This window comes from Lottia gigantea, assembly GCF_000327385.1.
Source record: "Lottia gigantea unplaced genomic scaffold LOTGIsca_18, whole genome shotgun sequence".
Lineage (NCBI taxonomy): Eukaryota > Metazoa > Mollusca > Gastropoda > Lottiidae > Lottia > Lottia gigantea.
Genome location: NW_008708301.1, coordinates 2,974,561 through 3,046,649, shown reverse-complemented (window position 1 = coordinate 3,046,649; position 72,089 = coordinate 2,974,561). Strand labels below are relative to the sequence as shown.

The window sequence follows — 72,089 nt, the reverse complement described above, 5'->3', positions numbered from 1 at the left end:
TATAAATACTTTATAAAGTATTTGATACAGGTATGTGGTCTAGCCATGTGATTATGAAGCTGAACAAGTTAGACACGGAAATAGTTTCAATTTATACCAGAAACAAATAAGGTGCGCCGCTTATGCATCATCCAACCTCTAGCAAGCCGATAATTCAACCTTCTAGAGCGTCTACGAGCTAAAAATTGAACGCAAACCTTCTACCGAATCTCTTAAGAAACTGGCTTGTTTAGAAATTGCATAAGAAAACGAACAAAAGTCCGGTTGAATAAACTTAATAATACAAAATACCAAGATAATAATAAACTTCAATAGATTGAGTCGTTGCACACTCTAAAAAGATATTTCGCACACTACCTATATTAAATGTGTGAACAATTATTTTCTCCTCATATATTGTAAAGCCCATTTTTAAACATTTTTTTGGAGAACTTAATACTTTTTCCTGACATTAAAATCGTTAAAAAAGCATATTAAATTATATAAACATATTCTATTATTAATACCTTGTCAAGCACACTGTTATCTTGGTGTACTGTTTGAAATGTTTTTGAGGAAAGGACTTTTGTTAACTATTAAAACATGTACTTTATGAGCAGCTATTGGCCAGAGGACTGAACATCATATAGTATAGCAACTCGCAACTCATATTTGTTTATGCAATTTAAGCCTTAACTTTTGAAAACATCGGTATATATTTCCTTTTGAATAGTTACTACACTAACGATAGCTTACCAGGCAGGGTAATATAGGTCCACTGGAAGCTTTGATTTTGAATAAAAATTTTGGCAGTAGGCCTACTGTAAAAATTACCAGTAGGCTATGAAATATTTAACCTTCAGTCATACACTTCTTTTGAATTTTTTGGGGTGATACTGAATGATATTACCAATCAGTTTTGTCGAAATCCGGCAAGAATTGGGTCTTTTAGAGTGTTTACAGACTAAAACTTGAACACGTTTTCAAGAACAAGGATAATAACGCATATTAATTATTTCTGATTTTCAACAGGGTTCATGCTCGGGTGATAACAAACACTCACAACTAGTTTCATCAAAATCCTTCTAGAGTGGACGGACGGACAGACGGAAATGGGTGCCTGCAATATACGCCATTTCATGTGGGCGTACAAAAATTAATTTAATTTTTCTCAAATTGTAAAAGAACTGAATGTCATATTCTCACTCTGAAAAGTTTCAGGGTTTGCTGAGATTAAGTTCATTCAAGTGAAAACAATGTCCCTTCGATTTGTAGTCTATCTAATGATTTACTCCTTTAGTTTCACTTTATGTCGAGGGAATTATTCACCACTTCAATGACATGACAAGCAAGGGTCGTTCAATTTATCATTAATGTTTTTAGTATCAAATTGCGAAATAAAACAATATTTCATAACAATCACGCTCTGATTCGTCATTGTCACTGTTTGTTACTTTCAATTACTCATCATAGTTTACAGATAACAGCTTTTCTCTGTTTATCAGCGAGTTTCACAATCGAGATTTTATATTGCCAGGCAACATTATAAGCTACGTCCACACCATATCTTTTCAACTCATATTATAAAAAAAAAATATTGCATGAATCGTGTTCGATAAATCCAGTAGATTGTAATCTCTCAAAAATTGTCAGATTCGAACAAGCCCCAGATTTCATCAAGTTCAATGATCATATTGATTTGTCAAAATCAGTTGAAAACTCTATCTTCTAGTTTATTGACGCTTCGAACTTGTCTAAGATCTTAACAATTCCATATGAAACACCACCTAAAACTCTACCTTCCAAAACCATTCATCAAAATAATCATCAGAGCCTATAATACTTCCAATATATTATCACTTCCGTTGATCACACCAAGTTAAATCAAAATCGATTAATAACTGTAACTTCTATTGAATTTAGATCGAATTTTGACTCGTTTAAACTAAGTTAAGGGCAATAACTCAAAAATAGTTCATCGATATATCGTCAGATTCGAACTTGACCGAGCCAATTTTCACCAAAATCTAGCTAGCTATTAAGATGCCTTTATGAAGATTTGTTTTACGATTTTATAGGGAAATGAAAGTAACTGGCTCAAACTTAACCCACTCCTCTCGAAAATTCGGATGTCTGTGCCACTGCTTCCGATGGGATTTCACCCCTAATACCCACTATAAGCTTAAGTTTCTGGAATACAGGAGAATAAAAAAACTCCAATCATATGCAGTCGTTGCAAACCTTGAAAGGTGTTTTGCATTCTATTTATAATTATGTGAGAAAGTAATTTTCTCATACAATATTTGAGAACTATGTTACAGAAAAGCTTATTATAGTGAAAAACGTACATAAATATCATGAAACACGACACGCTCACAGGTGGATAATGTAACAGTTGCTTTTAAGTATGACTTAGTAGGCAACTTTTCGAACAAGATCGAACAATGACGAACATTTTATTCGAACATCATGTAATTTTAATATTAGAAACCTTAGATCAAGTCATATTATGTTTTAATGTAGAGCCTGTTTTATTGCTTCCTTAACCAGAAAATATTTGCCAGAGCAACGTTACAAGTTTTTTCTTTTTCAAACTGCCGAGCTAAATTTAAGGTGCACAGCCTGGGTTCGGACAACCACTCCACCAGACACTGTCCGAGGGCCCTGCCAATGAATTGAAAATACCTGTATAAAAGTCTAAATCTGATAACAAACTAAGTATAAGTAGTGCGGGGGACCGAGGAAACCCATTGGTTCCTGCTTGATCCGACCCTATACGTATATAGTGCTAATTTTCGAGAGTTTTTCATTCATAAAAATAACTACATATTATAATAAGGCTGATACAGGAAGGAATCAGATAAGTTTTTATACTAGACAAAGTTGAAATAACCCACATTTAGCTATTAATATGTTAATTACCCATTACCTGTACTTTTACAGATACACCTTTCATAATTTATCTTTTTTTGTCATCTCACGTAAACATTTTTAAGTCATCATACTAAAACACATTGACTTGGCACATGACCTTTAACCTAACTGTACTGGACGCACCAGGTCATTGTGTGACCTAAATACTGTTATTTTCTCTCTTACGTTAGTCGATGTTGTACGCTCAAGTATAGATTATTTTGTTCTCGACATTTTATGCATCAACTGTTCAGAGTTGCACCTTACACGTGACTCATCATAGTGAATTTGTATTGGATGTGTGTTAATTGAATTGTGGTTTAAATATATAAGTGTCTGTAGTTAAATATTTGTTGTGTTTTAATCGAGTTAGTGAATTTGTGTAATATATATATTAAGGATGCCAGATACAGTTATTGTACAACAACCACCAACACATACTACCACAATTATAAAAGAACGGTAAGTAACTTTATCGCAAATTAGAAAAGAAAAACCTTCTTCGCCTTCCGGAAACTTATACATTCGGAAAATTATTCGCTCAAGGACCAAGACGATGGAAAACTAAATGATTTTTGTTATTATTATTTTGCACAACATATCAGTATTATGCGCAACATTGCACCATTTAAAACAGTAATTATGATGGTATTTTATTGTAGGCTCCGACATAATATTATGATCATCTCGTGATTTTAATAACATATGTTGCGATGTGCATTCAAATATTACGATTAGAAGCCATGGTCTTGCATGACATGTTTGAATTACAATTGTTTCAAAGGTCATTAATTATCTGACGAGGTTGAAAAATTATATTTGCTTTATCTGTAATTTATGACTGCTAATTTATTAAGATTTTATATTTATGACAAGATTAAAAACCTAAAAGGTTCGATGCCGTATAGCCCACCAGCCAATCTAAACTTGACATGATCAATGTATAGGGGACTAGATAGAAAAGACTGAGTAATACGTTTTAAAATACAAGAAACGAAATAAACTGCGTATCACAAGTTTGTGTTCATAAAATTAAGTCGGATCACTCCACTTACTCGTGTGAGAATGTTTAATAACAGTAATGAAACAACGTTATCATGACATAAAGCGTTTAGTGGCAGTAATGGAACAACGGACACATGACTTAAAGGGTTAAGCGCCAGTAATGAAACAACGAACGCAGAGCATAAAGGGTTTAGCGCCAGGAATGAAACAACGAACACATGACATAAAGCGTTTAGTGGCAGTAATGGAACAACGTACACACTACACACCAAGCACATGGCATAAATGGTTGAGCGCCAGTAATTAAACAACGGACACATGACATAAAGGGTTTAGTGCCAGTAATGAAACAATACACATGACATAAAGTTTTAGCGGCTGTATGGAACAACGTACACATTACACAACAAGCACATGGTATAAATGGTTTAGCGGCAGTAATGAAACAACGAACACATGACATAAAGGGTTTAGTGCCAGTAATGAAACAATACACATGACTTAAAGTTTTAGCGGTTGTATGGAACAACGTACACATTACACAACAAGCACATGGCATAAAGTTTTAGTGGCAGTAATGGAACAACTAACACTTGATATAAAGGGTTTAGCGGCATTAACGAAACAATGTTCACATGACATATAGGGTTGGTGGTAGTAATGAAACATTGTTCACATGTATACAGTTCTATATTCAAATGCAGTAATGAAACATATGACAGTTGACAGTTTTTCAACATAGGCCCAAATGTTCCTTTGAATCGCCATTCCGCCTGTGGTCATCAGTTATATACAGCATGTATGAAGTAACCCATACAAATAATACGAAATACCCCGTGTTGTATTGTGATAATGTTTGTACTGACCTCCCCAATATTGTCTTATTCAATAATAAGAATGCCATTTCTTGTGTTTCAGGCGAGGTGTCAATCATTGTTTACATTGTATTATAAGCATTTTCTTCTTTCCATGGTTGTTTGTTTGGCTCATATTGGTAAGTCAATTCAATGTTCTAGTCAAAATTTTATTAATTTTGTAAATGGCCTCGAGAAATAAAGTGCACTGCAATGTCATTTGAAGTCTTTTTTAATTATTTCGGTTAATTGAATCGTGGTCTTTAATCTACTAATAGAAATAATCAATTAATAATTTTTGCTGTTATTCACGTATTGGTGTCTGGTCTAATGTCGACAATATAAAGTAAGTGGTGATACGAGTTCTCAACATCTACTAAACTAGCTATTTATAGAGATTGTAGAGAGAGGTTAATTACTATTTTATGTGGCTTAAGGAAACTTAATTGGCTATGTACATGATCATTTAGACGTCATTTCCGGTAATAAATTTAGGTTTCCTCATAATCTCAAACTCTCTTTCAGTGGCGGCGCCAGTGGGGGTATAGGGCGTGAGGTATTTACCTCTTTTCGATATGTACCTCCATTGTATTAAAAAAAATGTGATATTTACGGGTTTTTGCCATAAAATACATGTCACACCAAATCAATTCAGTTTTCGGACATTTTCTTGGGAGACGTTCGTGAAAGGCTTGCGACTATGACGTGTTCTCATAGACTTGTCGCATCTTTAATATTCAGTCTCGACAGTTGCAAATCCCCCCCCCCCCTCCCCATTGAGTCAGTCTGTCCCCTATTTGTAGGCTACACACGAACGCGGGAGGAGACAATGTAATCATTAACGAGAATCCAGGTCAAAGATGAGAGGTAAAATAATCAAAGGTTAGACAGAGAACAGTGTAGCTTACTTACCATGAGTAATTGGTATGGAGCAGATTGCTGTCATAATTATCAACAATTTCTATGATAATAAAGGTCAAAATTGTCAAATAGTATATACTTATATTGATAAACAATAAATTATGTATTTAATTATTTATTTCAGTGCTGTTGTTACGGATGTTAGAAAACATGCTGCTAATAGTTGGTAACTCTGAAGTTGGTGATGACAGGAGGTTGCTTCATATTATAGTTTGCTCATTTTATATACATAGATCCGTCTCTTCAAGGAATATCAGAAAACTAATCAGATGATGTTCACTTCTGATGACTGTGCGGGCCAATTTAGTGCCTTTATTTGGAAAGATTTTTGTAATAGCCTTAAACAAGAGTTCAAATGAAATTACTGATTTTGATATCGTGACTTTATAAAGTTATCAGCAATTTTTTTATGAAAAAAACCTAAATTTATTGATCTGTATACCCAGCGCCCACAGAAACCTGTAAATTCGTAATCAATCAAAGAAAGGATTATCTCTTGTTATTTTGAAAGAGGCTCACACAGTCAGCCTTTTTAACATAGTACTAGTGGCGTTTAGGGGAGGGGGTCGAGTACGGAAGTCTTTTTTTACAATTAAAAATTAAAGATTGGACTGAACGTGATATAAAAGACGATTGTGAAATCATGGATGGCGTGGCATCAAGAACATTAAATAAAACTCCGAAAACTCCAAATTAACCTATTTGGTTTTCAAAGATCAAGGTTTTGTGTATTCTATATATATATATTTTATACGTTTATCACCGAGAACATAATTTCAGTGATATGTTATGTCATTGTTGGTTATTCATATGTATGTCAAATACTCAATTATTGTAAGGTAACACCCGTTTCATCCATACAATTTAGAATGTAGTCTAGGATTATAATGATTTAACGATTTTGATAGGTTGGGAAACGTTCATTACAACTAGCTGAAATCTATATGCCTGCTTTGATTTTGTGTCATAAGCATTTGCAAAATTTATAAACAGTGTAATTGTTATAATCATTTTTTTTTTACAAAATTCAAGAATACTTGCCAATATATAATCATTTTATTAATTATTGTATTTATTGGTATTTATTTTGTGGAACTGGGGAGCGAACAGATAGATTCCAGTGGAGGCTGTCAAGAGGTTTATCCCCACAAAATGAAATGCCGGGTTGGGGGTGGTCATTTTGGCCCCGGCAACAAAAGGCTACAGCGAGAACTATCACTGGACGAATTGGCCTCGGCATTAGCCAATACAAGAATTTGTCGCCCTGAAAATGGTTCTACAGATAAATGACGCGGTGGTTAAATTGATCGCCGCTACATGTACTTCCTAAATGCGATATGTTAAAAAGCTTAGAGATATTGCAAAGAAGTCTAGCTATATTGTGACCCGATATTATAAGAAAGTAGAACAGGAACAAGTGTTGATTTTACACGTTTTATCACTAGATCCTTAACAGTTTACATAAACTAATTGGGCAGTCTTATGAAAAATCAACGCCAACAGAACACACAACACAGTAAAAATAATCTACAACTACAGTCTTTATCGCTTTCAAAGCCTTTTACTAACAGACGGACAGAGATGACAACGATATACCTTCACAGACCCTCTGGGTGTTTATGGAATGAAAAATAAAATCCAATGAAAAAGAGAATATATGAAAAGCATAATTCTGTGCACATTTTTTTAGGATTATGTTGCCAAAAAGCAACATTTGTTTCTCTCTGGATACATACGCTGTTTTCAATGTTAAATGGTAATGCCGCTATTATACATAGATCTCTTATAATAAATAATGTATAATAATATAATGTTATAAAAGATATCTATGCAGCTTTAGCGCTATAAGGGAAATTACTATGTTTTTCAGAACACAAATGAACATCGCATCCAAATCCCAAACGACAACGTACATAAAAGTAAGAAATAAAGACAAAAATATAACAATTTATTAGACTATCTCGGTACATAAATCAATCCGTTTCGCTTATGAAAAAATCTGAATTTTTCTGTCTAAATTCACAAGATAGTAAATCAACAATTTTAACCACACTGTAGTAAAAATACAAGTTCTAGATAGTTTTAATAATACTATAAGCAACAAAACAATAACAGTGAGTTGTGAAAAATTAACGCATCGATTTACATTGATATATTATACAACGAGTTCAATTCTTTTATTCATCAAGCTTCTATGAAAAGGACAATTGACCATTATATTGATAAAGACTATCTTTATCCCATGCCAATGATCTAGTAAAAAATGTCTCTTCAGGTGTACAATAAATAATCAGGAAACATAATTAACCCATGTCTGTTAGAGAGATACACTCTAAGAATCATATTCTTTATCAGTTGATTCATTTCATTTACTCTTCAAAATTAAAATCTGACTTTATCTGACACCACAATTCAATATCGTGAATATTCGTGAATATCGACTTCAAAATGGCGATATCCACAAGGAAGAAACGTTGTAGGGGCATGGATTTGCACGAAGACAGCATTAACGTCCTTCTTATTGAATTAAACAGGTACCGAGGTCAGATTTTAATTTTGAAAAGTACTACGTATAGCTAGAATAGGATGCTATCAGGAGGGAAAATATATATTTTGATAGTAACCATTATCACAACTTAGTGTGACTCATCTGTGATACACTGTAAATAGAAATAATATATAATCTTTATCATGGTCTTGGAGATTCCTCTCATACATATCCATAAAATCATTGGTTGGAATATTCAGCCAGCTTATTACCCTTTTGCTGCAGCAGGTGAATATTCTATGTTATTTTAGCTCAGTCCTTTTGTTCTGGGAGAGTCGTGAGTGGGTTACCTTCGAGCACTTCAAACGGGTACCAGAGAAACTTCAAAGGAAATTTTATTTGCTGTTATAACGTAAATTATAACGTCTTCACCCATGTGCCAAATCGCCAAGTGGAAAAATGGGTTTCAAGCGAACGTAATTCAAAATGTTAAGAGACGAACTTACCAATATAATCCAAACAATAACCCAAGGCCAGAAAAATAAACTGATACAGAAATGAAGTACATGATTAACACCTTGTCTGAAAAGGGATGAAGAATAATTGAAAATGAAAATGGATGGACATTTGTGGAAATAAATTAAACATATCGACAGTGGACTCTTGCCAGAGCTGTTACCGGGAACAAGGTGAATTGTATCCTTCAGATGTATCTGGTTTTAAAGACATATTTTGGTGTCCATCTTGCAATTTGCATGGAAATAAACTCAGAAATGGCGACAATATTAGTGACGTCCCGATTTCAAGTCAGTAATTTAAATCAATTATCTTTGGTAGTCTTAAGTTGTGTGATGACGTATGATCCATAATATGCGCAAGTTTTTGCTTCAGGTCGGCCTGTTTAGTGGATTGTATTATTACCAACCCAATATCAAAAGATGAATTCGATAACTATAGTCTTACCTTTCTACAACGATAGTTTGGTGGTGATGATGGCCGTCACCTACAACTACAACATTTGGTGTTTGGCTAACCTGAAATATAACAAAAAATACATTCAATTCACAAAACAAAGCTCTCAGGGCTGGTCTACTCTCCCTGAAGAGATCCTATAAATCGTTTACCCGTATAGCATGATTTCGAATTCTCGAAACATTTTTGCAAGGCCTAAAATTCCAAATAAACAGAAACGGAAATTATACCTTGAATTTAGGCAATATATACAGTGGTGTAACCTATTTTCGTGGACATAAGGTTTCAACACCGAATTTCGTCAAAGTTAAAAAAACAAAAAAAAAAATTTTATGTCTTAGATGTTTCCTGAGATATTCTACAAAATAATTAAAATTGGTTCATCTCGATTTTTTATATGAATCCTTCCCTTTGACCCATATTTCATGAGCAACCAACTCGGCAACGGCGGCAGAATGCGTCACCTATTTTCCTGTACAATGTTTGATCTATAAATTAGTCTAGAAAAACACGTTGTATGGATACTGGGTGGTATAATTAACTTCTCTTAGTATTTATCTTTAATATCAATTCATTATAACTAGTGACAATTCGTTCAAAGAACCACGATTTAAAAAAATAGTGACTGACAAAATAAGATACGTAGCGTGATTTATTGCTAAAAGTCACTGAAACAACATAAGAATATGGTCCACTTTGTGTTCCATAGATTTTTTCTGCGGACACGGAATCCGCTTGTTGATCACGTGACTTCATTCGTTGGTTACATTCTAGCAGACGACACTTGAAAGTCCGATTACCGCTTGGGATTATAAGGAAATTCGGCCGATAAAAAATGGTGACGTTTGGTAATAACTGAAATCCGCCATTTTGTATTTGTCAAAGTATACATTAATACATTTTACCTTGCTTGAAACTACTGGATTCATTCTACTAGCTGATATTGTACAGAAAACCCATGTTTATTAAAACAAACTAATGCGGAGGTCGCGCAAGATCGCTCATGTAAATTATTAATCATTTCCGGAAATCCACGAATAATAGGTTTCCACGAAATTAGGTTACTTGACTGTATATGGAAGTTGAATATATAATGGTTATTATTCAGATATTACTAATACAATATAGGCAATTTTTTCTGGGAAATGAAACATTTGCCCAGTAAAACACGGAAAATTTAAAATATATCACCATCATTAGTATACACTACTCTCATGGTACCCATATTGTTTATTTGGCATTGAAGGCCTAACAGGTGCGATATGGAAAATTGGAATGAACCAAAAATATCGGTTTAATGGTGCTCGCCATCCATATAAAAACTCGAGTGGGTCGTCTCCTTGCGACTTTTTTTACACTTGACAACCATCGACAAATATAACAAACTCCATTTGAATACACAATAATCCTTTAGAATTGCACGTGTATTCAGATTCATCAACAACCCCTCATAACGAGGCAGTTTTCTAGTCTATCCTGGGATCATTCGGCAATCCTCGTAAGTTTCCGTAAGAAAGGTAGACCGTAACACAATATTAATTGTCTTCATTCGGAATATGTTTTACATTGAGGCAAGAGAAGACATAAATCCAATCTGTCACGTGATAACTATATTCCGTTTGATTATAGATTGAAATGCACGTGCAAACTGGTATTAAAAGGGTGACACGGTCTCTGAGGTCGTATTTGCAACGACATTGGAGCCGGATGGCGTTTCGGACAATTATTTTAGTTAGTTATGGTCGCAGAGACATGAGAGCTATTTAAAGGTGTAAGGCTTTCATTATATACTGGCACGTTAAACAGACAATTAAAGCATGTTACATTAAGGTGACGATATCCATTTATCACTATACTATGAAGACTGCATATTATTTAAATAATGTTGCTCGACTGAATTTTAACTCTCATCACTTATCTTTTCTGGTTTTCATATATATATATCAGATTTCAGTCTAATAAAAATTAGATCAAACTCTTTCTCTGTTTTTTTATTAGCTTTTATTTTCAATATAGCCACTTCAGTTAGGGTCTTACGACAGCCTTCTTAGTCAAGGAGCATTAGAACAAATGACAGCCAAAAAGGGGAAAAAAAGCGGAATTTTTCAAAATAGTTGATTAGGATAGTCATCACAAACAGCATATTTAAAGCCCACCTTGAGGTAAAGGAGAAAATCAGCTTTATTAAAACAACCAATGAGAACATATTTGTTGTTTAAAGATGGTTTTACTTAGTTTTTAGTGTCAAATTAAGCAAACTATTTGGTTAATTGGTGTTTCTAATGAATTACCATGTATACTTAATCATATCATTATGTTCTTATTTCATATGGTTAAGATGATCATAAATGTCCATGTATGTACAGTCTGGATAAACAAAACAAAAAAACTTTTTGATCTTTCTTGATCGGTCACTGGAATTGGAATTCTGCTGATAATTCTCTTCTAATTTAGCTAATTATGAAATAATTATGGACATGTGAGACAAACTGGTATATTTCCAAGTCAGTAGAACACCTCTACTTTCTATTCATACAAGTATTAGTATTTTCATTTTAATAAATGAAAGTAAGGGAACCAATCATTAAATGCAGTTACTCAAAACATAGACATGTAACATATCTAATTAAAGCTAGTGATTAGACAAATATATTTGAGTCATATTAAAGAATCTCCAACAACTCAAATTTGTTGTTTGTGATGACAATCCTAAAATATATTGAAAAAATCAGCTTTAAAACATTATATCCCTGTTTTTTTTCGAATGCTCCTGGCCTATTTAGACTACATGATAATTCGTGTGATTCTATGAACCGCATTTCTTTATGATTGCTGAACTTACTGACTTAACAAGTCTATCTCTGTCATTATTCCATTTTATATACTTTTAAAGTGTGGGTTATAAAAAGGACACAAAAAACCTACTCCATAAGGTTGTTGATTATAACCAGCATTGGTTGGAGAGTACGGTGGTGGATAGGGTCCTTGCTGAGGATATCCACCTTGCTGTGGGGGGTATCCGCCTGGCTGTGGGTAGCCTCCCTGAAATCAGAAATGCCTTTTTGTTAAAGAAATTTTATAGAATCGTTTGATATACAGCGAAATTGATGTTTGTCTTTTGAGTGTCTATCTTTTTAACAATAGCTTCATTGTAAAATAAAATTTAATTTTGAATCGCATAGATTTTTAATAAATTATATTAAATATCAATAATAAAGAACAGATATTTGGAGTAAAACGATTTTTAAGTTTCAAAATGGACCATTAGACATTGTCTTACCTTATTGTGATCCATTATACTGTGTATACGTTGATTTGTCTACAAAGAATCGTATCTAAAAAGGGGTGGATTTTCTTTTAAATTGATATTGTTGTGTATTGCCCAATAGATTTGACCTTTGGCCCCAGAATAGAATTAGAAACCTCATCACTAATGTGAAGGTTTTATCTCGTGACTGTGTTGAAATCATAATCTCATGAAACTGATAACAAATTGATAACAAACTCATAACAATTATCCAGACAAAATGGCGCATATCAATTATTACACAAGCTTTTTTTTCTGTGGCAGGAGGGGAGGGGGCGGCAGGCTGTAAGTTTTATTTAAGGGAGCAGAACCACCTATTTTCCTTCTCCAGTCTGGGCAAGTGAAGACTGGCTTAGCTATTCAAGGTGCAATAAGGTTAAGTGGTTACAGCCTCCTCTTTTTAAATTTCAAACTTCACGGGATCGGTAAATTACAGCCTATCGGAACACACAGAGAACGGATTTATTGTCACATTAATTACATGTCCCTTTACCATCGTACGAAGAGAATGAGCAAGGTTGGATGTGAATAATCATCGTACCGTTACTAAAGGAACATGCAGTAATTGATGAAATAGATTCCTTGTCAGCCCACTAAACCTAGATAGCACTGACAGGAAGAGACTGTGTTACCAAGTTCAATGGCTATAGTGGTCGTGACATCTCTGACTTCTGATCCGCATTTTCATTGACCTGTGGCCAATATAAAAATTCCTTAACATAAGTTTGAAATAATAATGATTTGCAAAAAAGTGTTCACAAATGGATGTGATAATATTCGAAATAAATTATGAGCCATACCTCGGTTTTAAGCTCCACGAACGGAGAAAGACCCGAGTGTCGCGAATCGAACGTTGTGTTCTGTTCTTGGTGACAAATATTAGTTGTCTCAATCTTAAAGACTAAGGGAATTTCCCTTTAGAGATTATTTATTCGATATTAACTAGTCTCAAACTGAATTGGTTACTTGTATATCTTGACAATCACGACTATCTTTCTCATTTGGTCATTGGTTAATATTTAATGACGTCACGAATCTAATTATAGAATCCTAAATAATATCCGGATTTCATATAATCAGAATTCTAAGAATTGACAATATCAATGAATTGATCTATTTTCATCGCTGATAAACTTCTTTGAAATGCTTTGTCGTTAACTTATTCACAGGTGAGTAGAAATGCAGTTGAATAAATCCCTAAGACAGTTCTCTTGAAGTGAATGCCTTAAATCGAACTTGATTTTTTGATGTTTCCATCCAATCCGTGGCTTGGCATAATATGTTTTTCCTTTTAATAATTTTTGAAACTGTGCTACCCTGATCTCATACACCCACACAAACCAGATTATGTCCCTTGTGCTTTGGTCTATATGGACACACTCCACTAATTCAGGATTCAAACCAAAACCTGTAAGGAAATATTTGTGTCTTTCCTCTTTTCTGACTTTACTGTTAAACCTACTGACTACCAAACCAACAGCTCAGAATCTTCCAATTCAACCAATCCAACTTCTAACTACTACAGCTACTAACAACTACCTAGTTTGATATATAATAACATTTACCTGTCATCTACCAATCAACCAACCAACCAGTTGTTAAACCTGTTCCATTAACCGGATCAAAATATTTTTATCTTCTAGAGTTCCATTAATAACTTGTCGTTTTGAAGAACTTTTTAACATGAATTTTACCAACAGTTTTAAATACCGCTTTGAAAGTGATAGAAATATAAGAGATTTACCTGGAAAGGTGATAATAGATATTAGAAAGAGACTTGATACTGGTCCACATGATGCTAATTGGAGGGCATTCATTGCCTCACTGTCAAAACAGTATATGTTCAAGTGAGTTCAACTATGCAATCTTGTCATAGCTTCATTTTATTTGACTCTGAATTTTTCTCAAGATTTAACAGAATTTGTAATGATTGTATGGGCATTGAAGATATTAAGTCTTAGTTTTTGTAATCCCAGAAAAAAATGAATGTTGAAGCCACCGCTGCAATAGTACAACTAGTAGGCTACAAGTGTTAATTGCAATAGTGATATTATAGCCTTCTATGTATAAGTCCTACTTTCCTCTATAGGAAAATCTATAGGTTAAAACTTAACATGCCAACATTTATTTGGTTACAAATGATGGTTGTGGGTTCTAGGCGCCTGAAAGTCCGATGACATTGAATAAGTCTTCTTTCCTCATTATTCCAGTCGTCCCAGCTGTAAATTAGTTCAGATAATCCAGGATGGGAAAGATCAATGCCAAGAAGTTTTGCTAAAGAGAAGCCGGTAGATACTTGAATATTCACCCTTATGAAAAACTGGTTGATGTCCCGTTTTCTAACTATATTCATTGTATTTGTAGACAACATGAAGTAGAGATGATAGGAATGGAAGTATATAGTGGTAAAAGTCCAACAGATCAAATGGTATTAGAACTAGGGGGTAAAGGTTTTAATATTAAAGATTTAGCTCTTGTCTTACATCAATTACACCTAGAAAAACCTCTGTTGGATCTAGTTGAGTACAGTAAGTAGATTATAATATTTATATAAGTTATATTCTGGAAGATGAAGTGTTGTAGTGATATATTAAGATGTATATTCCTGTTTATCAACTGTGATCTGGATCATTGTTTTAGATTTGTGAGAAATGCAATTAACACACCATGATTCAGACCACAGTAAATATATGCTCTTTTCTCTGTTCGATATCAGTCTAGTCTGTGTTCAGAGATCAACTAGAATGTTCATTTGTTGCAAGTGGCTTTAACATTTGTCAAAAATATTATAAATTATATAAATATTATTTATGAATAAGACATGCTCATTGTATTGTTTTGCTCTTTTCCATTATTTTAATTAGGAGCAGAAAAGTAGAGTGCAAAATTCATTTGACGTCAGTTTAGATCCCCAGTCAAGCAAAACCTGGTAGAGATATAAATAAAGAGGATATGATATATGGTATATAACAAATCACAAGACAATATTATGGAATATAACACACTTCTTTAATAAGGTTGGACACATAACATTTCAACACAATATACACGTGTCGTCATCAGATGTAATGGTGACGACACGTGTATATTGTGTTGAAAGAGTGTTACATTCTATGATATTGTCTTGTGTTTTGTTATATGTGCTCCCCGCTTCTATATGTCGTTCAAAACTTGATACTGGTATATCACACGGCCCAAACTGATGTTTATTTTGTTTTCAGTTCCTATCAAGATTCACAGTCAACCTAAACGTAGTCTAGAGATAACTGAGGGAGAAATGATAGTATTACATGTTAAAGCTACTGGTTTACCTTACCCTAGATATCAATGGTTCAATGGGGATTCAGAAGTTATGGGAGCTGTGGACCCTACTTTAAAAATAACTTGTGCAAGGTATGGATATATGGTTAGGCTACGGATATTTGAAATTTACAGTATGTAATTATGATATAATGTAATTATGATATGTATGTTGTGTCAGTCTGAAACTAACTTGAGTCATCATAATATCACATTTTCCTCATGTCACTCTACAAGCAACAATATTTTTACCAGTTCTTTTCATTGTTGGTTTGCATGCATAGATGATGCCTATTGATTTTCTACCTATTTTCAGTATGGTGTTCCCTGTCAAAATGTAGCAAGTGTTGTATAGTTTCCTGTGCTGACACCCTAGGCCTTGTCGCAGTTAGCATTTGTTTCAATTTTTCTTGAGAGTTGACAATGAATACTATGTTCCTTCAAATATTGATGTTATCTTAGTTTAGTTTAGGGGAAACTGGTCTGTGATTTGTAACATTGAATTTGTTTTGCAATATTGTTGTTATGTATTCTAGAGTACCAGATGAAGGCAGTTACTGTTGTAGACTACACAATTCTAAGGATGCTAGAAATGTAGTATTTACTGAGGACTGTGTAGTTAAAGTTATACCATTACCTGTTACAGGTGGGTTTAATTTATTATTTACATTATCAAGTGTTGAATATGGCATATCAGTCAGTTATTGTTTCAAACACTAATATTATCCATTAAATATCAAGCAGTGAAGCATTTACATCACAATTTTCAACTGTCACATTATCCCTGTGTGCTCCTAACTATGAAATGCCAAAATAGTGACACCTATAATGCAGATATAGAGAGTTGAACACTAATAAAAAGAATGTAGTTCTATTAAAGATATCTATGATTCAGCATTCATCATTTTTTATCTTATACCTTAACATTGTGAAGATGGGTATCAAAAACAAAACAACATGCTGAGTGATTGAGTTTAAAATACTTGGAAATATTAAATGGAAGATATCTTTCTGTTTCAGATTTTAAATCTGTTCCGTCACATTTCCCTGTCATCAACAGACATCCATTGAGTAAAAGTGTGTATCTGGGAGATACGTTTTTATTAGAGTGTGAGGCTAGTGGTGATCATCCATTACTTTATCAATGGTTTCATAATGATGAGTTTTATACTGAGACACCCAATACTTCTATACAGGTATCTATCTTATCAATCATCTGTTAAGATCTATATATTTAGCAACCCTTGATATTTTGTGATAATATATAGTTTCTTTCTTGGTTAGGGCTGGGTGATATGCCAATATCATGATAAATACCAGTCAACCTATTCTCAAAACCATCTTAGTAATAGAATGTCCTAGGATCTTAACTTCTAACACTATTTCTAGTATATCCTAGGATCTTAACTTCTAACACTGTATTTAGTATATCCTAGGATCTTTACTTCTAACACTCTTTCTAGGATGTCCTAGCGCTAAGATCGTTTCGAGAATACTTGGCCTATACAGGAATTTATAATTTATTTCCAATAAGTGTCATGGCAGCACTACATTCTATCAGAATTTCTAGGGAAATAAAGTTCTAGAAGAGTGGAAAAAGAGAAGGATTATCTTTGTATGTTGTAGGTAGACAATACAACAGATTATCTGAGTGGACTGTATCACTGTGTTGTTCAAAACAGTTATGGTACATCAAAAAGTAACATAGCCAGAATTGTTGTTGAAAGTGGTAAGGACCTAATACCATAGTTTAGAGAAAGTTAAATGAATTATAAGGAATTTACAGTATATTCTTTTGTTATATTTGAATTAAGATAAATAGAAACTACCAGTAAGCTTTTTTTTGAAGAGCAGTGTGGGATATCCATATTTTTAATGATTTATATGAGCAATAAAATCTTGGAAGATTAAATAAAACACTTACTGTTATTGTAATATTATTAACGCTTGTCATATTATCTATTTTAGGTGGAAATTATCCAAGTATAGCTCGTAAGTATTTTTTATTTTTGCGTTTGATTATGTAATATCAAAACATAGAAAAATGGTTCATATATTTTTATTACCACCAAAGTTAAATCATTTTAGATAAATCAGGCATGACTGGCAAATTCAGCTGTATCAACTGCCCTGAATTGCTGGATTAATTAAGTTATATATATGCATTTAGACATTGACATGAACATATACATAACATAACAGCCAGAATATTTTGTCAGGGTCATTTTGGACATCATGTTGTCGAGAACTGAATATTATATGTTGAATTTTTCAGGACGTCCAGAGATTGTGAAACATCCCACATCATTATGTGTGGAAATTGGAGGAGTAGCTATATTTTGTTGTGAAGCCACTGGGTCACAACCATTATGTTATAAATGGACTAAAAATGGAGAGCCATTACAAGGTATGTTATACAATTTTCTGTTCAATATGGAATGGTTTGAAGATGCAAAATTGAATGACATACCCTCACAAGTTTCCATAATAAAAAAAAAGAATCCTTTCGAACATCAAGAACATCTACGGAAAATACATTGTTAAGTTGAATTAAGAAAAAAAACACTGTTTTTCTCTCTAAAATATCTACCATTTTGCAAGGGTTGAATATAATCCTTTTCTGGCTACGCTAGTAAGAATGATGAAATGTTGATTATGCATTTATAAAGCTAGTAAACTTCTTTAAATCTTTCTGTTATATGTTTACATGGTAAATTGAATACTTGTTAATATTGGTGGAAAAATATTATTTTAAATATCAATATTTATGTATTGTAGATAGTAATAAAAGTGAATTTAAACTAAGAGATATTAACCAAGATAATCTAGGTGTATATCAGTGTTTGGTATCCAATTCTATTGGTTTTAAACTATCACAGGGAGCTGTCTTACAAGTCACTGATAGAATTCAAGCACCACTTCAGGTTTACACAGGTGAGAACAATATTAAAAGAGAATTTTCTGCAATCATATGCACCAAAAATAAACTTAAACGATCAATGAATTAATAAATAATAAATTTATTGATCATAGTAGAGGTGAAAAAACATTAACATCTGTTAGAAAAAACATTAGTTAGAATCTTACTTTAAAGGAATTGTAAAGATAGTCCAGTAGTGGTAGTATTACACTGGACTTACTTGATTTACCAAATGCTAACCTGTCTTCCTGGAACTCTTATGTATCATGATTCCAATAAACTGCTGTTGATAATATATTGTTGGTGGTATGTGATGCAACTCCATCTTCAAGATAATTGGATAGGAATTTGAGGTTTATTTTTCTAATAGTTAGACTTTCAAGTTTAGAGCATACTGATTAATCATAAGCAGCATTGATTCTGTTAATGAGTTGGATTATGATTAACAATGAGATTTTTCCCTTTTTACCTTGAGAGTAAGAAAGGGTGCACATTATTTTCACAATTATATAGTTAACACTGTGATGTATCTGTTTTAGCTGTTGATAAAGTAGCCCTGTTAATTGGTAACTATGACTACAGATGTGAAGATGCTTTGAAGGCACCAATGCCTGATATTCAAAATCTCTCAGAAATATTTACTTCTTTAAACTTTAAAGTGGTGCCACTTTTAAATTTAACTTTAACGGAAATGAAGAATGCAGTGGAACACTTTTGTGCATTATTGGGTGTTGGAGTTTATGGCGTGTTTTATTTTTGTGGCCATGGATTTGAAGAAAAAAAGGAAATTTATCTTGTACCCCAGGATGCTCCGACTGGTTATTTAACAAAAGATTGTCTACCCTCGGAATATGTGTTGAGTCGAATGCAAAGACAACAGCCACAAGTATCTTGTCTAATTTTAGACGTCTGTCGAACACCGTAAGTTCCTAAGCTTTCCGATAGTGATAAAAATTTAAAATTATTTATCGATTACTACCATCAAAACATGATGATCTAATAAATCATTTCTTAACAATTAAAGACAAAAGCCTCAACACATTATGCAGTGAGGGTGAATTATTTTTCATTCATAGTAGCCCACACATGAGTAAACACTGATTTTACAGTGTGCCAGTGCCTTAATTTGGGTGTTAACTTGCTACCTTTCAATTTCTCTTATTTCTAATACTCCCTGATTTGATATATTTAGTAATAAAGTAACCAGTCCAGATGTGGCCAATGATTTAGAAGAAAAAGAGGTTGTTACAGCAGCTAATACAATATTTCTTTATGCTACGTAAGTATAATAACATTGTCCTATAACATTCAAGTTTAGTTAATAATTTACAGAGTCTTTGCCTAAACTGGCCATAACATTACTGTACTTTCTGATATTACTCTGCCATATAAAAGGAAAATAGATATTCACTAATATTCCAGGCTGGCAGGTAGAAAACAAGGACGGCTAAAAAGTTTTGATAATTTCAGTTATGTCTGTTTGAAACTGCAAAGTCGATGAAAAGAAGCAAGCCAAATTTCCTTGACATTTAACCTGAAGTGGTAATAGCTCACAGGTTACATTTCATAAATGATTTAGTATACCAGTAGATTGATGGTAGTATATTTGAAATATTATAGGAGTGAAGGTAACCAAGCGTATGAGAATAGTAACCATGGTTTATTGGTGAAATCATTACAGCTTTATCTACCAACTAGATTGAGTATAGAAGGTGTTATAGCTAAAGTTAGAGAAGGTATAGCATAGATTACATTTGATAATAGTATATAACATAATAATTATCTATATAACCTAATAATTATCTATATAACCTAATAATTATCTATATAACATAATAATTAACTATTGTAGAATTTGATAAGAATATATAACATAATAATTATCTATTGCAGAATTTGATAAGAATATATAACATAATAATTAACTATTGTAGAATTTGATAAAAATATATAACCTAATAATTATCTATTGTAGAATTTGATAAGAATATATAACATAATAATTATCTATATAACCTAATAATTATCTATATAACATAATAATTATCTATTGTAGAATTTGATAAGAATATATAACCTAATAATTATCTATGGTAGAATTTGATAAGAATATATAACCTAATAATTATCTATTGTAGAATTTGATAAGAATATATAACCTAATAATTATCTATTGTAGAATTTGATAAGAATATATAACCTAATAATTAACTATTGTAGAATTTGATAAGAATATATAACCTAATAATTATCTATTGTAGAATTTGATAAGAATATATTACCTAATAATTATCTATTGTAGAATTTGATAAGAATATATAACCTAATAATTATCTATTGTAGAATTTGATAAGAATATATAACCTAATAATTATCTATTGTAGAATTTGATAAGAATATATAACCTAATAATTATCTATGGTAGAATTTGATAAGAATATATAACCTAATAATTATCTATTGTAGAATTTGGTAAGAATATATAACCTAATAATTATCTATTGTAGAATTTGATAAGAATATATAACCTAATAATTATCTATTGTAGAATTTGGTAAGAATATATAACCTAATAATTATCTATTGTAGAATTTGGTAAGAATATATAACCTAATAATTATCTATTGTAGAATTTGGTAAGAATATATAACCTAATAATTATCTATTGTAGAATTTGGTAAGAATATATAACCTAATAATTAACTATTGTAGAATTTGATAAGAATATATAACCTAATAATTATCTATGGTAGAATTTGATAAGAATATATAACCTAATAATTATCTATTGTAGAATTTGGTAAGAATATATTGCCTTCTAATAAAATCCAGAATCCAGAGATGAAGAGTAATTTAAATCAACCAGGACGCTCATTTTCTGATAAAATAGAATATACAGGACATACACAGTCATATACATCTAGACAACTAGCTTGGGAGAAATGTCTAGGTATGTTTCAATATTAACCATATTTTAACTGAGTTAGACAAATATAGTATAGTTCAGCAAAAAATATTTTCAAATAGTAATTATTTCAAGTCGAATATGACTGCTTTGAAGTACCTCTCACAAAATATTAACAGCAGTATTTCTTTTTTTTTTTTTAAAACCTCTACCCATATGCCCAATTACTTATGCACTGAAACCTTTCTTTATGCATATCTTTCTATATTTCCAGAAACCGGCCAAGATATTATGTTAAATGCTTTACCTAAAGAATTAGGAATAGTCTTGGAGTTGACCTTCCAAAGAGACTTTGCCAATGTTTTAACAATATTTGTTAAAGTTGCTAATCCAGGTAAAACAAAAAAATGTTTAGCTTGGATTGGAAGACATCCTAATGTAAGTATACCATAAAAATGTTTTGATTTACAAACTTCATTTAGCAAATAGACCAAATGTCTTGAGTGTGACCTTGTTATTGACTGGCTTATTCAAGTTTTATAACTCATTTTTTCTGGCATTGGTAGATTTCTCAACTGGTCTTATAAAGTTTTGGACTATAACCATTAATATTGATTTATTTATTCTTTTATTCCTTGTCTTGTATATTAGACAATCTCTACGATGAAAGGAACACCTACTAGACTATCAGATGATGACAAATACTCTAAAACCATAAATACTTTACAAGATATACAGAAACTCAAGGTAGTATATTTTTTCTACATCAATTTCAGTCCTATAATCCAGGTAGTATTGCATCGTTGAAATTGACCAATCATATTTCTAGAGCATACTCACAACAATACCTACAGAACTTGTAGAAATAAAATATACTACAACTCAGAACAATTCATTACATTGATTGATATTGATCATTTTCTTGCTTCAAAGGAAGTAAGCATATTGTACCACTGGGTACTTTTCCATATGTGAATTTCAAATGAAACTTGGTGAATTTATTATGGCTCATAGATGAACCCTATTGAAATAAAAAAGTAGCTTTATTATTAATATTTATGGTTATTGCCCTTGCGTTCGATACATTTTCAAATCCATTTATTATGATAATTAACAAATTATTGATATCATTGCAGGAAAACTTAGAAGTAACAATATATATTAAATATAGTTTAGGAGATCAAGAAAACCTATTATCTGATCAAACAGTGATAGGATTGGGGCTACCATTAGTAGCTGGATTATATTTATGGAGAGAATCACATTATCCTGTCTCATATCGAAGAGAGGCTACAGAACAAGATGATCAGTCAACCTGAATCAAGTACATTTATCTACCAATTTAGAAATGTCCTTGGGTAAAAAATCAAAACTGTGAACAATTTTCTTTTAAATAGGGAAAAGAGAACATGGTATACATATAATTACAGTGGAATTTTGTTTTATATTCAAAAATAAAAATCTAAAACATAGCTCATAACAATTGTACAATTTTCTTGTAGGTTCATAACAGAACATCAGGTTCTATTTTTTTTCAAATTCATAACAGAACATGATGTTCTATTTTCTTTTAAATTCATAACAGAACATGATGTTCTATTTTCTTTTAAATTCATAACAGAACATCATGTTCTATTTTCTTTTAAATTCATAACAAAACATGATATTCAATTTTCTTTTAAATTCATAACAGAACATCATGTTCTATTTTCTTTTAAATTCATAACAGCACATCATGTTCAATTTTCTTTTAAATTCATAACAGAACATCATGTTCAATTTTCTTTTAGATTCATAACAAAACATGATGTTCTATTTTCTTTTAAATTCATAACAGAACATCATGTTCAATTTTCTTTTAAATTCATAACAGAACATCATGTTCAATTTTCTTTTAGATTCATAACAGAACATCATGTTCTATTTTCTTTTAAATTCATAACAGAACATGATGTTCTTTTTTCTTTTAGATTCATAACAGAACATCATGTTCTATTTTCTTTTAAATTCATAACAGAACATCATGTTCTATTTTCTTTTAGATTCATAACAAAACATCATGTTCTATTTTCTTTTAGATTCATAACAGAACATCATGTTCTATTTTCTTTTAGATTCATAACAGAACATCATGTTCTATTTTCTTTTAAATTCATAACAGAATATCATGTTCTATTTTCTTTTAGATTCATAACAGAACATCATGTTCTATTTTCTTTTAAATTCATAACAGAACATCATGTTCTATTTTCTTTTAAATTCATAACAAAACATGATATTCAATTTTCTTTTAAATTCATAACAGAACATTATGTTCAATTTTATTTTAAATTAATAACAGAGCATTCTGTTCTATTTTCTTTTAAATTCATAACAGAACATGATGTTCTATTTTCTTTTAAATTCATAACAGAGCATCATGTTCAATTTTATTTTAAATTAATAACAGAGCATTCTGTTCTATTTTCTTTTAAATTCATAACAGAACATGATGTTCTATTTTCTTTTAAATTAATAACAGAGCGTTCTGTTCAATTTTCTTTTAAATTCATATCAGAACATCATGTTCAATTTTCTTTTGAATTCATAACAGCACATCATGTTCAATTTTCTTTTAGATTCATAACAGAACATGATAAGCTTTCTTTAAATTTAAAAACAGAACATAGTCACTATGTTTGTAGCATTGAAATGAAGAAGTTTATTTTTATTTGTCTGTACTTGCCAGCCTTGTAGCTTCGAAAGATATATCTAATTTAATAGTCAAGTTTTGGTATGTTAAGTATACTAAAGATTCAGGAGTATTCCTCTTTGGGTACAATTATAATTTTATGAATTATTTTTTATAATAGATCTCAATCTGTTGCGGTGACATTTTATTTAAGATTGATTTTACAAATTATACAATAATTTGTTTGTTTTTATATAAAGCTTTTTCTTTACATAAGAGGAATACTTGTTATTGTTATTAAATGATGTCTGTTATTATTTGTTTTGATGATCTGTTATCTTTATTCTATTGTTTATAATGTATACTGATATATATAGATATATACATTTGTAATAAAACATCTTCTCGAAATAGTGGTTTTGGGAGTTAGATGCTTTGCCCACTACGTGTATTTGAAAGTTTGAGGCATGAACATGGAAAAGTGTAAAGTCATTCATGTGACCTTCTTCATTAGTATAATCAGGAGCATAGATTAATTTAAAGTAGTCAAAAGATTGGGAGTTTTGGAATGATGTTTATTCATTAATGCCAAATACAATTTTTACACTGAATTATAATTAAAAACATAACAGACATCTCAGTTTAAGTCAATGATAGATGCACATGCACATCTAGACACATGCACATCTAGACACATGCACATCTAGACATAAACACGGACCATCATCCCAAAGCAAAGTAGGTGATCAATACCTCTTAGTAAAACTGTTATTACACAGAAGCTAGCCTGACAAATCTGTCCCAACCCAGTTCCTGTTATGTGCTATAGCAGGCTATGGATGTCATATCATTATGTGACAAAAAAAAACAAAAAACAAACTATGTCAATAAATAGCACTTTTAAACAGCATAACACAACATCATATTAACATTAACAATTCTATCTAACCAATGAAACCATAACAAACAATATCAGCCTCCTATTTACCAGTTGGTTGTTGTCTTAGTCGACCATATTCTCTTAACCTGTATAAACAAAATCATTTTAAAAGTTAAATTACATCATATGATAATATTGATACATATATATCCATGATGAAAACTATGAATTACAATCGCCCACCTAGGAGTGTAACCTTGAGAACAGGGATTTCTAGTATTCTGAACGGAGTAACCATACCTTTTCATAAGCAACACACAAATATACAAATATTATTGAGCTTGATTTATTTATTAACTTCATTGCAATCTACCGACAATATAATATTTAATTGGTGCTTACCTCAGTGCATTAATCTTAATGAATCCATCAGCATCAGTAGGTTCATAATTACCTTGAACATTCATACTGAAAATCAAAATCATTAACATCAATGAAAGACTCCTTCAAAAATATAATTTTGTTAAGATAGAAGCCTTATTGCACCTAGATTGGCCTAGATGACATAGTTCGTTTTCTCACTGTTAGCTACCTGTAGCCGTTTAAACACTTGTATAATTGTAAAACTATTATTATTGAGAGATATGGTGACTCTCTAGCTAATATATAAACACTATTATAATTACCTGATTAACTGTTTATCATACAGAGATAATGGTGACTCTAGATAGTATATAAACACTACTATAATTACCTGACTAACTGTTTATCATACAGAGATAATGGTGACTCTAGCTAGTATATAAACACTACTATAATTACCTGACTAACTGTTTATCATACAGAGATAATGGTGTCTCTAGCTAGTATATAAACACTACTATAATTACCTGACTAACTGTTTATCATACAGAGATAATGGTGACTCTAGCTAGTATATAAACACTACTATAATTACCTGACTAACTGTTCATTATACAGAGATAATGGTGACTCTCTAGATAGTATAAGAACCCTACTATAATTACCTGACTAACTGTTTATTATAGAGAGATAATGGTGACTCTAGCTAGTATATAAACACTACTATAATTACCTGACTAACTGTTCATTTTAGAGAGATAATGGTGACTCTCTAGATAGTATATAAACACTAGTATACTTACCTGACTAACTGTTCATTTTAGAGAGATAATGGTGACTCTCTAGATAGTATATAAACACTAGTATAATTACCTGACTAACTGTTCATTATAGAGAGATAATGGTGACTCTCTAGATAGTATATAAACACTACTATAATTACCTGACTAACTGTTAATTGTACAGAGATAATGGTGACTCTCTAGATAGTATATAAACACTAGTATAATTACCTGACTAACTGTTCATTATACAGAGATAATGGTGACTCTCTAGATAGTATATAAACACCGCCTTTATAAACCTTAACAGTAACTTTTCCTTCAACTGAATCCTGACTTTTATTTATACAGAATCTAGTAAATTCACATTCAGGGCTAAACCAAAAACCTACAACAGATAAATGGAATTGTAATACACCATTTTAACATAATATTTATTTATAACAATATAAGGAAGGTGTTGGAAACAAGTCAAAGAAGCTGTCATGTTTAAAAAAAAAAATAAAACACAATTGGGTGGTTGATTCTGTTGACTTGTATAAAGTTTCCTACCTCTGTAAACTTGCTCTGAAAATTTAATATCTAGTTCTCTCTTAATTTTCCTGACTTCCTGTAACAGATAGATAAAATATATTCACACTAACTATGAACCCACTGAGTAATCATACTAATATTCCAATTTTCACATAATAAATAATATGTCTCAAAACACCACAATACTAAATAAATGTCTATACAAATTTACTATATTTAATTATCTAATATACTTTGACTCCGACCAAAGGCATCCTAAAAAAATGTTTGGTAAAGACTGAATTAACAGTAACTTTTTTTTTATCTCAACAAGCATTGATAGAATTGTAGGCTAATATATTTGTCATAAAGTCAAAACTGACCCTATCCATTGTGAAGACCTCTATATCAGTATGAGCTGCCAAAAGTATAGTTCCACCAGGTGTTTCATAAATACCTGAAATCAAACATATCAAAATCATTATCATTATCTGATTTCCAGTATAAGTAGACTTTTGACAAACCTCCATGAAAGTATGGAATTAATAGCACATTGGATATTTAGAGTGATTATAATATTGAATTCACTATGCTGCTTTGTACAAGATTATACAATTTAAAACAAAGTAGAACAAATACCTCGAGATTTCATTCCTATAAATCTATTTTCTACAATATCTATTTTACCAACACCATTCCTTCCACTGGTAAATATAAAACAAATCAGATTGGAACATAACATACATCAATAATATTATAATAAAATAACATAATAAATATCATTAGCTATCTGACATATCTGTAAGAGACAAACAGAGTGGTATGAGGTGTTCCTGAATTATGTGCATGTATCTGCATGTTATCTAAAGGTGTGTCTTGTCTATCAAATTCTTACCCAACTTTATTGAGGTATAAAAACAGATCTAGAGGTTTGGTCAATTCTGTTCCATCAGTTTTGTTGGTTACTTTTACTGGAACACCTAAATAAACAATAAAATGGCCATAAAAATCTTTAATTCTTTCTTCAAATAGATAACTTCATATGGAAAGTGTAACAGTACAAAACCTGATAATTAAAACTGATGGTTTTAGCAGTTTAATATTAAAAAATTGACATTCAAAGGATGTGTTGGCAGAATAAGATAGCTACTTTATCTTAAAAAACTGGAGTGTCTCAGAACCCACATTTTCTCAAATCAACTCATTTCCATCAAATTTTAGTTCAGTTGACATACTTAATAATAAATGTCTTATTATCAATAAAACTGGCTGCTTCTGAGAAGAAAGGACCAGATCATAAAGGAGGAGATATCCTGATATATAAACTAAGTTAAGGAATTAAAAGACAGACCACGTTTAAATTCTAATACCAGTATTTCTGGTGAGTCTGGTGCCAATTCTGGTGATACTATCATAGTACAGATGTCATCTGGTGACTGGTGATTAGGATCCTCTAATACTCCAGATTCATAGCTACAATTTAATACCATTAAGATTAAAACAAGAAACAACTGAGTTTGTCTGAAATTGTTTGAATTACATTGTAGCTTTTGTAGAAAATTTCTGTGAAGAACACCATGGCTATATCATTATAGACAGGGTATATTTTTGTTGAAAAGTAGGAAAACCGGTTTTAAAACACAAAAATATGATAAAGATAGCTGAAATTTGGGGAAGAATATATATAGACAATTTATTCATAGTTTACCTAATGTGCATCATATTAGCATCCATACTCCATGGTTTAGATTTTGTTACTGGTAGTGGTATGTTATGTTTCTATAATACATTATAATACATAAACATTATATCAATTCGTAACTATTTAGTCAAATATTTCAGCTTTCTACATAGACAGCCTGCTAGTTTTAAAAATGTATTGTTAAAAGAGTTATGCCAAAATTGTGGACAGAAAATTTCGAGCAGTCTTGGTATCCTCCATGGAGTTATAACCTACAAATATAACAAAAATATCAACATCAAAACAAAAAACAAAAAATTCATCCAGTTTAACATCCTATTTTATAGCTTCTTATTTGGCTGATGAAGTTTATTTTTTATTTATCTATGTTCTAAGAAGAAACTTTGTTGAAAACCAGTTTTTTTTTATCATGTCATTTTCTAAAACTATAGCTTCATCTACTCAGATTTACAAGGGAAGAATCTAACCAGCTAGGTACATTTGATCAATAAGAATTCTAACCTGTATAGTAGGATGCAGACCATAAGCTCCTAATTCAAACCTAATCTGATCATTGCCTTTACCAGTGGCACCATGAGCTACATAGTTAGCTCCTTCTTGTTTAGCTACCTTGATCATCTCCCTATATATAACAAGTAAATGATTAGTACTTGTTGTTTTCTTCATCATGGTGGGTGCACATTATTTATGCTGACAGAGATATTTCCAGATTCATTCAAGGGTAAGAGAGAGGTGTGCATTATATATACACACTATATTTGCATTATATAGTATGTACACTCTCACAGTATAAAATTCATTCAAGCTTTGTGTATTAAAATAACTAATGTATAAGACTCTCATTGTTTAAATTTTCTATATTATCTAATGATTTTGAATATTTAAAATAATTTCATCAATATAATTCTATTGTATTAAAAATATAGAAATATCTCTTTTGTGACAGAAAACAAAAAATACCAGCATAAAATTTGCTATTCTATTTTGAATGGATGTTCGTATTGATTACTAGAATTCTATATCAATTGACATCTTGTGCTGTACAAATATAACATAATATTTTACATAGACCCTACTAATTACATGTATAGCATACTAATTATAACATACTAATTATAACATACTAATTATAACATACTAATTATATTATACTAATTATAACATACTAAATATAGCACACTAATTATAACATAGGCCCTGCTAATTATAACATACTAATTATAACATAGGCCCTGCTAATTATAACATACTAATTATAACATAGGCCCTGCTAATTATAACATACTAATTATAACATAGGCCCTGCTAATTATAACATACTAATTATAACATAGGCCCTGTTAATCATAACATACTAATTATAACATAGGCCCTGCTAATTATAACATACTAATTATAACATAGGCCCTGTTAATCATAACATACTAATTATAACATAGGCCCTGCTAATTATAACATACTAATTATAACATAGGCCCTGTTAATCATAACATACTAATTATAACATAGGCCCTGTTAATCATAACATACTAATTATAACATAGGCCCTGCTAATTATAACATACTAATTATAACATACTAATTATTACAACAGGTTTGAAAATGTTGTCAAATTACAATAGGAAAGTATTGTATGAGAAAAAACTTTCTTCACACAGTAGGTGTATTAGTGAATAATATAGGTTGATCACATTTCATCGGTTCATTTTATATTTTAACCACTGTACTTACCAATTTAATTGATACAGTGATATATATATAAAGTTGATTAAGACTCACTTGGCAATTAGAGGTCTAGCTAGGGCAGTACCAAGTAAATATCTATCTTCATATTGAGCATTAGCTTGAACTGCTGGCCATATAAACTCTTCTACAAACTCCTTCTTTAAATCTGGTATGATCATCTGAAACAATAGCCTGTTTTAGAGAGATTGTAAAATAGTTTTCTTGGCTTTTAAAACCAATTGTTGTGATAGTGTTGACATTAAAAGAAAAACGCTTAGTTTTTATGGAATTTCAACATGCACTGATGTTTGAAAATTGGAGTGGTGTAAATTGATGCTATCAATCTTCTTTAAATCTCTTAATACAGTTCAACATTGGACAGACTTGTGCATCTAATATACCGAAGTATGTAATATTGTAATAAAGCTATTTTCTGATAAGAATTGGTTCTCTTTTAACCTGATTTTAAGATACATGAAAACGTAAGTACAAACAAAAACTTTGGAACTGATGAATATATCACATCTTTTAAATATCAATATAACATAATAAACAAGTCAATTGTTATAGATTTGCAATATTTGCTAATTGTGAGAGACAGATTTCAATGGATAGCTTTTTCCGTTCTTTTATTTGCTTAAATCCCTTATCTATAGAATATTGCTGAAGTTTAAGTGACAATAAATAGTCGGGCAGTCCATTGTTTTTTATCTGTTATCTACTCTCAGACTGTTTATAGTATTAATATAACACAATTATAAATATAAAACATCTGGTCAGATTATCTTATTAAGAATTTAAAAACCTTCTCAGTTTCTACAATGGATAGTCTGGTTATCTGGAAGTTGAAATTTCTAACCATTTATACTTAAAAACATTTTTATGGTTAATTGCGGGTCCAAAAAGAAAAAAACAATCACTGAAAACAAGCTACCCTTGAATCTGAGCACCACTGTTTTTGTAAGTGATGGAAGAGCAAGATTAGAATTCACTGAATTTAGCAATAACAAAAACCTCCAAAAACAAATTATAACACAGATCTTGAAGAGTGAGTACTCTACAAGTATCGAATCTATTAACTCAGTGACATGTTTTATACAGGAGTGACGTAGTTTGAACAAAGTTTTTTTTTTTAAATTACAGACAAATATTTCCTGGAACCAATTTGATGAAGTCTTTAGAAAAAGTTGAGAGAGATAATGATTAAAATTAGAAGTGAAACATGTTCAGTAGGAAGTTCTATTATGATTAAGAACATGAAAAGGTTATAGTCTTGAACTGCCAGTATAATTTAATCAAGACCAAATTAGATCAACTTCCGAATCAATCAATAAAAACAAGATGTTACCATTCAATATTCTTACTGTTTAGTTATTACTACTAGGTACTTACCAATTTCTTACAAGTTTAAAGAAGCACTGTCTGCTAAGATGTGACTAATTTGTTTGTAAATTCAGTGAGCCCATGGCATCAAAAACCTACATAGCTTTATCAGCATCATAATTTTAAAAATATAACCAGATAAAGTTGTGTTTTTTGTTTAAATGGATAACCAAAATCAATAAAGTTTTAAAATTGTTCAAAATCAATTATCTTTTTTTCAGTTTTAATGTCTTTGGAATATTGTCGTGCAATCATAAAGTATACATATCACAAGAACTAACTCCTTTAAAGGACTAGTATTATTGATTTACAGGCTATCAAAGTAAGTCAATATCATTAATAAAGCCTAATTAATATATGACAAGAGAATAAATATAATCTAAGAAAATCAAGGAAACATAATAGAGGAGTATAATGGAATAGTAAATAGTCATTTACAAAAGACATTCTCATATCTCAGAGAATATCATGTATTCATGGCTTGTTTCAGAACTTATTGGCCTTGTTTATGATTCCAGTCTGGTAATATTGTACTTTAAAGGGATTATTATGTTTTTCTAACATTGTTTAAGACTTGTCACAAAATCAAAAGCTCAAAAGAATTTCCAAATATGGGTGCTCAAATGTGTTTTTAGATATGGATTTACGATTAAAATCAAAGATATCCAGGTAATAACTTTCCCCTTTGCTTTGGAAAAATATATACCTAAACTTTCATGTTTTGTACTATGCCCAGTATATGTCTACATTCAAAAATAAACAACTAACCTAACTTTGCTATAGGTAATTTTTTCATCAAAAGTGCACATAATTCCTAGAGAAATTTAAGAGAAAAATTACCAGAAAATTTTACCAGATATCCACAAATAATAGCCAAGGTTATCCAGAGTAAAAAATGAGCACTTCAAATAAAGGTTGTTTTCTTTATCAAAATGAACTTGGCATTACCAGATTTTCAGGAGATATAAAAGAGGTGCACATTTCAATGCTCACTGACTATATAATCGAACACCTACATAAATTACATGGTAGACTACCTTGATAGTAAAACACATTTCAACTTACCTTGGAAGCACCAAATTTCAAAGCTTTTGATTTAATAGCATCAAAGTCTTCATCTTGACCAATATTAGCCTGTTATAAATAGATGAGAAATGACTGATAAAGAGAATGATCAATCAGAACTAGCGGTATTACAGGAAGATAGGACAGATGGTGGTTTCTTAATTATCTTGTATCTAATAAATCAAAACAATTAATGATCACCTTTATTACTGCTTGAAGATCTTATTGACAACTTAATCTAGAAACATTTTTACTCCCTTGCTATCCAAAAATTTTCACAAAAAATATTGTATTATTAAAGAAGCTATAACATTTTTCATATATTGTGTCAATATTTAAATTGATAAATCTTCATACCCTATCAAATTTGGATTAAATAGTACCAACATATATCAAATACAATGGAAATTGGTTGAAAACTAAAACAGCTACAGCATTTTCACTATTGGATATATGACATATATCAAAATTGTCTAAAAACTATAATATAGTGTTTTTTAAGGAAATGTGCATCTACAGCATTTTTAATATTCAGTTACAAGGTAATTAAGTTTAAATCTAATTCAAATTAAGTCATGTTATATTTCACAGCTAAATAATATATTTACTTTATTTGATTAATAATATTATAATAATAAAATTACCAGCTGTAGGTTTCACAAATATGGTTTGAATATTCATTGCAAAAAAAGGTGATGTAAAGTTTGTGTAATTTCACAGCACATTGAGGCTGCTTATAGACTTGTAAACTGAAAAATAAGCAATACACACGACATGCAGGTTCATACATCTTCACAATAACAATCTACTACAAAAATTTGTCTTTTCTGAAGTACTAATAGCTTGACATTGTGAAGTAAATGATGTGCTTGCAAAACTTACCAGATATGCAACAACATCATAGCCTTGTTCTTTCAGCCACACTAAAATACAAGATGTGTCTAAACCTCCACTGTAAGCTAGAACTACCAGTTTTTTAACATCACCATTAGACATTATATAGCTGTTCAGGAAAAATACACAAATATTAAATAAACATTCACTGAAGATTGTTCTCATTGACTAACAAGTAAGATCCTTATTGAAATAAGATAAGCCAATGTTGCATTTTCATTCATATTATATAGCTCACAACTCAATTTAATATATCCCTACATCTACCCTTATATTATAGGTGGAAATTGGTATGTTTCATTTGAGATATATTATTCTTTAATATCAGATTTCTACATGACATTTAGTAGAATTTTGATTAGGCCTATGGATTATGAAGTGTAAATTGCTCCACTTTGAAATATTGAATAGCATCATTATAGTTGCCTGTTAATTCCAAAACAAAACAAAATATTTCTCTATAACACTTACTTATTATTTAAAAACCATGTATAAGATAATCCTTTTTAACTGTGAGCAAAGATCTCATTAAAAAATCAAAATTTTCAATAACTAATGTGAAGATTAGAAATTATAAAAGGTATAAAGAACTTACCTTGTCAAGTTAAACTAACTGTGTTTATAGTAAGATGATGAAATATCTCAAGAGTTGAATGTAACTAGCTGTAATGGTATTCTATTAACAACTGCTCAGTTATAAAAGCAGTAAGTTTGTACATGGATCAGTCCACTATTGGTATTTTGAGGGTAAATAGATAAAACAGCCGACTTTCTTTCTTTTATCAATAAAAAATACTACTATAAGACATGCAAACTTTTTTTTTTATTTTATTATCTTATAGAAATTTTTTTTATCTCTTTTTAAGCTTTAAGTTGAGATAAATTTTGGCTTTTTACAATAGCAGGAACTATCTCCTGCTTTACAGATCTTTTATTTTGTTCTAGTTGAAAAGGGAAATTTTCATTTAACTAATCTATCACTTGAAAGACTCTATCCAAATCTTTAGTTGTGGGATGGCTCACTGACATAGATCAGTGCCACTACAAGTGGGATAGCTTAGTCAGTATAATATTTGATTTTTGGTAAGATAAAATCTTGTTGGAAAGATTTCTGATGCCATATCCAGTGCTTTTGAGGGTAAGACCATGAGAAGGTGATGAAGGTTCAAATCTCAATTTAGAAAGATTACTCTTACCTCTGTGATAACTCAATTGATATTATAAAAGAAATATCTCTAAGATCATATCATATTTTCTAAGAACATCTTTGGGTTTTGCATTGTAAGATCTAAGGTACTAAAAGAATCTTTTTTTTCAGTTGTTTGGAAAACTGGCACTAAATTACAACACTAAAATTACAGGGACAAACTAAGAATAAGCATAAAAGGCCTATTAAGTTACATTAAGGGACACATGTATAGTTTTCACAAATTTGGGCAAAGTGTTTTTTTGAACCAACGAAAAAGCTGAATGTTCCTTTAAGAGAACTTCATATTCAGAATTAGATGATATTTGATTAAATGTATGAATTGAAACCCAATAAAAATATAAACAATAAAGAGTCAGTATACAATTTCAACTATGTCTATCAACAGCTTGTCTTTTCACAGTCAGGACAAAAACACAAATATAACCCTAGTTGGTGGTTGTTATCTGACATATGCAAAATGCAAACAAAAGATAAAATATATATATGTAAATTATTTATGTATTTGTTCATTCTCATATTTTCATATGATCTTATATTTACAGTTTGGTTAATAGAAAGATCATCTGTCTATAAAACATATCAGGGACTCAAAATTATCTTTCATTTTATAAATTGCACAGTCATATCAATGTAGGGCCTACAGTATATATACCAGTGAATATCTTCAGAATAGCAATATCTTTTTATAGAGATAAATACATGTATTAACCTACATAAAGTCTTGACCTTGAATAGATTACAATATGATTACTGATGATGTTGTTTTATGTGTGTCATTGAGACAACTCTTCTTTTCTTAAAGTGATATACTCATGAAAATATCAAATAACAGGTCTGCATGCAGAACTCTATATCAACTATCTGTAGCTCTTTTCAGAATAAAATGTCAATGTCAATTAAAGACATACCAGTTGTCACTTCTAGGCTTTTATCCAAGCTCTGACATACATGATGCTCTAAGAACATCATATGTAAAAACTGCATTGAGAATGTCTAGCAATGTTTACTGCTGCAGAGTGACAACAGTGTTAACAAAACTTTAGTGATATGTTTTTGTCTCATTGTAGAGGAACTGGATGTCCGATTTTTATTCTATAAATTGATACAGATTGCTGAAAATGAACCCTTTCAGATGGTATGAAGACAACCATATCCATTTGACATTTAACAACAAGTGGAGACCATGACCCAAGACCATATATCAACTGAGGTGTCAGGGATTTTGACTGATATCATACAATAAGTTTAAATTACATCTCTAGATATTTATTATACATTTTATATTATACAATCTTCATAAATTAACATGATTATACAAAATATTATTCTACATAAACATTATAGTATATCAAAATGAAATGTACATAAATTATAATTTGATTTTAGTCTCTAACAAGGGCTATAAGAAATCACAAATTCACATAATATTCCTTACTTTTTTGGATTCCCTGAGGTTTCTAAGCAAGGATAACACTTTTCAAAAGCTAATTCTTATACACATGATATGCCTGATAAAATAAATATATAGACAACTGATTTATAGTAAATGTCTATCGACGAAAAAAAATATGTAATTATGTGTTTAAATGGACAGGTTCACCATCCGTTTGACCAATCGCACATTTAGTCTCAGCTTAGCTTACCAATAATAGTATTCACAGCTCACCATTGAAATTTTAGCCTTCAAATTCATGTGTGTCCGGAATTATCTGCGTTTGAAAGATAAACTGATGACTCGTCTTCTCTAGAGACTCTGCCATATATAGAATAGACCTCTACAGAAAGAGAAATTCCTAGTTTAAGGTATTTTTGAAGGAAAATGGTTATTTTTGTACATTTTCTTGTACTTCTGCAGACTTTCTACATATATTCAAGAGACAAATCAAGCCCCCAAAAATAGTGAACCTGTACGGTATTTTCATGATCAGTTCAATGAACCATTACCATCTATTCTGGGATGGATTTGCTAGCTTTATGCATCTATCTGATAAATAGACAATATTTCAAGATACTAATAAATAACCATTATAACATATTTCTATCTTTCAGGTAGACAACATAGTTGATGTAAATATCTGTTGTAATATTTGAGGTAAATTCTTGGTATCCATACAAACAAATGAGTGACCCATTGGTAACTGTTTAGATAATCTAAAAAAAAAAAATTTTCATAATCATAATTTCAAAAAAAAATAGCTGAAAATTTTATAAACTTTTTCAAACTGTCAAAGAATACACATGTTAGAAAGCAAAAAAATTGTATAACAACCTTGTAAATTGTGCGACCGTTAATTTAATATCAATCCCTAAAGTGATATTTAACCAAACTTTGATATCAGCCATAAATGTGGTTACAACTCATTTTGAAAATTACTTCTTTTACAATTGTGGTAACATCAGGAGTGAGTGGTGAGTTAGTGATACAAAGGATTTAAGAAAAGGGCTTTCAGTAATGCATCTACAGACTACAGACTAATAGTGGGTTAACTGAACTGGGTTTTGTGATGATTACAAAGTGGCAAATTTCGACTGACTTAAATTGGCCCTGCACAGCTGGCAGTTTCTGGCTGAAGAGGATTGCCGGCTCAAGGGTCCCCTCAACTATCCTACTTAGATATAAACTCAACAGTAATAACAAACCTTAGTGTAATAAAAACCCAATATTATGAAAAAAACATCTATATAATTGGTAATCAACTAACCTAATAGCCTGGTCACCTAATGAACCAATAAATATAGCATAAGCATTAACATTTTCATCTCCAGTTAGTATATCAGCAAACCTGGTAGGTCTAATACCATATCTATCAAAATTGGCATCACTCAATACTATCACAAAATGTTCATCTGCTTCTTCTTTGCCAATAGATTCTATAGCAAACTTAGTAGCTTCTAGTGTATGATCTCCACTTAAACAAAACTGAGAATGGGCATGCATCATCTGGAATAAATTGGATAAATGAATAAATAATATATACCAGAATATTTTCAAAGTTAATCATTTTTCTCTATTTAGTTATGCTTGTAGTGAATGGACTGGATCAAAAATCCAGTATGCTTTAGAACAAGTCACTCATAGCCTTTTTAAAATGAAGGTTTTTTTTTAAGCTTACCTTTAATACGTCAAGTCTCTGTTTTTCGTTTTTGGGTGGTTTATCAGCTTTAACAAATGGTATATTATAATCTTCACCAGAGTGACCATAGATTTCATACTGTAATATCAGTAATTACAAGTTATTAATTAATTTCAACAATAAAAAACTCAGTTTCATCTGTCAGTTAGGCTCACTCTTTTATGTTCCAAATGTGTTTTAAACAATACTTTATGCCAAATATGATAACTCTATGGAGTGCACCTATAAAAACGTGTGCCAAAAGGTGGCTTATTCTCTGTGCCTAAAAAAAAATCGTTCAAATCTGTGCCTAACTGACAGAATGTCTTAAAAGAATGTGCCTCAAGTTAAGTCCAACTGACTTGTGCTTAAAATAATTGTGACTAAATGAAAGTGAATCATTTTATATACATTGTCTCATATTTTTATTGATGCTCTGATTTACACCAATAACCTTATACCTTGATTTTGTCTTCATAGTTTTCTAAAGCTTCCATGACTAACAAGGCTGTTTCCATTTCTCGTTCCAATCTTCCATCATGACCATTAAATCTATACATACTACCAGACACATCTACTACAAACCGTAATCTCTTTGGTAATTCTTGTGGTGTACCCATCTAGAAATTAAACAGTCATTACAAACATGATGTGTGCTGAGAAAACTCTGGGGTTGGGTTAACCAAAACTCACAAGGAAACTTTCAATTAAAATCAGTTGTGAGTGTAAATATATAATCTAATCATTAGTCAAACACAAATCAAATTTAACATTCTTAGGCCCTCACTTCTTAACATAAATCTTTAAAAAGGTGTCATAATAGTACTTCTTGATAGTTCGATCTACCAGCACACATAACGCAAAATCAAATCTCTTATTGCCCCAACCAAGCTTTGGAACTCTATCTTCCTTTTTAAACCAGCTGGCTTGATGATGGTTTTTGCCAAGTTGTTGATATTTTTGTCAGGAAAGGGTGTAAATTATTTATAGTGACAAAACTATATTCCAATTTACTCAAAGGTAAGCAGGGGTGTGCATTCTACAAATATAAACATATAAAATTAATTTGAAATTATAAGGTAATTGTTCAATTGTATAACAGTAATATTAACCTCTGGTTCCTTCTCTCCTCGTCGTTTATAAATAGACTTCTCCCCCGTTAAACCTTCTATTAGTTTAGAGTCATCTAAATCACCATAAGACTGATTCTTTAACCATTGTCTCTCTTTACCTTTAGCCTGAAAATATATATCAATTTTCAATAGTTTAAAATTACCAGCTTCCTCATCTGCTCTCTAATAATTATGATTGAATAGATTCATAGAGTTATCAGCTTTAAAATATGCTCTTTAATAATAGAGGTTCAGTAAAGTTATCAGATTAAAAATCTCCTGAATAAAATCATCAGATTTAAATTCTGCTCTCTAAAAATAGAGGTTCAATAAAATTATCACCTTGAATTTATGCTCAAATTCTCCTCAATAAAATCATCAGCTTTTAAATATGCTCTCTAATAATAGAGGTTCAATATAGTTATTAACTTTAATATCTGCTCTCTAATAATAGAGGTTCAATAAAGTTCTCAGATTTAAAATCTGCTCTCTAATAATAAAGGTTCAATAAAGTTACCAACTTTAACATCTGCTCTCTAATAATAGAGGTTCAATAAAGTTCTCAGATCTAAATCTGCTCTCTAATAATAGAGGTTCAATAAAATCATCAGCTTTGAAATAGGCTCTCTAATAATAGAGGATCAATAAAGTTCTCAGATTTAAAATTTGCTCTCTAATAATAAGGGTTCAATATAGTTACCAACTTTAATATTTGCTCTCTAATAATAGAGGTTCAATAAAAATCTCAGATTTAAAATCTGCTCTCTAATAATAAAGGTTTAATAAAGTTACAAATTTTAATATCTGCTCTCTAATAATAGAGGTTCAATAAAATCATCAGCTTTGAAACATGTTTTCTAATAATAGAGGTTCAATAAAGTTCTCAGACTTAAAATCTGCTCTCTAAAAATAGAGGTTCAATAAAGCTATCACCTTGAATTTCTGCTATCTAATAATAGAGGTTCAATAAAATCATCAGCTTTCAAATATGCTCTCTAACAATAGAGGTTCAATAAAGTTATCAGCTTTCAAATCTGTTCTCTAATAATAGAGGTTCAATAAAGTTCTCAGATATAAAACCTGCTCTCTAATAATAGAGGTTCAACAGGGTTATCAGATTTAAAATCTGCTCTCTAACAAAAGAGGCTCAATGGAGGTAATAGATCATACATCTGCTCTCTAAAAATAGTTGTTCAATAAAGCTATTAGCTTTCATATCTGCTCTCTAATAATAGAGGTTCAATAGAGTTATCAGCTTTCCAATATGCTCTCTAATAATAGAGGTTCAATAGAGTTACCTGATTTAAAATCTGCTCTTTAAAAAATAGAGGTTAAAGTTATCAGATTTAAAATTTTCTCATTAAAAAAGATATTTTAGAGGCTTGGACATAGTGACTAGTGATGAGAACTAGATAAGCTAGGTTGACATGCCCAATTTAAGAGTGGTATCAGGTGTTCTAGAAGAGTTACTCTTACCTGTAAACTGTCAAGTATCACTTTTAATGACTGAACTTGACGCTTAACACTACTAGAAAATTTATTGTAAGTATCTGCATCGAATTCACTCATTTCTATTTCTCTTAATCTGCAATCAAATTAAAAAAAACGGAAACATCACTGTTTGAATGAGACATTGATGAATAAATAGAAACTTAAAGGCATCTGTGTTCTTTTTCTGTAATGTTAATCTACATTAACAGTTGGGGCTTCTTTATTTCATTATTGAGATTTGCAGAATGGTAATTCTATGAGTCAGGCAGAAAAGCCTGGAAAGCTAGAATAAGTGTTGGTGGAATTGCAGTTCATAATTTCTATAAAATGAAATACACTGTACCTTTCTTTAAATGCCTTCTGAGCCATTTCATGGGCCGCTTTACGTACCTTAAAAATATTAGTTGAATATTAATGAATTGTTCATTATTAATGCAAATATATGCAAATAAAACATCCACAAAATGTTGCAAAAAATTAAAAATAATTTCAGATATGCCATTATATAAAGGATAAGAAAATCACAAGTAACTTACTGATTCTGGTACAGCATCTTTCTCCCATTGTGGTACCTGATAAACTTCATTACCAGAATCTAATCTATAGGGTCCACCAAACCCTCCTAAACCTGCTGTTCCACTACCACCTACAAATAAATTAGCTCCTAATTCTCCTAAATTGAAGATACAAAGCTTCCTGGAATCCAACAATTATTTTGCATTGATTTCAAAGATCCAAGAAGTTTATTATACTTATTGGTATTTCTGTTCATGAAACTATTGATTTTCTATTTACTTACCTACACCACCAGCCCACTGTCCTCCTCCTACATGAGGATTATTAGAAGGATCTATTTTACCATGTTTAGGATCAATGTCTTCATGATCACGTCCACTTTCTCTCTCAACATTTAGCTAAAATAAGGACAATGAAAAATTTAAAAAATCAGCTTTTTTCAACATTTGTTTTGATATTTAAAGAATGAAGTTTCTATCTGTGAAAACTATAGATCTTTTCATGAAAACAATAAACTGCTCTTCCTAGTAAAGATTACAGTCAAATCTGAGAATGCAATTTTTCTTCTCCAGATGTGACGTTTGACACATAATTTAACTTTCTATATAGCTGTACCTGTAAAGGTCTAGTATCCTCAACTCCTATCATATTTCTCCATTCATTTAATGATCTTTCTAGATGAACAACTGATGTTTCCCACAGTCTAACACAACCACCTATATCTATAGTTACTAGTCCATCATTACTTAATGGTGCCATAAATACATTCACATCAGACATATCAAATAACCAAGAAGCATATGGTGAGACATGTAAGGTCCTGCAATAAAGAAAGGTTTTCCATGGGATACATCCATTGAGAATAAACATTGAAATAGTAAACTTAATTATCATTTCATAAGGATTTTACTGAAAGTTTTGCAAATCCTTTAAAGGACTAACTATAGCTCAAAAAATTGGGAAATCTCTAATTTTTTTTGATGCTATATCTATTTTGTATAGCAAATTAATTCAGATAATTTCAGCATGTTGTGTGCATTATTGGGTCCAGATTGACTCTTCAATTCATCTATCTCAGATCTTGATATATTGTATAATTTGTGTTAGCTGGATCAGGCTATACTTACCCTGGTATGGGTACATATCGTAATTTATGATGAGCTAAATCACATACTTCTAAATATCCACTTAAATCTCGAGCTTTATTCTCTACAAAATATCAACATGTCTTATTAACAAAAAGACAGTCCATTATGAACCTTATTTTTAATGTAGATGAAAAATAATTCATCTGCTTTATCTCAATAACATAAAGTGAAACACTGGACATCAAGGTTAGCTAACAAGAGTGTAACTTGCTGAGCTAAAAACTGCATAATGAGAAATATTTTAACAAATTTGTCCTGTCCAAAAAGTTAATGTTTAACCCATATCTTATATCTAAACAAAAAGCTGTATGGTCATCAGTTTTAGCAACTATATATAATGACAAGAAATCAAACAACATACCATCTCCTTGTGGTAGAATATCTTTTGGTACTTTCCAGGTCGGTAGAGCTTGAATTATTTGACCTGATTCTGGTAAATAGGCTACCCCTGATCTAGGATCTGGTGCAGGAGGTTTAGCTATTACTTTAAAGAAAGGATCAGCTTGTGAATAGGTATTGTTTTGAGGTAATGGTTCTCGAGAACTGGTATATAATTCAGAAGTTGCCTGAAAATAACAGTAAAATGCAAATGACACAAAAGTCGAAATTCAGCTAAGGTCAGCTTAAAATCAACATTGTTATTCATGATTTACTTACGGCAGTTAAAAGGGAAAAAAAAAGGACATTAGATCTGGTAGACCTGAAGTAGATACTATAAAGTTTTATTTTTGTCATATGGTATACAAATTTCTGTCTTAATATCTTTATTGATTAGTTATACAAAAAGAATGCTCACCAAATCTGGGAATCCTAGTAATATAGTAGAGTAGGTGTACGGTGTAGAATATACTCTATTAGGACTAGTGATATTCTCATTTAGAGCTTGACTTAATATACCACTAGATAGAGGCAGGGTTGACATCAGGCTAAACTTAGATTCCACTTCACCTAGGTTTAATCAAAATTTACACATGTGATAATAAGAAAATATGTATTTTATGTACTTTATGTCTCCAAAATGTATTGAATAAAGATAAAACATACATTGAAATAGTAAATTTACTAATCATTTCATAAGGATTTTTTATAGCACAAAAAATAGTGAATTCTCTTAGTTTTTTTTTATCGAGAATATCAAAGCAAAGTAATTAATCTGCGGACCAGTGCTGCCAAAACTCTAGTTACACAGGTTTCCATTGAATTTAGTGATTGGTAAAATTCAGAACAAAAAATTATGTAACTTTATCAATAATGCAATTCAGTCTTAGTTCAATTAAATACCCCTTTTACAGTATAAATTGATATTCAGAAAGAATAGTAATTTCTTTCAAACGTAAATAATAACGATATTATTCCTGTTTGAAAACAATCTTACCTATTTCTTCAGTAATAGGACGTAGTGTAAATTCCTCAATATTACTTCTATCTAATAAATATTTACTGAAAATGGAATTAACATTCATATTTCATAACATTAACCTAATATTCTTTCTTGTGATTTGGTTATATTTACTTTTAATACCAAAGCTTTGAGCTACAATACTATATAATGGAAGCAGTACTGTCTTGGCCTTCAGGGTCTCATCAGTGCAGTGCTGATATATAAATATAAAGTTTTAAACATGTACATCATAATTTGATTTTCTTTAGTTGGCTTTGGAAATGTGCTTCTTCTTTAATATATGGTAAGGTTTCCATCGGTAAAATAAATAGGCTTACCTGGATGTTTTAGCCTCTGTTATCAACCATTGTGTATGTGATACTGGTAACATTGATGATATATTGATAGGTGAAGATATAGTATGAGTTATACCTTCTAATAAATTAATTATTTCTATAGATGATCTGTAATTAATCATACCGAATTATCATTACATTCTAGATTATTATCATCCAAATTAAAGTTAGGTCATTTCTCATGGTGCATTAGAAACTGTGCCTTCAAATTAGCAATGATGTCCTAACAATCATTAACAGACAAATACATGAGTGACCAAAGATTTGTACATTAAAGCTTTTTACAAATCTTAAACATCTACAACATCTCTTATGTTAAAGCACTGCAAATATACCTTAGGTGTATTGGGTTTGTATCTAATATTTGTTGACCCTTTAGGTATGTAACTCAAACCATAATTTGAAATCCTTATACATATAGTAATTACAACATAATATAATAAAGAAGAATCACAAATAGAACTCACCCATCTTGTTTATAAAAAGCCACTGTACCAAAATGATCTGTTTCTGTTCTATGACACATTTTAAACTGATTCTAAAAGCATTATAGAAATATCTAATAAATACATAATATGCCTTGAGATTAGTTAAAAAACCCAAGAATTTTTATGTCATAAGAGAAAATATTTTTTGAAAATTACAAATTAATGTTTCTGAGAGTTAACACAGTTTCATCACAAACAGCTAAAAAGTGTAAAAAGTAATGAAATGGACCAACATAACTGACAAAAATATACACTTACATTGAAAGAGGACATTTATCAATCTGTATATGAACTAATACTTACACTTGGTTTTGGTGCTGAAGATGGAAATCTACGTTTTTCTATGGGAGTTTCAGGTAAACCAGGACATAATATTCTAGTAATCTGACCTATTTCCATATTTACATTTAATATCACATTAGTCTGAAATTAATCAAATGTATTTTTACTGAACTACAGGAGAATAATAATAGGTCTCGGATCTAATTAACACATCACAAATATAACTGTTCATATACAATAATGAAGTTTATAACAATTAAAATATCTGAATTCAAATTAAATGATCAGGCCCCGTATTCTCGAAATGATCTTAGCACTAGGATGTCCAAGAATCAATAATAGAAGATAAGAACCTAGGATATACTAGAGCTAAGATCGTTTCGAGAATATGTGGCCAGGTCATTTTCTTAAATAGACAATCAAAGGATTGAAATTAAGCTGTTATCAATAGAAATAAACATATTTACCACTTCTTCATGTAGTAAAATACAATCATCTAATGGTGCTGATAGAGGCATTAATTTAACTCTTGGTTTATATGTACCCACAGTAGATGGGAAAACATCATACAGATCTAAACTATTTAAACTACCACTCTTTAAATCCATAGAATAAACAGTTATAGGATTAGCAGATACAGAATATATCACATCATGTTTATTACGTCCTGGACTACGTAAACCAGCTGAAATATAAACAGTTATAGCAGATACAGAATATATCACATCATGTTTATTACGTCCTGGACTACGTAAACCAGCTGAAATATAAACAGTTATAGCAGATACAGAATATATCACATCATGTTTATTACGTCCTGGACTACGTAAACCAGCTGAAATATAAACAGTTATAGCAGATACAGAATATATCACATCATGTTTATTACGTCCTGGACTACGTAAACCAGCTGAAATATAAACAGTTATAGCAGATACAGAATATATCACATCATGTTTAATACGTCCTGGACTACGTAAACCAGCTGAAATATAAACAGTTATAGCAGATACAGAATATATCACATCATGTTTATTACGTCCTGGACTACGTAAAACAGCTGAAATATAAACAGTTATAGCAGATACAGAGTATATCACATCATGTTTATTACGTCCTGGACTACGTAAACCAGCTGAAATATAAACATTTTTATTAACCCATTACTATTTGATCTGGATTTTATTTGATACTACCTCAATTTGTAACCACGAGCCAAAAAAACAAACCTTTAGAAACAGCCACATCACAAATCATATTGACCTCTTCCATTGGTATACTCCAATAGGCTTCTTGTTCACTGAATACATTAGATCTAGCTTCTATTCTATCTAATAGTTTATTTTCTAAATACATCTGTACTGGACCCTATAATTATAGTTGATAGTGTTCATCACATGACCATGAAGGGTGAAACAGTACTTTCCATTGATTTTGTCCAATATGAATATGTGTGTTATTTGATCACTAGCTTTATCAATTTGAAGTTTTATCTTTTGGTCTACATATAATGAGGTAAATGAAGACAGTGTGCAATGGGGGATATTTAGTCTGTTTAGTATAGTAACAAGGAGGCTTGGGGTTGTACCTTCCATTTTTTTTAGTCAAAAATTTACATGTTTAGTGTTTTTTGATCATTAGTTGAATTAAAATGTTTTGAGAATTTGCAGTGAAGGATATTAGGTTATGGTGAAAAAATTGTCCATTTTTCTTTATATTCAATGGTCTCATTATTTTAGTATCATTCCATACTTGTATTAAAGACATTGCTAAATAACTATACCTTAACAGATATTCTATGTGTTTCAACTGGTAAACTGAGTAAAGCTGTTTTTTGACGTAAACCTGTACTGGCTATATTCCATTTACCCTGTAATTCTAACGGTGGTAATGGTATTCTACAAAAAATATCACAAATTACCACTTTATAAATAGATATCAAGAATGAAATTTTAATTCCCACCTATTTCAAATCTGAATGTGTATCAGGAAATAAGTTTTCTATTTTGTCAAGCTCAACAGAAATATTTCTTGCTTGACATTCCAAATCAATTACTAACTATCATCACATTGAGCAGTTATGAAAGTTGGAAATATTATTCCAGTAAAAGAGAAGAGAGATGTGTCTTTATAACTTTTTATTGAATAAATATTGTCTACAATTTTACAAAACCCTGAGTCATATATGGATGAACTGTATATAAAAATTATGAATAGCAATAAGTTATAAAGTATAAACAATAAATTCACATTATTTAATAAAATCAGTTTTAATAGACACATCTTCTTGCTTTTACACAGGGATTATTTTGATTTTTTCTGTTTTTCTTTTAAAATTAGAATAGTAAGATGCTGAGCAACATAAAAAATTAAATCTTAATTTTTTCTGTGAATGTCAATTTTCATTTCATCGGGCTGTTAAATTATAATCAACATAAAGAGCAATAGAGAGGTAACTTGTGTACTGCTCCAGTTTCTCTGAACTAAAGTTGTTTTCTTACTCTTTAGCTAGTTTAACTGAAGCCTCACTGGCACCGAGAGGTATTCCATGTTTCTTCATTGTATCTACTATAGACTCTTTCACTTCTTTATTATATGAATCAAAATCAAACACATTCTTTACAACTGTTGTTAAACCTTCTTTAGGGAATTTCTGAAATACAATATGTTAGTATAAATAGATAACAGAAAACTAGATTTATGTACATTGTAGTTCAACCAGTGGTGTGTAAAAATAGGGGGCAAATTGACTCAATTGTTAGGCATCAGATAACAACTGTGGTAGTTCTGTTGAAGTGGCAGTGTCTGAAATGGTTCTCCACCATTTAAAAAAAAAGAATTGATTTGGTGCATTCTGATACATAACTGGGGTAATTATTATTATAGTTAACCTATAAAAATCATATTTATAAATTTGCTAGAACTGATGGGGGTACAAACCATTTATCTAGGGGGCAAATTCTCCCCTATACCCCCACTGAGTTCACTATAGATCTTTAATTTGCCATCAGTCAAAAATTGTCCGACCTATACTTGATGTCTTACTGATTTTTTCAAAACCAGACACATGATCTTTAACCCTATCAATTAACTTGCAAATTTGCTTTAAACAACAAATTAATTTGGTTGAATAAAATGAAACCTGGGTACAAACCTGTAGATGTTTCACCATATTGACAACTTCTCTAGTAGAGTAGGGATACGCTATCAATCCCTGATCAGCCATATCACGTAGTTCACCAAACGCTAGAACTAGTTTCTTTAAGGTAGCTTCTGGAACATCAGGACCATATTGTTTTAACATGGACATTTCTGACTGGATGTCAGGATTGTCTATAGCATGACAACTAAATATATCACCTGTAAAACAAGATAACTGTAAATAGGCATATAAAATCCCTTTAAAACAACAACAATTTTGTCAACTGAATACAGTATAGGCATATGATATTTGGACAAGACGTCCATTGGAATATTTTATTGTACACAAAATTGGAATAATGAAACTGAAAGATGTAAGTGTGCATAAGGCCCATAACAAGACAAGAGAAAATGTCTTTACAGTTCCTCTAAGTTTAACATACAAAGTAATAATAGACAAGAAATAAAACATATGATCTTACCCATTGCACCAAAGAAATCATTGCCTAAGAAAGGAAAACCAGGTCTATTGGCTAACACCATCATTCTGAATTCAGGATGAGAAACTATGATAGAGTCTGATGGTTTAAAGCCAGAAGTAGCTGAAACATAGATAGACTTTTAGAATATGGGTGTCAGTAAGATATTATATTATATTGAGTATATTGTAGGCCTTTTTTGGCTTTTTTTGAACATTTCAAAGCTTGTGACTTATTCTTTATTTGCATGAAATTTACAAAATACTATGAATGGCTTGGAATACTAAATGAAACGACTTACTTTTCTGCACCTGATTGGGAAATGCCTCAAGGTGAGCAGTGAGAGAATGTAACACATGTGACCTCAATTTTCTGTCTTACGTGAACGACAGTCAGACATGTCAGTCCATTCGACCTGCATCACTGACAGGGAGAAAGAAAACTAAACAGTACATACCACTAACTATTCTACGTCCATCAGCTAAATGCATTTCACCAGATTCAACCAATGTTTTTAATACACAAGTAACATGAGTTGGTGCCTTGTCAGCCTCATCTACCACTAATATATGACCTTGTTTCACTGCCTTTACCTACAATTTATGTGTGAAATCAATTCATAGTTTTGGTTTTATACAATCCTGCTTTATAATGTGCACTAAAACTTCTATCAAATAGCATATAAATTTCATCTGAAGAATATTCTTAGAAGGAATATCAGAGACAAGATGTACATACCAATGGAGAATCTTCATATATAATAACACCATCTTGTACAGTAGGTTGTAATGTTAATGTTTGAACTGTGGTATCTCTGGGAAAAACAAAATATATTTTATGATGCATGTAAAACAAAGACGTGCATAAAAATCATTATTAATGAAAACAAATATCTGAACAATTTCAAGTAAATGCAATCAAATTAAAATCAAAATGTAACTGTAACAGTGTAATACATACCTATGTAGTTGAATATATTCTCTAGGTCTATTTAATAATTGTAGAAATTTGTCTATGATCTTATTTTTTCCGACACCTTGGTTACCAACTAATAATAAATGTTCACCCAGAGTAAAATCTTTTAACATATCTTCCATTACACTTAAATGCTGAAAATCATATACAGGTCATGTTATAAAGCATGCAATAATTTTATTCCATTGATATAGAACTAAAGCCAAAGAGCACAAAAAAACAAAAAAAAAATTGGAGAATTATGCTTTATCAAATAAGGTAATTATTATACTATCTTGGGTATAATAGAATATTACTCCTATCAAATAATTTGTGATGTTTTAAGGATGATATTTCGATTTTATAAACCACTGATCATCTTAAGAAAGAACATCGGACATTTCTTCATGATTAGTTATTATCATCATCAAATCATCTTATGTTAAGATATTTAACTAATTAACACAATGGAAACAAGTTATTTTATTGATTTATCTTTTTTTAATGTTAATCTGGATTACATATAACACAAGTTTCGTACCTGAGGATTATCATAGAATAGAATATCAGGAACTTTAGTCAGATTATCTGGTATAAAAACATTAACTTCTGTATTACCAATACGTAGTTTACCATTATCAACTTCACCTATATAACAGAAGAAGGAATTCTTGAATCTTGACAGCAATTTATTTTCTAGTTTATCAAAACACTACAAAATCTTAGATATACATAAAAAATATAAGGAGTATACTTACAAGTTATATTATCATGAAGTAAAGTAGTAGTACTATCAGATTTTGGGGGTAAAATACCAACACTTTCTAGTGACTGATCTAATGCTGACCTGGCTAGTCTAGGTAAAAATCTGAAATAAAAAAACATCACTTGTAAACTTTATTTTATCATAAAATAGATAAGACTTACCTAGATAGACAAGCTTTCAGTATGATGTTGTATAAAAATACTTACTTAGCTAGACAAGCCTAATGTACAATGTTGCATAGACAATGTTTATCTAGCTAGACAATCTTTCAATATGATATTGCTTAGACAATACTTACCTAACAAGACAAGCTTTATGTACGATGTTGTATAGACAATACTTACCTAGTTAGACAAGCTTTAAGTACGATGTTGTATAGACAATACTTACCTAGCTAGACAAGCTTTATGTACAATGTTGTATAAATCATTAGAAGGATATGCTGATAAAACTCTAGCAATACGTATCAGTTGACGTGTTGATAATGATGATGAAAGAGACTGGAGCTAAAAAATAAATGATAATGATGAATATTCAAATGAAAATGAAATGAATGGAGTTTTACATCTTACTTTTCTGCACCATGTGGGCTAATGAAGACGGGAAACGCAATGCAGGGTACAATGAGGGAAATTTTGCCAGAACAGCAGCATTAGTCTGCTCTTTTTCGATTTCCAACTGTCGAGGGATCTTTAACGTGCACAGCCTGTAGACGGGGCCTCGGTTTATTGTCCCATTCAAACGACTGGACGCTTTTTCCATGTCAGCACCTCTGATAGGGGAAAATCGGGTTGAAAAATCCAAAGGTATTATCTCAACCTATGTCAGGATTGAACCTTGGACCTACAGGTTAGCGAGCATGAATATTCAAATGATGTGCAATATGTGGATGTGGAGTGAAGAGTGAAGAGTGAAGAGTGAAGGAATTATATCAAAATAAAATAAAATATTTAATCAAAACAGGCTTAAAAACATTCACTATGGATAGAATGAATAAAAGACCTGAGTTTTACGTCCAAACTATGCTTCAGTTTGGAAGAATGAAGTTGATATATGTATTAAAAGAAACACGTACTGTAGCATCTGTTGAATCTCGTAAATTATGAACCAACTGAAATAATTTATCTAAATCTGGTACCCCTGGTACCTGTTAATATAAAGAATTATTTACAAACTATTCATAATTATCATTTTTATTCTGTTATCTTGTTGTTAAACTGTAACAGCAGGTTATTTTTTTTAGTCTTAGAAAATAAGATCCCAGATTTACATTCTGATAAATATTATAGATCGATTTAACCTCAATCCTATATAATGTTACAGGGAATAAAACTTTTTACTCCTAATACAATAACATTTGAAGCCTACCAGTTTTTGTATAACTTCAGTCTCCTCTAGTCTTGATAGAGGTCGTATTTTATGGTATAAAAACATGGTGAGTATTTCTGGTGTCAACCATTGTTGTTTACTACTACCAACTACTGGTGGTTCAGATAGAGCTACCATACGGAATGATGGATGAATTGGATAGATACTCCTGTAGAATTAAACACAGAAAATTTAAACTTTTATAAAAAAACAAACTTTTTTACATGATTTCAAAACTATGATAAAAATGGCAGGGCTATAGTAGGTAAAGGTCTTGTGACAACTGCAACTTATCAAATTTTGTTGAGGTTTTATTTCTCAATAATAACCAAAAAACCTATCTTTCAATACATTTAAACACAAATTGTTAATAACCCCTACTGGAAAGGCAGCTTTTCATATTAAAGTAAATGCAATTCATAATGCTTTGAAATTACCTACAAAGCAGTCAATATTAACCTTTAGAAACACTTTAGGGGTAAGATTTGACAGTCTAAAATTTTTATCAATTTATGAAATATCTGGGATTAGGATATCTTAATTCCTGTAACCAAGGGTCAGGACTGTAAAGGCGTTTGAGAGAGGCTTTCTTGTCTATTCATGAGGAAACTTATGAAGATTATAAAATGTATTTTCCACATTCCAATTTCCCATTCACATGTCTGGTTCCTGTAATTCCAGAAGAAATTGACCAAGTACTATTAAAGTCAGTATCGCTTCATTCATAACTATTGCTGAAGACTTCAGGTATTCGTAATTCATAATCTAACAATAACTAAAAACTAACAAATACAAATTTGAGCTTTATTTTAAAGATGTTATATGGTTGAAATAAGAAATTTACCTGTCTTCCATTTCTTGATCTGTATAGCCATGTAGAGTTTTTATATTATCATATTTATCTGTATGTAATAATCTACTACCATCAAATAACTGAAGTTCTCTTTCATGTATTAATCTAACAATAACATATACACGTACAACATCCATCATTTAAAAATGTATCTTTTTTCATATACATTAACATAATCTATGTGTCTTCTTATGATAAAGAGTGAAAATATAACTGGATATTGCAATACTTCTGAAAACAAGCTAATCACTGAAGATCATTTCAATAATTACTTGTAGTTTTATGGATAATTACTTGTTGTTTTATGGATAATTACTTGTTGTTTTATGGATAATTACTTAGTTTTATATATCTAATTTTATGTTCAGTCACAAAATAAATATGAGGAAAAGGTGAATATCACAAACATCAAATCTTTCACAGCATGAAATATAAGCAGCATGTTTTCATGACAGATCAATGTGACACCAGCTTAGGTCTTAAAAGAAATTTTAAATACCTGTGTAAAACAGCAAAAGAACCAGGATTAATTCTATGAACACCATCTAATACAGCTAAACTACCATCTTTAGCTGCAGTTGCTAGGGGTGATGGCCGCCATGTTGTATCACCATTGGGTAATGTTGTTCGTTGTTGAAGTAAGTCTCTTGATGTCATATCCTGAAAATATTTTCAAGCGAATACTTTGACAAAAGCTATTGCAAGGACCACTTTAAGAGTCAAACTATGGCATTGACAGTTCTGTACTATATGTGTTATTAGAATAATTATAACAAAAAGATAATTTTTATACTACAATTCTAATCATTACATAACATAACTACAAATATTTGTCAAAATATCAAAATGCTCCTACCTGATATAACATGATAGGTTCTATATGATAACCCAATAAATCAGCAAACTTCTTGATAGCAGCACTCTTACCACAACCCTATCGATATATAATAGATATAACACTGTCAGTCATAAACAGGTATATTCATGTTACACTTTTATTATTCATGTCTGAGACCAAATCTAAATAATGAGGACATGCTTTTAATACAACAGTCTCAAGAAAATTTAAATCAATTGACTAGGAATGAACCTCATTTAATAAACAGAGAGCTATCAATGCTTATGTGTTTGCAAATCTAGAAATTGTGTATAATATTTCGGAGGACATGGCCTTTCAGGTTCTGTTTAAACCAGATGACCGATTGAGGTTAATTCCCGCAGATGGTATCAGAATCAACTCAATTCAACAGAATATAGTACTTACCCTTGGTCCAATGAGAGCGAAGTCGTGAACTAAATGTGACTGTAACATTTGTGATAGTAATGTATCATGATATTTGGTTTGTACAAACTCAGACTGTGTATTACCATTTAACACACCTGCTGCCACCTGGAATAAACAACTAAAATATTTTATTTCTACAGAAAAGGATTAGATCTCTGAAAATTTGGCGAATAACTTAAACTGTTTTCAAATATGGCTGACAACATTCTTGCTAATATGTTGCTATAAATTACTATTCTAATTTAAAATTCTATTTGTCTATGTTTAACTGGGCTAATAAACGCAGGCAATGCGATGCAGTGCACAATAAGGGAAATGTTACCAGTGCCAAGAAGTGGCCTTAACCTACTCTTTTTCAATATCCAACTGTTAATGAATTTTTAAAGTGCGCAGGACTTTGCTTATCATCCCAGCCATTGACTAGAAAATAAAATACCAGATACTAACATTAAGACGGTATTGTTGTCCACCATGTTGTAAAGTAACATCAGCTCTCGTACCATCTTTATTTAAACCAACTACACCAGATTCAATCATACCTTTATCTACTAACTCAAATTTCTACAATATTAAACATATATAGTTGACTGTGAAATATATTTTGTGTGCAGCTTTAATCGTAATTGCAAGTTTACAATCATGTAACGAAATTAAAACATTGGCATGCAATGACTGTTAAGAGCCATAATGATCCTCAAACACTATGCATTCAGTCATCATCTTAACACATTATTTAATGAATAAATACATGTAAGGAATCAATTGTTACACAACTGTCATAACAAAATTCGAATTCGAACAAAAGAGAAATGAAATCCTAACACTTACATTAAGAGTATCATTTACAGCTGTTTTACCATCAGGACCCAACATAACAGTATAGGGGTATAATCTATGGATCATCTCATGACTTGATAAATTTGGTATATTATCCTGTAAATAGAAATCATTTAACATGAATAAAGGGTAATATAATATAGCTCAGTTAATCAGTGTATTATTACCAGAAAGACTTTAAATCTCTTTCCCATAATGTCTTAAATCCATGAGCAATACTGACAAAAAATCATTTGAAAAATCTATTTTATAGAATTACAGACGTCAAACATATATAATGAATGAATTAATCTTCAAAATGCTGTCTGTACTGTTTAAACAGTAAGGTATGTTCAGCCATATTTGCTTAATATATACTAAAACACTCACCATGATACTGACAATATGTTTTAAATTATCTAGAGGAAAATCAGGCAGACCCATAGTTACAGACTCTGCTGTTAACATGGTAGAAGCAAATGATAGCATCTGAGCAATTCTGAAAGAAAACCAAAAGTTAGGTAATTGATTGTGCATAATCAGGATTTCTCCTTTCTAGATCTGAGAATCTGTCATTAAAAGATGGTTCCCTCATTAGTATGGGATGCTAAGCAAAATCCTGTGTAGTCTAAAATCCTTTGGTAATCCTATATGGAAAAAGAGCAGGTTAATAATGCTATGCTGACAAAATCTCACTGAATATTGCATGGCATTTCTCATAATCAATAGCCTAAACTAGAGCATAAAATTAGAAACCTTACAAGATGGATTGCCAGCATAACATTATGTCAAAGTGAAAAACCAACTTACTTAACTGAGGGTATATTTGATGTCTTTTCTTGTAAATTATTCAATAATTCCTAAAAAAAAACAGAAAGTAAAAAAATGGATAAATATAGTGAAACATTTAAATAATAGCTAAAATTGGGCACCGATAGTTTGTTGTGTTAAAGAGGACATTTAGTGGATATCATTGCTAAGAACTTTACAGTAGAAAAAGGGTTTTCATTTCTCTTCAATGGATCTGCTTTATACCAGCTAGTAGAACACTCACATTCAAATCCATACAGTAAAAAAACTTACCTTAAATGGTAATGGGTTTATATCTCTAGCCTGGAATCTGGATCGTAATGGTGGGTCCAGGGGGTTGCCTTGGTAACGAGGAATAGGCAAACCAAGGGCAATAACTCTGAAGTTCTCACTAACGCGAACTAAATGCAAGGAATCAAGTTCCTCTTTAGAATGTTCTTCCAGTAACTTATCATAACGATCTGCTGCTACAAGAAATCTCCCATCATCCAGCTGCATTTCACGATTTTCTAATAAATTATTCAACACAGGTAGGACATTTCTTTCAGCTTTTTCTATTCCTTCTAATACTAGCACTCTTCCTTTTAAAGCTGCCTTTACTGCACTCTACAATAGATAGGAAGATGAAAAGGTGAGAAGAGATTTGCATAATTTATTATTCTATGCTAGTCCACAGAATCAAATTTAACAGAAACAAAAGAAATTAATGTTGTTGCAAATTGAATCAAGAACTGTATTAGCGTATACCATATAATTGTGAATATAGTGTCCCCTGGAGTATGTCTAAAAAAAATCTATCACTGTGAATAATACATAGATAATTACTACATTCAATGGATATAGTACTAGGATTTGAAATGACAATTATCTGTTCTTGTAATAAAAAGTTCCCATGTAAATATCTCTCAAAAGATATATACAGATATACAGATATAGACAAATAATATAAAGCCTTTACTGACTACACCTACCTGATCCAGATAATATGCTGTACCACCAGTTATTTCCCTTCTCTGTTTTAAGTCAGATTCTGTTGTATCACGTGACAGTGAAACATATTCTGCTTCTCTTCCAGTTAGTTCCTAAAACAAGCAGTTTATAAGAATAATTAGCAAATGTTCTTCATATGTCTTTTACAAAAAGTATCTTAGTCTTTAGAAAAGATTTTGATCAAACACTGCAGCAAAGCCAGTTACTATAAATAAATTGAAAGGATGATGGAAGGAAAACTATCTGATACATATTATTTTTTTTGGTTATATTTTTGGTTTTCACACATTGCCTTTTCTAAAAATTCCATACTGCATAAATATATATGTATATAAACTGATATTTACCAAATACATGAGAGCCACCTGTCTTCTGAATGGACCTGGTGGACCAATCAGAAACACATCCTGACCAAGGAGATCCTGAAACAGTTCAGTGAAATTCTTACTTAATGTTTAACATCTCAGTATGAAACAGTTACTTATAATGTGTATATTCAGATAAAACCCAAATTATGAAATGTAACCTAAATTGTTTGCTTTAATAGTAATTGCTTGTGCATTCCCAAAAATTTGAGAATTTATCACCGTCTATGAAAAAAACAAACAAGCAGCACATTAAAACATTGTAAAAACATTACCTTTTGCATTATCCATCTTAAATGTCTTAATATGGACTGAGGTACTTCTTTAGGCACTGGAATAATAATATCAGATTTCACCTTTATTACTACAGAAACCTCAGTGTGGCTCAGTGAGTTAGATGCTTGCTCACTAATCAATCCCAGCATAGGTCGAGATAATACCTTTGTATTTTTCAACCTGGTTTTCCCCAGTCAGTGATGCAGGTAAGAGGGGCTGACATGGCAAAAAGCGTCTAGTCTTTTGGATGAGACATTCGTTTGGATAAACTGAGGCCCCGTGTGCTACAGGCTGTGCATGTTAAAAATCCCTCAAAAGTTGGAAATTGAAAAAGAGAAGGCTAATGTCACTGTCCTGGCAAAATTCCCCTTGTTGCATCCTGCATGGCGTTGACCGTATTCATTAGCCAACATGGTGCAGAAAAGTAGGACGTAAAACTCCATTCATTTCAGTTATGTTATGAGCAACTCATGTTATATTTCAAATGGAGTCCTATGTTTTGCAATGTAGGCATCAGCATTCAGTGTGAACAACAAGAATGAGAATTATATCATACTGAGTCTCTACATTGCCATAGAAGAGATTCATACTGGACAGTTTGATACAAAACTTTTACCATCAGTCAAGACTTGTTAAGGGTAAGATTAAATAATAATGTATACTTACAGTATTTAGTCGGTACAAGTTCTGGATGTTTTGATTCTTTAACTTTAATGCTGATATCACCAATAGATACTGTCTTATTTTCTGAAAATAGAAATAAAAAACAAAATATTTATATGCCTATTTATGATTTCACTGAAGAAAATAATTATAGACCTAACTAACAGCCAGCCATAAGGTTGATTGATTTCTGTGTATCATTAGAAGATAATAGCTTTAAGCAATACCCTAGCTAATTTTAAAAAATTGTAAAATGTTTTATGATCTAGTGTAGGAAATATCACTTGTCCCTGATCATGGTCATAATCTGTTTAATATCAATTCATCATCCAGTCTTATATGCATCTATCTTGCCTTGTGACAAGCTCTAATAAGTTTTTTTTGGTCATTATTTTAACAAACTGTGCATAGAACCCCTAATTCTGATAATTATCTTGATCACAATATCTAATCGGAGATATTTATTGCCAATGATAATATTGATCAACGTACCCCCTGATTCAGAGCTGTTCAGTCGAATTTGAAGCCGAGTTGCAGTTGTCGACCCTTCAATGCCTCGCACACCATTCTTCAGAACTCTCTGCAACTGTTTTAATCTTCGGGTGGCTTCAACACTCATTCGTCCGATGGTCCACATGGATGGGGATGGACTTGGGACCCAAAGTATGCCTGTCACCTTCAACGATTGTATTAACAGGGTACAAAGTTCATATTTTCATTCATTCACACGTTGGGGATTCCCTTATGTTGGTCTTGATTATTTAATCACAGGGACTCTTCATTAATGTAAGTCAAATATTATTATGAATTAGACTAATATAATGGATTAAGATTCAAAACCTCTCATATTTAATCAATAACTTATTCTTTTATGAACAATCATATGGCTTCAAAACTTTTTCATTATTTTGAAATAGAAATGTAACTGTGATCGGTCTTACTACACAATTTTAGGGAGCTGACTAGATGGCGCTGTTGTTTGTTTATATTTACCAGGGAATCCCCCGTCAAAAAAGTCAAATTAATGGATTATTTTTAGCTGTGAAACAGAAAGTTGGAAAAAACATAATGAGTAAGGCATTTACTTCGAAAGCATCGACTACTAGTCGTGGTAGAGGACGAGGGACAAACTCGTCTAATTCTGTTAGAGGGTCAATCATAAATAGAGGAGAAAAACAGACATCGAGTAAAATTCCAGGTGTAGGTCAATCAACTCCAAACCGCTTTAATAATTCATCCAGAGGAACAGCAAGAAACAGAGGGTCCACAACTGCTAGAGGAGGTGGTGGAAGGGGACGTGGTGCCACCATGTATGACAATGATAATGATATGTCTTTCAGTAGGCCTAGAGACGCTCGTATGAGAGTTAATAGTCAAAGTTATCAGGCTGATCAACAGCCAGAGGGTTCAACTAACAGGCCCAATGGCAGCGAAACCAATCAAGACAGAACTACACAGTAAATACCAAATCTTCTTAAATTGATTTGATTCTTCATATATGTTTTTTCTTCGACAATTAGCTTTTTGCCAAGTGTTTCTCTGTTCCTCGTCTTTCATTCAAACAGTTATACACACATCACAGGTCAATGCTACCTTACAAAATAGCCTACAGAATTTCAGATAGTTATTGAAAATACTAGACCAAACACAGTATAAGTTTAATAATATGTCCTACAGATATCAGTCATCTACAAATAATTGTTTATGAGCTATTATTAATGTAGGCTATGACTTATATTTCAGTACATCAGGTTTTACTATGGTGTCACCGAATGAGAAGAAACGAAGAGCAATAACTGAGCGTAAGTTTAAACAAATAGCTAACCTTAATATATTTTTATCAACTAGGGCTGGGCGATATTATTAACAATATAAATTCCTATACTGGTATTTATCCTGATACTGGTATATTTCCCAGCCCTATTATCAACCTTAATAATGCCCTACTATTATATTTTATATTTATGACAATTTAATTTGAACTGTTGAAGTGTATATTGGTTCAGTAAAAAAGACTTCCAAGACTCTATTGTTTTTGATTATAGAAGCTACGAAGAATCTAGAAGAATATGAAAGGCACAAAGAAGAACAGAGAATACAACATGTATCTTACGTAGGAACAGCAGGTGACAATATTTCTTACCAAAAAACAGAAATTACTTACATATACCTTGCAGGTCAATAATGTCTATGTCGCGAGAAGGGAAAGATATTTTCTGTATTTTTATGTATTTATCCTATAAAACTTATTCTAATATTTTTGAATAAGGTGGAGGTCTTATTTCTGAAGAGGAAGCCAGAAGGAAAGCTGCTATTCAACATTCTAAAGCTTCTTATAATAGTAGGGTAAGAAAATATTAATTTTACAGACTTCCAACAGCAGCATTTGTTGTGCTAGAATTTGAAAAGATATTCATTTGAATATCATTATGATGGAATAAGCTTTAAGGATGTATTTGTTGCTAAATATGTTTGTTTTGTGTTTTATAATCCATGAAATGGTATATTTCTCTCAGACTATCTCAAGCCACTAGTTATAAAATATCATGTTTTTGAGCGGGGAGGTAGGTTAAGAGTATCTGAGAGTAAAGAGAAAGTTGTTAACCCAACAGTGAACAATGCTGATCAGTCTCAAGAGTTTACAAGTAATATCGATTGAGAGTATTTATGTTCCAAGCATTATCTCTCTTTATTTGTATTGATTTCCTCAACTATCATTATATTGGTCCCGGTATTGTATTTTTGTTGAAGAAAAATTGAATAGCTAGTCGAAAATTTAGAAACCTTGAATCGTCCATAATATTAATCAGAAATGGAAAGGATCCCACTATTCTGATCGACGTATGAAGACTGGTAACATAATGTACAATGTCAGCCAATGGGGAGAATTTCGTCATGACACTGTCACTAATCTATTGTGTTAAATGCTGTCAAGGCATCAACAACAACTTGTTCACAAGGGGGGTTTATTGTCCAATTGGAATGTAAAACTGGTGTTTGATGTCAGCTTCTTCAGTCTGCATCATTAACAGGGAGTACCTGGTATACACATCCCAAGGTATTATCTCAACTTGATGTCAGAATTAAACCTCAGACCTTTAGGTTAACGAGCAAATGTCTAACTTACCGAATCATACAGGCTCCCATAGAAACAAATATATATTCAGAAATAACATTAGTCTAATTTCATCTTAACACTAATTTCTATGTATAATTATGATATTTGTAGACTAAGCGAGAGAGTTATAGAGCAGCAGAGAAAGAAAATGAAGAAATGGTGTACAGGGAAAGAAAAATGGCTGCTAGAAGACAGGTTTGTTTTTGAATTATTTTTCTTCAAGTTCTTTATCCCTTGTATCATGGGGTGATAAGATGTTAATGTATGTTACTTATTGCCCAATTGCCAATGATGCAAGCCATTGAAACTTGGAGACACTGTTAAGTGTGGTTTAAGGATTTCACTTATGAATAAACTTTTGTTTACAAAAAAAAGAAATTTTCATCAAATGACAATCAATTATTATGAAGTGGCCATGGTCCTCCACTTTGTATAAATATTTTAATCATAAAACTCTAGCTTTAAATTTATTTTGTTTGAAAATAGTGAATTTTATTATTTTTTTATTAATACAATAAGATAAGATAAGATAGACAGATGGATGGATGGATGGATGGATGGATGGATGGATGGATAGATAGATAGATAGATAGATGGATGGATGGATGGATAGATAGATAGATAGATAGATAGATAGATAGATAGATAGATAGATAGATAGATAGATAGATAGATAGATAGATAGATAGATAGATAGATAGATAGATAGATAGATAGACAGATAGATAGACAGACAGACAGACAGACAGACAGACAAATGGATAGATAGGATGGACAGATGGATAGATAGGATAGACAAATGGATAGATAGGATGGACAGATGGATAGATAGGATGGACAGATGGATAGATAGACAGATATGATAAACACATAGATAGATAGATCCCCCCTAACAGCACTCTCCAACTTTCGGATCTAGATCATGGCCCACGGCCAAGCTAAGTGTCGTAAATTTCGAAGCCAGAATCATCATGTTAATAACTTGAAACGCTTGGTCTGAAAAAAGAATGTATGAATAGTGTCTATGATAAGGTTTTTTTTTTCGTCACTCAGATCAGTGCTGCCATAATGTAAAAGTCTCGTGTCAATTACTAAATTTGGTAAATTGTTGATAGTTGAATAGTGAATTTTATTATGACAACATTCTCTCATTATCCAATCCAATTTCTTAAAATTATTCATACTTGTTAGAAAATAACTGTCTGATAAAAGAAACAGCAGGTATCCAGGTGAGCAGAAAACATTTTGAAAACACCAATGTGGACAATAAGTCTTTGATGTTTAGAAAAGTTAATATTTGAAAGAAAAATATTATTTGATGTATTGTTTGTATTTATAAGTCTATAATTTATTGATAGAACACCAACTGTTTATTGTTAGTAATAATCTAGGTCTCTATTAATTACTAAAACTAGTGTAAATAATAATCTACACTGGTCTGACTCATTATTAATTTTCTCATTATGAAGCAATAATTGAGTTGATGTAGGTTGATTTCTATCAGTCAGTGGTTATGGATTATTTGTAAACTGTGGAGATTCAGCTGTAAATCATCAAAGTGTTCTAAACCCCTGTAGATTGACTGCTATTCTCAAATTTCTTAGCATTTTACTTAAAACCCCTATAGATAGACAGTCTAAACCGCTTTAGATAGACAGTCTGGACCTCTTTAGTTAGATGTGTGAACCCCTTTAGATAGACAGTCTGAACCCCTTTAGATAGACAGTCTGGACCTCTTTAGATTGACAGTCTGGACCTCTTTAGATTGACAGTCTGGACCTCTTTAGTTAGATGTGTGAACCCCTTTAGATAGACAGTCTGAACCCCTTTAGAAAGACAGTCTGGACCTCTTTAGATAGACAGTCTGAGCCTCTTTAGATGGACAGTCTGGACCCCTTTAGATGGACGATCTGAACCCCTGTGGATAGAATGTCTGAACCCCTGTAAGATACAGTTTGAACTAGACAGTCTGAGCCACTGTAGATAGACTGTTTGATCCTCTGATAGACTGTCCAAAGCCTGTAGACAGACTATCTGAATCTATGTAGATAGGCAGTGTTAACCGGTGTAGAGTGTATATAGTCTATTTGACCCTGTAGATAGACAGGTTGGTTGGTAGATAACAAGTTAACATTCGCTTCCAGCGGATGCAGATATCGCAAACTAGGTAGTTGTTGGGTAGTCTCTGATCCCCTCTAGATAGACAGTCTGATCTCCTGTAAACAGACTGAGCCGTTTTAGATAGACAGTCTGATCTCCTGTAGACAGACTGAGCCGTTTTAGATAGACAGTCTGATCTCCTGTAGACAGACTGAGCCGTTTTAGATAGACAGTCTGATCTCCTGTAGACAGACTGAGCCGTTTTAGATAGATACTCTGATCTCCTGTAGACTGTCTGAACAACTGAAATAGATTGTCTGATCCACTTATAGTTTGAACCCTCCTAGAAAAGACTGTCTGAACCGTCTGAACCCCTGTAGATAGACAGTTTGATTTTCTCCAGAGAAGACTGTCTGAACCACTGTAAATAAAACCGCCCGAACCTTGGTAGTTATATATATGACTGTCTGAATCCTCTGTAGATAGACTGTCTGAACTTCTGTATATAAAACAGTCTGAACCCCTCTAGATAAGCATGTCTAAACCAGTCCTCTGTAGATACACTTGTCTGCCCAATTCCTTGTGGATCTCTCTGATCTCCTGTGGATATACTGACTTGGGTCCAAATAGATACACTGTCTGAACATCTGTAGATAGACTGTCTGAACCCCTGTGGATAGATTGTAGCAACCCTTGCAGAGAGCCAATCCTTGATGTGTTATATCTATTTCTGTTATGTATCTTATATATTCTAGTCAGAGTTCAGTGTTTCTATTCTGTTATGTATCTTATATATTCTAGTCAGAGCTCAATGAAGAGAAACGGAAGAAAGAAGAAGGTAGACATAGAGATGAAATGAGAAGGTGTGTTACTATTGTGGAAGCTATTAATAATTAATAACCAATATATCTACATATAACATATCTATTATCGTTCTTTATTTCTATGATTGTGTATGACTACTATACTTATATGTTAAGACAATCCTGAAAGGGATAATGTCCATTGAAAAGTGTAGAACCTTTTTTTTGTCGACGGAGGAGGGAGGTGCCTGCCAAAAAACAATTCAGGAAAATGAAGCGAGTGTCAAAGGCGCAGGCCATACTAGGGGATCCTTGGGCAAACTCTCCCACTAAAAAATCTTAAAAATTAAGATATTGAATGCAAGCATTAAACAATACACTACTTCTTCAGTTATGTTGACGTAAAGAGGCAAAGTTTTTACAATACATTTTATTTCACATTTCAGAAAAAATGCAGCATTTTTAGATCGTTTGGAAGCAAATAAACCTAAGCCTACTGCCCCCCAAAACAATCAAGGTAAAAGTTTTAAGTATGGTTTGAGTTACTGTACCAACATATTACGTTTATTTAGACAAATCTGAATTATTTGTTTGATTTATTGCACATTTTAACAATAGACCTTCGCCCATGTCATCACTTCTACAACACATCTGAAATTTTAGAAATTTCATACTGTGATTCTCTAAGGTAATAAATATGCATGATGTCACATCATTTCAAACCGACCCGTCAGCAGTCTATTATATAATACTAATTCTGGTTTGTTTTGTAAATAATGGACACACGCACAGAACATGTGAATATATATGGATACTTATTACAAACAACCCTTGCAAGGAATTTTTAACTAATGGAATCTTTTTCAGATACAGAAGTTTCCAGAAGAGATATGCCAGTACCAAAAAGCAGTTCGGAGGCTAAAGGTTCTTCCCCGGTAACTCAAAACTATGCAAATGATTCTGTAAATGAGGATATAAATAGGCTTCAAGTTATGTTCCCCCATTACACTAGAAATGACCTCTCTGATTTATTACAACAAATGGGTTCTCTTGAACTCACTGTTGATATTTTAAGTGAATAAATTTTTAATATGTCATTGTATTGTGTATTTATCGACTGGCGTGTTTATGTGGGTCGGCCATTGATTCACGCCCCAACCCCCGTGAAAGGTCTTATTTTAAAGGGAGAAGTAAGCCCTCTATGACATCAGAGTCTAAGAGACCCAGTTGCCTAGGAGAAAGGAAGTTACGTTCCCTTTTCACTATACATTGATCGCACGAACATGTTGAAACATGATGATAAATCCAACCGTAAGACGCATTACGACATATAGTTCTAATTGTTTTTAGTACTATGTAGAAGAAATCAAAATTTGATTTAATCTTTTATCATAAGCGAGGAAGTATATTTTACTTAATCATCCGCAGGGAAATTCAACCTTATATGGGCTAAATGAATGCCTCTTTAGTGTGACATAAATAAGCGTCACAAAATATATAAATAGCAGTTTCAAACCACACCACAGTTGTTATTGTGTGAAAGAAACACTTAAATTATAGGTTTTAAGTCGATTATAGTAAAATTATTATATTATTCAATTTCTAGCCTTATTTGTTTAGAATTGATTGACCTATATGTTTATATTATGTGTGGTTGCTAATATTGTGTAAGTATTTGATATAGCACAAGTGTATTGGCAGATGAAGTGGAAAGGGTTAATTCTTATAATGATGTTAAAATCCTTTAAAACAAGTCGAGCACATCCTACTAATCAACAATTTATTACTTATCAGTTAGTAGATAGTGGAGTTATCAATATAGTTTATAAACCTGTGATTAGTTCACCACCCTCTGATGATGTAGATGTCCCCGTGTAGATTTTGTACATAATGAATGGTGATATATCGTGTTCAATTTGTACATTGTGGCATTTATTGTAGCCACAAAGTCTTTTGTCGGGTCAAATCAGACATCTTGTTTCCCTTCTTACAGTTGTTAAATAATTTGTGATGTCAAATTAAGCCTCTTCTAACCGTTCTTACAGTTGTTGATAAAATTTCTAACCTCTTTTAGTCATACTTGAAGCTGTTGAAGGGTCACTAACCCCTTATAGCTATTATTGCAGTTGTTGATAAACATCCAGTCTCTAGCAGCCATTCTTACAGTTATCTATAAATTTGTCCCCTCATACCTAGCATCTATTCTCATATAGTCTCTCACATGTGCTGGTGAGATTGCATGCTAAGAACATTTGGACGTAACTATCAGGCATTAATTGCATGTATGATTACTTCTCGCTTCAGTAAATATTGTATATTGTTGAAACTATTATTCTCATTAACTCTAATCTATAATTCTAATTATAATAATTTCTCTTTCATGTTTCTGACCACACTTTGTCTCTACCCATCACTATTCTAACTGTCTATTGTAGTGTATTGGATTTTAAAGTAACAGCTAAAAGGCAGAGTTCGCTATCGTGTTAAAATAATCATGTTTTTTTGTGAGTTTGAAACCACAGGATATGACCATTTCGTCCATTTGATTAGAGATTTGATCAACAATTAATCAACTATTGTTTATGTAGAGGTATTTCAGGTCAAGGTCTAAAGCATGTTGTATTCACGTGTCGAACTAGTTAATTGTTAGTGACTATGATAGTTGTTTGTAATAAGATTGGCTCCTAGCTCTTTGTTTCCCCTGGGTATATGATGCTAAGGCTAAACATAAGACCTTGCCCGTTGACTTAAATAATACAGATAATAGATAATGTTATAAAGGGACAGATTCACCATCCACCTAACCAATTCTACCTTAGTCTCAGAAACGGGAATTCTTTAGCTAAGCTAATCAGTAATAGTTTTCACAGCCCCCCATCGACATATTATGAACCTTTAAATATACTTTAAATGTACTAGTTTGACAACGATACACATCCTGTCAGAAGATTAGATTCAAGAAACAAGTTCAACTCTGAGTTTCTCTCAGAAGTAAAGTGGATCAATATTTAATCAAAATGAACAATTAGTTATAAAGTATGTATTAACATGTATCCCTAGTTGACTAACTTTTCTTTGTTCTTCTTCTCTTCATTACCATGTAAATATAGTAAACAATTTCACTAGTCAATCTTACGGAACGGAACCCCAAGTGGCGTTCCCCATCAAAAAAAACCCACTGGAAACCCCGTATCTTGTGAATTTTACAATGGTAATGTGTTTGTTTGTTAAAGGTTAAAGGGCAATCGGCCAATTCAAACAACTAAACACCATACACCTTTGCTCCTCCTTAGCCTCTCCGAACAATCAAGTCTGCCACGGTCTGGTATTAATACAAACTAAATGAAAGTCGTGAAATCAACTGAATGAAAGTCTTGAAATCAACCAAATGAAAGTCTTGAAATCAACCGAATGAAAGTCTTGAAATCAACCGAATGAAAGTCTTGAAGTCATCCGAATGAAAGTCTTGAAATCAACCGAATGAAAGTCTTGAAATCCACCTACTGAAAGTCTTGAAATTGGCTGAATGGAAGTCTTGAAATCGGCTGAATGGAAGTCTTGAAATCGGCTGAATGGAAGTCTTAAAATCAACTGAATGAAAAGTCTTGAAATCAACAGAATGAAAGTCTTGAAATTGGTTGAATGGAAGTCTTGAAATCGGCTGAATGGAAGTCTTAAAATCAACTGAATGAAAAGTCTTGAAATCAACAGAATCAAAGTCTTGAAATTGGCTGAATGGAAGTCTTGAAATCAACTGAATGAAAGTCTTGAAATCAACTGAATGAAAGTCTTAAAATCAACTTAATGAAAGTCTTGAAATCAACTGAATGAAAGTCTTGAAATCAAATGAATGAAAGTCTTGAAATCAAATGAATGAAAGTCTTGCTCCTCCTTTGCCCCTCCGAACAATCAAGTCTGCCACGGTCTGGTATTAATACAAACTAAATGAAAGTCGTGAAATCAACTGAATGAAAGTCTTGAAATCAACCAAATGAAAGTCTTGAAATCAACCAAATGAAAGTCTTGAAATCAACAGAATCAAAGTCTTGAAATTGGCTGAATGGAAGTCTTGAAATCAACTGAATGAAAGTCTTGAAATCAACTGAATGAAAGTCTTGAAATCAACTGAATGAAAGTCTTAAAATCAACTTAATGAAAGTCTTAAAATCAACTTAATGAAAGTCTTGAAATCAAATGAATGAAAGTCTTGAAATCAACTGAATGAAAGTCTTGAAATCAACTTAATGAAAGTCTTGAAATCAAATGAATGAAAGTCTTGAAATCAAATGAATGAAAGTCTTGCTCCTCCTTTGCCCCTCCGAACAATCAAGTCTGCCACGGTCTGGTATTAATACAAACTAAATGAAAGTCGTGAAATCAACTGAATGAAAGTCTTGAAATCAACAGAATCAAAGTCTTGAAATTGGCTGAATGGAAGTCTTGAAATCAACTGAATGAAAGTCTTGAAATCAACTGAATGAAAGTCTTGAAATCAACTTAATGAAAGTCTTGAAATCAACTGAATGGAAGTCTTGAAATCAACTGAATGGAAGTCTTGAAATCTATTGCATAGTATTCCACACCATGATGTGGCGCTTGATAAGATAGAACCTAAACTAAACTGTAATTAATCTATGTTTTGATGAGCATGTTATGACATAATAAAATGAAAACTAATACAACAATGAAACTTTTTATATCCTTATAAATGAATGTTATCGACAAATCAGAAAATATAATAAGTAATAAAATTCAATATTTATTCAGTAAATCAATCTGGCTTTGTTTTCTAGTCTCAACAGGGTTCCTATTTACAAATTAACTTCGCTTACTAGCTTGAATATCAATTGATTCTTTACCGTCAATAAAAATTGAATCGGAATGATGATTAATTGATCCAGACGGAAATGTTAATTGGGAAATTCCATACTTATTTCCTTTGACAATAATATTCCCCCTTTCCGGAACATCCGACACCACCCTGTCAATTAGACTTTGATTGCGGAAGTCCTTACAGCTGATAATGATATTCTGGTGTTAAATCCCCATGGGGTTTGAATATTGATGGTCTTGGTAAAAGCATTTTTCAAGTAAATGAAACCAAAACCGAAAAAATCTGATATTGAGTATGAATTCTATGAAACTTATGTTACACGAAAGAATAGATTTTCAACTTGTTTCACTCAAATTGTTTACGATTGTTATATCAGTTGATTATCAAAATGAAAGATAATACCCCCATTTCACCAAGAATTGTTTTTTTTAATCGCCCCGATCTGGTCCACGATGAAACATGATCGGCCTGATTGTTGTTTTGAATCGTCTCTAATCGTCCCCTTCTTTTGACCCGATTGAGGCCCCCTTGTCTCGTCTGTAATCTGGTGCTTTCGATAAAATCGTCCGCAAACCGTTCACATCGGTTGCCTGTGGCCTGCTGTGGCTTCCTGCGGCTGTATTCGTCAACAGACAATCGACCACTCTCGCTCGTAGCCTGACCAGTACTCCTGGTGCAACGTGCAATCGAGGGGGGCAATTTAGCAAAGCACCTTGACAGACGATTAAACGTCGGGAAACGGACTTTCACGGAGTATTTTAGATTCGAGATTATTTTTGTTAAAACACACAAGTTATAATACGTTACATTTTTATTGCCGTTTTAGTTTAAACGTAGTCGGGTATGTTTTATGGCAAAACGTTGAACAAATACGTCCAAGTTAATTTTCTGGGTACGCTTCCTGTTTGCGCTGGCGAAACTGAGTCATAGATCGTCGTTGTAGTGAGTCAACGCGAGTAAGAGTTGAAAAGCTGCTTTCACACACAGCGGTATTAGAACCGAATGTGGCAACGCTTGCAGCCAGTGCATATAATTTAGGGAAAGTCAATTTCTGCTCGTATACTTTTTTGAAGAACAAGATTGGAATCCTGCTTTTCTGTCTTGGCAACGTTATCTTGGAGAAATTGTTTTGACAGCGACACGAACTATATCAAATTGTCTATTCTAATGTAATTAAATTTACAAATGTTATGAAAAGCTATGATGTCTATTTTCATCCTCAGCTAAATATAAACAGATATTTAAAAACAGATTTGATTGGCCCTTGGCTACGGGCCTGCTCAAAGAACAGTAGGTATCGGAAATTAGTACTTTCGTGTAATTTCGCATACTTTCGCAATCTTGCGCCCCTGAATCTTGTCGATCGCTCAAAAATTTATGTTATTCGTTACGTATCCTCCACCCCCGGAAAGTTCCATCAGTTGGGGTTCGATCGGGTAAAAAACACGAGGATGACTGGAGGCGATTCGAGACAATCAGACGGAAGCCGATTATGTTTTCGGTACCCGACCCTCGGATGACCTTGGCGATCACACCAGATCTTTCTCCCGACAGTAAGAGGTAGTGCATTCGGGACCAAAATAATGCTTTATGAAATGGGGGTAAGATAACTAATTTTGATTAATGAATCAAATTATTGGAATGAACAACGTCAGTCTTCTTGTTACTGCAGGGTGTAATCCATCTGACAGGCGCAGGCAAATACCGTTTATCACTCTATTTTGTAAGTGTAACCCTGGCAAATATATCTCTCTGGTATGAATTTTACCTCGCTAGATTGATTTGAATGAAACTTCGAATATTTGATCAAAATTAATACTGGAGGAACTTTCGTTTAAAAACGTTTGATTTCTATCATGTAACATCCACGAAGGCAAAGTTCGTGGCGGATTTGGTCAAAATCATTTTGAGAAAGAGCCGTATCTAAAAACTAATTCTGATATAAGTTTATGATTAAAGATTGAACATTCCATGGCTGTTACTATGGACTATGGACTATGGTTACTATTCTGTCAAATGTTATAATTTAAATAAGGCTGCCAGTAGACGTATGTTACCTTACAAGGCAAGCTATCTTATGTAATCACACTGCCTTTTTAGTTGCTTGGTAGTTTATACAATTTGTCTGAAAGAAACGGGATCAAAGGAATCGTTGTCTGCAAAGATAGAAGTCATTAAATTTGAGAAATCATTATCATATTTTTTTATGTTTTTAAAACTACGTGGAACCTATATATCAAAATAAGATCATTATATACTCAACGGACGGAATTTTGTCCTGGATGGAGTTTTTAGTGTTATTAAGATGTATGTGCAGGGCTCTTGAGTGACCGCAGTGAGCTTCCATGTTTTTAGCAATGATTTATTTTTTTATATTTACTCTTGGTTGTCTTTGTAACATTCCCATGGCTATGTACTTGAAGAAGAATGGTAAGAAGCCACTTATCGATAATTTGTAGAATAAAAGATAACAGTGATTATGAAGAAAGGTAATATTTAATCAAATAGCAAATATCTGTCTGTATTATTCCATATCGACTGTATTCATTGTTATACCTATACTTGACTCACTCAGCCAATATTCGAACCATAGTCTTCAGTACAAAGATGAAAAGGAATGTTTTCTATCCCTGAAGGCCCAGAGTTTTTAAGTGTGTACTTTCACAAAACCAAACGAATATATTGATTAGTAAAGAAGAAACGTTGTTGACTTTGGTAGACAATCACCAATATCGTGTCGGATTATTGAACGTTTTGCTATTTGATCTGTTTATTTAGGCTTGTTTTTCCAAGTGCGTGGTGAAGGCAGATCAGTTTGTGTTTGACGGTGGAACTGTACGGATTAGTCTATGAATAATGTCGGTTATATTATCAGCCTGTAGATCTTCCAAGAAAAATGCCATAGAACGAGCAATAAAGAAAAAGGAAAAAGAAAAGTAAGTTTTGAAAGTTATTTGTTAGTTGAAACTTTCAATATATTATTACAGTGCTTTGGATATTGTGCATATTGCTCTTGAGAAGTATTTACCCTTAAATTACTCATAAAATATTTGAAACATTTATTTCAGTTAGGCACATTGTTCAAAACAATTTTCCAAAATAAAAAATACACATTGTTTATTTTTGGCTGAAGATTTCGTTGCCTTATTAGTTCCGAGTGAAACTATAAATCTTTAATAAATATTATTTGGTGTGAATCTAATATTCCTAGCAATAATAGTATTTTCCACTTGATTCAATAACTCGACTTGGTATTTTGATCTGAAAATTGTCAAGGTAACAGATTGGTGTTGACATGAGGAGACATGCCTGAAGGAAAATCCCTTTAAATGTCTGTGATATTGTAGAAATATGTTCATACTTGGTATGGTGTCGTGTTTGAAGTAATTTCTTTTTAAAAAAAAGTTGTGCACATTAGGATGTTGCCGTTTAAAAAAATATATTAGAACTTGAAAAAAGGCCTTTTGTGGTGTTATTGTGTTAGTTAGACTTGATGTACAATAAAAGACTTTGACAGCTCTCGACGCTACATACGCTATAGAACCTATTATCCTACCTAGAACCTAGCCTAGAATGTGATGTAGGGTGTCACTTCAAACTGCTAGCAAACTTCAGAAGCGATTATGTTACTAAAAGAATATTAAATGCTATCTTTTTAATCGCTCTGACTTCAGATTGAAGTGCCCTGTCATCACTATGGACTCATTTATATCAGTTTGTTGCGTTTCTAAAAATAGGTAGGATACCCAAAACTGAAGTTGGATCAATCTCCTTGTGTTGGACCGACTTAAATTAAATTAAATTAAGTCTTTAAAGTTTGTAAATGGCT

At 31.7% G+C, this 72,089-nt stretch overlaps 5 protein-coding genes across 5 annotated transcripts; 2 read left to right on the top strand and 3 right to left on the bottom strand.

Moving 5' to 3' along the window:
* Positions 1-7,602: 7,602 nt before the first annotated feature.
* LOTGIDRAFT_231285 (hypothetical protein) lies at positions 7,603-12,452 on the bottom strand. Its single transcript, XM_009052341.1, has 5 exons — positions 12,413-12,452; positions 12,058-12,174; positions 9,124-9,194; positions 8,667-8,742; positions 7,603-8,332 (listed from the first exon to the last, which is right to left on the bottom strand). The coding sequence occupies exons 1-5, from the start codon at positions 12,425-12,427 to the stop codon at positions 8,309-8,311; spliced, it is 303 nt and encodes a 100-aa protein (XP_009050589.1). The 5' UTR covers positions 12,428-12,452; the 3' UTR covers positions 7,603-8,308.
* Positions 12,453-15,641: 3,189 nt separating this feature from the next.
* Positions 15,642-19,584, top strand: LOTGIDRAFT_113764 (hypothetical protein; the record flags this gene model as incomplete). Its single annotated transcript, XM_009052340.1, has 3 exons — positions 15,642-15,825; positions 18,548-18,673; positions 19,199-19,584. 3 exons carry the CDS (start codon positions 15,642-15,644, stop codon positions 19,582-19,584), a joined length of 696 nt encoding a protein of 231 aa, XP_009050588.1.
* Positions 19,585-24,791: 5,207 nt separating this feature from the next.
* On the bottom strand, positions 24,792-34,177 carry LOTGIDRAFT_231283 (hypothetical protein). The gene is made up of 15 exons (XM_009052339.1): positions 34,144-34,177; positions 33,531-33,653; positions 32,649-32,717; positions 30,255-30,379; positions 28,977-29,097; positions 28,624-28,726; positions 28,482-28,530; positions 28,125-28,246; positions 27,669-27,753; positions 27,413-27,477; positions 27,157-27,230; positions 26,813-26,870; positions 26,492-26,648; positions 25,518-25,583; positions 24,792-25,261 (listed from the first exon to the last, which is right to left on the bottom strand). Exons 2-15 carry the CDS (start codon positions 33,642-33,644, stop codon positions 25,216-25,218), a joined length of 1,254 nt encoding a protein of 417 aa, XP_009050587.1. The 5' UTR covers positions 33,645-33,653; positions 34,144-34,177; the 3' UTR covers positions 24,792-25,215.
* Positions 34,178-36,797: 2,620 nt separating this feature from the next.
* On the bottom strand, positions 36,798-57,484 carry LOTGIDRAFT_213774 (hypothetical protein; the record flags this gene model as incomplete). Its single annotated transcript, XM_009052338.1, has 43 exons — positions 57,409-57,484; positions 56,742-56,797; positions 56,449-56,523; positions 56,083-56,193; positions 55,385-55,717; positions 54,692-54,856; positions 54,314-54,418; positions 53,933-54,046; positions 53,465-53,590; positions 53,057-53,134; positions 52,700-52,860; positions 52,192-52,305; positions 51,348-51,516; positions 51,055-51,126; positions 50,370-50,485; positions 49,972-50,081; positions 49,755-49,861; positions 49,220-49,368; positions 48,998-49,073; positions 48,717-48,852; positions 48,263-48,382; positions 47,794-47,999; positions 47,141-47,292; positions 46,423-46,537; positions 45,869-46,007; positions 45,107-45,306; positions 44,661-44,780; positions 44,337-44,407; positions 43,852-43,977; positions 43,508-43,572; positions 42,929-43,080; positions 42,494-42,698; positions 42,112-42,193; positions 41,600-41,804; positions 41,268-41,382; positions 41,005-41,114; positions 40,812-40,858; positions 40,454-40,562; positions 38,978-39,103; positions 38,327-38,485; positions 37,866-37,964; positions 37,455-37,693; positions 36,798-36,903 (listed from the first exon to the last, which is right to left on the bottom strand). Exons 2-43 carry the CDS (start codon positions 56,748-56,750, stop codon positions 36,798-36,800), a joined length of 5,394 nt encoding a protein of 1,797 aa, XP_009050586.1. The 5' UTR covers positions 56,751-56,797; positions 57,409-57,484.
* A 517-nt stretch (positions 57,485-58,001) lies between these two features.
* On the top strand, positions 58,002-64,522 carry LOTGIDRAFT_231280 (hypothetical protein). The gene is made up of 10 exons (XM_009052337.1): positions 58,002-58,191; positions 58,360-58,862; positions 59,149-59,207; positions 59,254-59,310; positions 59,451-59,531; positions 59,675-59,751; positions 60,635-60,718; positions 63,425-63,486; positions 63,873-63,943; positions 64,294-64,522. Exons 2-10 carry the CDS (start codon positions 58,372-58,374, stop codon positions 64,506-64,508), a joined length of 1,197 nt encoding a protein of 398 aa, XP_009050585.1. The 5' UTR covers positions 58,002-58,191; positions 58,360-58,371; the 3' UTR covers positions 64,509-64,522.
* Positions 64,523-72,089: the final 7,567 nt, after the last annotated feature.

Excerpts from the sequence above, each read along its gene's own strand:
- LOTGIDRAFT_231283 (XM_009052339.1), bottom strand. The coding sequence starts at position 33,644 with ATGTCTAATGGTGATGTTAAAAAACTGGTAGTTCTAGCTTACAGTGGA. Across the intron at positions 29,098-30,254 it reads GCTAGACCTCTAATTGCCAA|GGAGATGATCAAGGTAGCTA; the intron begins GTGAGTCTTAAT and ends TGTTATATATAG. Across the intron at positions 25,262-25,517 it reads ATTAAGATTAATGCACTGAG|GTTAAGAGAATATGGTCGAC; the intron begins GTAAGCACCAAT and ends TTGTTTATACAG.
- LOTGIDRAFT_231280 (XM_009052337.1), top strand. The coding sequence starts at position 58,372 with ATGGCGCTGTTGTTTGTTTATATTTACCAGGGAATCCCCCGTCAAAAA. Across the intron at positions 59,208-59,253 it reads ACGAAGAGCAATAACTGAGC|GGCTGGGCGATATTATTAAC; the intron begins GTAAGTTTAAAC and ends TTTATCAACTAG. Across the intron at positions 60,719-63,424 it reads AAATGGCTGCTAGAAGACAG|TCAGAGCTCAATGAAGAGAA; the intron begins GTTTGTTTTTGA and ends TATATATTCTAG.
- LOTGIDRAFT_231285 (XM_009052341.1), bottom strand. Across the intron at positions 9,195-12,057 it reads ATAATCAACAACCTTATGGA|GTTAGCCAAACACCAAATGT; the intron begins GTAGGTTTTTTG and ends GTTATATTTCAG. Across the intron at positions 8,333-8,666 it reads TTATTGTTTGGATTATATTG|TGTATCACAGATGAGTCACA; the intron begins GTAAGTTCGTCT and ends TTCTATTTACAG.